The 72,089-nt window shown below is 44.7% G+C and overlaps 1 protein-coding gene across 3 annotated transcripts; it reads left to right on the top strand.

The window, feature by feature from the left end:
- Positions 1 to 30,606: 30,606 nt before the first annotated feature.
- LOC121005205 (gastrula zinc finger protein XlCGF26.1-like) lies at positions 30,607 to 57,598 on the top strand. 3 transcript variants are annotated; one of them, XM_040437797.1, is made up of 5 exons: positions 30,607 to 30,685; positions 35,681 to 35,818; positions 51,908 to 52,096; positions 52,749 to 52,836; positions 54,979 to 57,598. In XM_040437797.1, exons 2-5 carry the CDS (start codon positions 35,741 to 35,743, stop codon positions 56,643 to 56,645), a joined length of 2,022 nt encoding a protein of 673 aa, XP_040293731.1. In that variant the 5' UTR covers positions 30,607 to 30,685; positions 35,681 to 35,740; the 3' UTR covers positions 56,646 to 57,598. The 3 variants fall into 3 exon arrangements, with proteins under 3 accessions (XP_040293731.1, XP_040293732.1, XP_040293734.1); XM_040437798.1 differs by lacking the exon at positions 30,607 to 30,685 and adding an exon at positions 30,732 to 30,825; XM_040437800.1 differs by lacking the exons at positions 30,607 to 30,685; positions 35,681 to 35,818 and having other exon boundaries at positions 52,033 to 52,130.
- The last annotated feature ends 14,491 nt before the right edge of the window (positions 57,599 to 72,089 follow it).

Here is a 72,089-nt window from a genome sequence, read left to right as displayed (position 1 = left end):
TCCCTATGCCAATCAGCGAATACCTTGGGGTGTCTTCTTTCCAAAATGGGGTCACTTGTGGGGTAGTTATACTGCCCTGGCATTCTAGGGGCCCAAATGCGTGCAAAGTAGTTTGAAATCAAAATGTGTAAAAAAATGGCCGGTGAAATCCGAAAGGTGCTCTTTGGAATGTGGGCCCCTTTGCCCACCTAGGCTGCAAAAAAGTGTCACACATGTGGTATCTCCGTACTCAGGAGAAGTTGGGCAATGTGTTTTGGGGTGTTATTTTACATATACCCATGCTGGGTGAGAGAAATATCTTGGCAAAAGACAACTTTTCCCATTTTTTTTATACAAAGTTGGCATTTGACCAAGATATTTATCTCATCCAGCATGGGTATGTGTAAAATGACACCCCAAAACACATTGCCCAACTTCTCCTGAGCACGGAGATACCACATGTGTGACACTTTTTTGCAGCCTAGGTGGGCAAAGGGGCCCACATTCCAAAGAGCACCTTTTGGATTTCACCGGCCATTTTTTACACATTTTGATTTCAAACTACTTACCACACATTTGGGCCCCTAGAATGCCAGGGCAGTATAACTACCCCACAAGTGACCCCATTTTGGAAAGAAGACACCCCAAGGTATTCCGTGAGGGGCATGGCGAGTTCCTAGAATTTTTTATTTTTTGTCACAAGTTAGCGGAAAATGATGATTTTTTTTTTTTTTTTCCTTACAAAGTCTCATATTCCACTAACTTGTGACAAAAAATAAAAACTTCCATGAACTCCCTATGCCAATCAGCGAATACCTTGGGGTGTCTTCTTTCCAAAATGGGGTCACTTGTGGGGTAGTTATACTGCCCTGGCATTCTAGGGGCCCAAATGTGTGGTAAGTAGTTTGAAATCAAAATGTGTAAAAAATGGCCGGTGAAATCCGAAAGGTGCTCTTTGGAATGTGGGCCCCTTTTCCCACCTAGGCTGCAAAAAAGTGTCACACATGTGGTATCTCCGTACTCAGGAGAAGTTGGGCAATGTGTTTTGGGGTGTTATTTTACATATACCCATGCTGGGTGAGAGAAATATCTTGGCAAAAGACAACTTTTCCCATTTTTTTTAAACAAAGTTGGCATTTGACCAAGATATTTCTCTCACCCAGCATGGCTATATGTAAAATGACACCCCAAAACACATTTCCCAACTTCTCCTGGGTACGGAGATACCACATGTGTGACACTTTTTTGCAGCCTAGGTGGGCAAAGGGGCCCACATTCCAAAGAGTAGAGTTCATGGAAGTTTTTATTTTTTGTCACAAGTTAGTGGAATATGAGACTTTGTAAGAAAAAAAAAATCATCATTTTCCGCTAACTTGTGACAAAAAATAAAAAGTTCTATGAACTCACTATGCCCATCAGCGAATACCTTAGGGTGTCTACTTTCCAAAATGGGGTCATTTGTGGGGTGTTTGTACTGTCTGGCCATTGTAGAACCTCAGGAAACATGACAGGTGCTCAGAAAGTCAGAGCTGCTTCAAAAAGCGGAAATTCTCATTTTTGTACCATAGTTTGTAAACGCTATAACTTTTACCCAAACCATTTTTTTTTTACCCAAACAGTTTTTTTTTATCAAAGACATGTAGAACAATAAATTTAGAGAAAAATGTATATATGGATGTCGTTTTTTTTTGCAAAATTTTACAACTGAAAGTGAAAAATGTCATTTTTTTGCAAAAAAATCGTTAAATTTCGATTAATAACAAAAAAAGTAAAAATGTCAGCAGAAATGAAATACCACCAAATGAAAGCTCTATTAGTGAAAAGAAAAGGAGGTGAAATTCATTTGGGTGGTAAGTTGCATGACCGAGCAATAAACGGTGAAAGTACTGTAGGTCAGAAGTGTAAAAAGTGCCCTGGTCATTAAGGGTGTTTAAGCTATGGGGGCTGAGGTGGTTAATCAAATCTGGATTTCCATCCAGAGTGGCTTGCCTCAAAACATTGTCATAATAGGAGCAATCAGGAATCCATTGTCTACAGTAATTTATCATACCAAGGAAAGATAACATTTCTTTCTTGGTGTGCGGGGTGACCAGGCCCGCAATAGACTGGACTCTTTCTGTGCCGATTATCCTTTCACCTTTTGTGAGGACAAAGCCCAAGTATTCAACCTGCATTTTACACCATTGCATTTTCTTAAGTATCCCTTTGTGACCACATCCTGACAACCATTTTAACAGTGATAAACCATCCTGAATGCTGGCCTCCGCTGACATGCTACACAGTAACAAATCATCGACATATTGCAGCAGCACAGAACCTTCGGGGGGGGGGGGGGGGGGGGGTACCATGGTTTTAACGTGGCTTGGAGGACTATGCTGTACACTACAGGTGAATCAGCATATCCCTGGGGTCTGCACCAGGTCAGTTGACGTCCGTCAAAGGAAAAAGCAAAAAGTAGTCTGGTTATCTTATCAACTGGGATAGAAAATAATGCATTTTTCAGATCTATCACAATGAACCAGACAGCGTCTGCAGGAATGGCAGATAATGATTAAGTGACATCAGGTACAACAGGGGCTATAGGCACAATGATGTTGTTGATGGCCCTTAAATCCTGTACAAAGCGGGTAGTACCATCTGCCTTTGTCACTGGATTCACAGGCGTGCTGTAGGGTGAAATCACCTCTTCCAGGATTCCCTTTTGTAGGAATTCTTCTATCATTGGTCTAAGTCCATCAAGTTTCTCTTTTGACAGCGGGTATTGTTTCTGGAACACTGAGATGACACCTGGTTTCGCAGTAGCTGTGTAAAGTGTGCAATCTATGAATCCTGTGTCATATTCATTTGAAGACCATAATGCAGAGTTAATGTTATTAAGTTCTGGGTGGTCCTGTATGTTTGCAAGAATCAGTGGCACTGGTGTAGAGACTGGAATGAGATCTGAGTGTACTCTTATGTCCTGATTCTTTGCTGATACTTGCAAGTCAAGCTTAATGAACAAATCTCTCCCTAACAGGCTGACTGGGCAATCTGGTATAATGCTGAATACATGATCTGTGATGTATTCCCTGTCCATGGTCTCGAGTGGTAGAGAGTCAGTTTTGAAAGGTTTTGTCAAAACCCCATTAATTCACATAGAAGGCTCACACTTCCTTCCTCCCACTCTTAGTCATCTAAGTCCACCCCTTTTAGTCGGACGCTGTGGTCCTCCTTTTTGTCTGTCATTAATGTGCCAGCTGTCCATAAGAACAGAGCTCAGATGTTTAGCCCAACACTTAACATGTAACACATAACTTCAAACATTGAAACAAACAGATCTGACAATACAGACATGATGTCACGGAACCATGAACCAGACGTACAACAAGAGATAAGTGAAAATAAGAAGGCTTTATTGAAAATAAAGCTGTAAAGCAAAAGTCCAAACGAATGGTGAAACCGAAGCAGAGTCTTTGAGAGGCCGGAGATCAGGAACCAGAAGGGTAGTCAGACGAAGCCAGGATCAGGAACCAGCAGGGTAGTCAGACGAAGCCAGGATCAGGAACCAGCAGGGTAGTCAGACGAAGCCAGGATCAGGAACCAGCAGGGTAGTCAGACGAAGCCAGGATCAGGAACCAGAAGCAGCAGCAGTCTTAGAAGCATGTGAACACAGGAGGACCAAGCAAGGAACTGAAGCCACAGACCTCCTATATATATGAGCTAGGCATCCAGCTCCTCCCAGTGGGAAGGAGGAGCCGCAGGGTGGAAGGCTACAAGAAACCCAGAAACCAAGATGGCCGCCAGCACATGTCAAACGAAGGAGAACAGCAAGAAGGTAAGACCATGACAGTACCTCCCCCTCAAGGGCCCCTCCTCCGCGGAGCAAAAAACGGTTTCTGAGGGAAGCGTGCGTGGAAGACTCGGAGCAAGGCAGGAGCATGGACATCTGCGGAGGAAACCCAGGAACGCTCCTCTGGACCATAACCACGCCAATGGACCAAAAACTGCACCCGACCGCGGACCAGGCGTGAGTCCAGGATATTGCTCACCTCATACTCCTCATGATTGCCCACTCGGACCGGACGAGGCCGAGGAACCGAGGAAGTGAAACGATTACACACCAGTGGCTTCAACAGGGAGACATGAAACATGTTAGAGATCCGCATGCCAGGAGGAAGCGCAAGGGCATAGGCTACCGGATTTACCCTGCGAAGCACTCGGAAGGGACCAACAAAGCGAGGCGCCAGCTTGGGAGTGGGCACTCGAAGGTTGAGGTTGCGGGTGGACAACCATACACGGTCTCCGACCTGGTAGGAAGGAGCAGGCGCTCGTCTGCGATCAGCCTGGAGTCTCTGGCGCTGCGCAGAGGCCTCAAGGGACTTCTGGATCTGTACCCAAGAAGCACGTAGGACGGAAAGGTGATCCTCCACAGCCGGAATATCCTGGGGAGAGAATGCCTCCGGTAACACGGCAGGTTGGAACCCATAATTGGCCATGAAGGAAGACGTCCCAGAGGAAGAGTTCACCGCCGTGTTCCTGGCAAACTCAGCCCAAGGCAGAAGGTCAACCCAATTGTCTTGGTGATTGGAGACATAGCAATGAAGGAATTGCTCCAAGGCCTGATTGGATCGTTCTGCGGCCCCATTGGACTGAGGGTGGTAGGCCGAGGAGAAGGAGAGATGAATCCCCAACTGGGAGCAAAAGGCGCGCCAGAATCTGGACACAAACTGACTCCCCCGATCCGACACAATCTCCTTGGGCAAACCGTGCAACCGGAAGACCTCCCTGGCAAAAATCGTGGCCAACTCTTGTGCAGAGGGTAACTTCTTGAGAGGAACACAGTGGCACATTTTGGAAAACCGATCCACAATCATGAGAATGACCGTATGGCCTCGGGATGCAGGGAGGTCCACAATGAAATCCATCCCCAGGTGTGACCATGGGCGCTCCCCGGTGGCTATGGGTTGCAGAAGGCCCAACGGAAGGTGCCGAGGGGACTTACTCTGGGCACAAACGGAGCATGCCGCTACATATGCGGCGATGTCGGAACGTAGGGAAGGCCACCAGAACAGACGTGAAACAGCCCAGGACAGCTGATTCTTTCCAGGATGCCCCGCGGTCTTGGAGTTATGGTAGGTTCGCAACAACCGAGTGCGCAACTCCTCAGGCACAAAACATCTGCCGTTGGGTCTCCCAGAGGGAGCACCAGATTGAGCCGCCAAAATCTGCTCACCCAGGGGAGAGGTCAGGCTGGTGCGAATGGCGGCCAGGATCTGATTCGGAGGTATGACCGAAGTCGGAATCGACTCCTCCCTGGACAGCTCGGAGTACTGCCGTGATAGGGCATCCGCCCTGATGTTCTTGGAACCGGGTAGGTAGGAGACCACGTAATTAAAACGTGACAAGAACAGAGCCCATCTGGCCTGACGTGGTGTCAATCTCTTGGCCTCAGAAAGGTAGGTCAGATTCTTATGGTCCGTCAGGATGAGAACCGGAACCACCGAACCCTCGAGCAAGTGCCTCCATTCTTTAAGGGCCTGCACGATGGCCAATAACTCCCTGTCACCAATCTGATAGTTGCACTCCGCGGAAGACAGTCTCCGGGAGTAAAACCCACAAGGAAGCAGAGGACCCTCTGGTGTTCTACGCTGAGACAGAAGGGCGCCTACTCCCGTCTCAGACGCGTCCACCTCGAGGACAAAGGGCAACCCAGGGTTGGGATGCGACAGAATCGGAACCGACACAAAAGCGGACTTTAGGGCCTCAAAAGCTCGGATGGCCTCGAGCGGCCAGACCTGGGAATTACTTCCCTTCCTGGTCAGATCCGTGAGAGGCTTGGCCAGCATGGAAAAGTCCCTGATGAACTTCCGATAATAATTGGCGAAGCCCAAAAAGCGCTGCAGGGAACGAAGACCACTGGGCTGGGGCCACTGTAAGACAGCCGAAACCTTCTCAGGATCCATGGAGAACCCCTCAGCGGAAATGATGTAACCTAAGAAGGTTACCTGGGATCGGTGAAATTCGCATTTCTCAAGCTTACCGAACAGCTTGTTCTCTCGTAACCGTTGCAACACTCGTCTGACATCCAGAATGTGGGCCTCCATGGATTCAGAATATACCAAGATGTCATCCAAATAGACCACCACACACTGCTGCAACAGGTCACGGAAAACATCGTTGATGAATTCCTGAAAGACTGCGGGCGCATTGCACAACCCAAAGGGCATAACCAAGGATTCATAATGACCGGTCCTGGTGTTAAACGCGGTCTTCCACTCATCGCCCGCCTTGATCCTTACCAGGTTATATGCCGCCCTCAGGCCGAGTTTGGTAAAGACCGTGGCCCCTTTAAGGCGATCGAACAGCTCGGAAATCAAGGGTATCGGGTAAGCGTTCTTGATCGTGATGCGATTGAGACCCCTGTAATCGATGCAAGGCCTCAACTCACCGCCCTTCTTTTTCACAAAGAAAAATCCAGCCCCTGCCGGGGACGAGGATTTGTGAATGTGTCCGCGTGAAAGCGCCTCCCTCACGTACTCCTCCATGGCCTCATTCTCCGCTACCGACAGTGGATAGACTTTGCCACGAGGAGGAACGGCACCAGGTTGTAACTCTATGGCACAATCGTATGGGCGGTGCGGAGATAGGGCAACCGCGCGCACCCTATCGAATACATCCCGGTACTCCTCGTATTCAGGAGGCAACAGAGAGTCCGAGGAAGTACACAGCAACTTGACAGACCCATGGATGCAACTAGCCCCACACTGCGGTGACCACGAGAGGATCTCGGCCGATCTCCAATCGAAAGTCGGATTATGCTTCTGGAGCCAAGGGTACCCCAAGACCACCGAGTAGTGTGGAGACGAAATAACCTGGAGGCAGACCGACTCTCTGTGAACGGCACCAATGGCTATCCCCACTGGAAGGGTCTCATGAGTCACGTGTGACGACAGAAGGGGTCTGCCGTCTATCGCCTCAAGAGCCAGTGGGGAACCTCGAGCCTGCAGAGGAATGGAATTGGCGGCAGCGAACACACTATCAATGAACAAACCACCAGCACCAGAGTCCACCAACGCCTGGGTCGTCACCGAGCCCCCGATCCAGGAGAGGACAACAGTGATCAGTGGTTTGTCAACACGGGAAACCGGGGACGAGGAGACTCCACCCAAGATCTGCCCCCGACAGGATCTCAGGTACGAGCGTTTCCCGGACGGTTCGGACATGCCAACCGAAAATGCCCACCGAGGCCACAGTACATGCATCGACCCTCGCGTCTCCGGAGTACCCTCTCCCCCTCGGACAGGCGAGCAAACCCCAGCTGCATGGGTTCACCCCCAGACAAGTCATCCCCAGGAGGCGTGGGAGGAGAGGGAGGCACGGGTGGGACAGCAAACGTGGGCGCCAATCTGTTAGAAGACCTCCGCAGGCTCTCCTTAAAGGAAGGTCTCTCCCTGAGTCTGGTGTCAATCAAAATCAGGAAAGAAATAAGAGACTCGAGCTCCACTGGTAGGTCCTTAGCTGCAACCTCATCCTTCAAGGCATCCGAGAGACCATGAGAGAAAGCAGCGACCAGAGCCTCATTATTCCAGCCCACCTCTGCTGCCAGGGTACGAAACTCAATGGCGTATTCAGCTACGGATCGTGAACCCTGTCTGATGGACATAAGGAGCTTCGCGGCAGAGGCAGCACGAGCTGGCACAACGAATACCTTCCGAAGAGAAGCAACAAAACCGGAAAACTCGGCAACCACCGGATTGTTGTTCTCCCATAAAGGGCTGGCCCAGGCCAAGGCCTTGTCCGAGAGCAGCGAGATCAAGAAGCCCACCTTTGATCTCTCAGTAGGAAAGGCATGTGGCAGCAACTCGAAATAAATGCCCACCTGGTTAAGAAAACCTCGGCACTGAGTTGGCTCTCCCCCAAAGCGCTGTGGAAGAGGGGCAGAACCGGTCATACCCCGAAACACCGCAGGCGCAACAACAGGTGTCGGGGTAGACTCTGGCGCAACAACCGGAGCGGCAGTAGGAGCGACAACCGACCCATCGGCAACGGGAGCGAAATGAGCCGTGCGTTCAAGCAGGGTTTGCAATGCCACAGCGAACCGACCCAACAGGTGATCCTGCTGATCAAGTCTGGCAACCAGCGTGGGTAGCGAGGATGGCCCTGTACCGTCAGAATTCATGGCTTGGTCCTAATGTCACGGAACCATGAACCAGACGTACAACAAGAGATAAGTGAAAATAAGAAGGCTTTATTGAAAATAAAGCTGTAAAGCAAAAGTCCAAACGGATGGTGAAACCGAGCAGAGTCTTTGCGAAGCCAGAGGTCAGGAACCAGAAGGGTAGTCAGACGAAGCCAGGATCAGGAACCAGCAGGGTAGTCAGACGAAGCCAGGATCAGGAACCAGCAGGGTAGTCAGACGAAGCCAGGATCAGGAACCAGAAGCAGCAGCAGTCTTAGAAGCATGTGAACACAAGAGGACCAAGCAAGGAACTGAAGCCACAGACCTCCTATATATATGAGCTAGGCATCCAGCTCCTCCCAGTGGGAAGGAGGAGCCGCAGGGTGGAAGGCTACAAGAAACCCAGAAACCAAGATGGCCGCCAGCACATGTCAAACGAAGGAGAACAGCAAGAAGGTAAGACCATGACACATGAACACACAAAGGGCCCATGAAAACTTTTCATTGACTTCAATAAAAAAAAAAATGTACAGCTTGATCAATGCTGTTGGCACCAATAAAAACCAAAAACTTCCAAAAAAATAAATAAAAATAAAATTCTCAATGCGCATATTATATGAAAACAAATACCGTATTCCATACACATTCACATACATTTTCATGTACTTAAAACAGCTCATAACATCGCCCTCATACATAAAAACTGAATTGCACACACAGCTCTGCTAAAAACATCTCTCAGGCTTCTTACATTTTTTAACTCCACTACAACTCAAAGCCACACCCATTCACATTCTACTGAATCATGTATCTTCCAACACAGTCAAACAATTTCTTTGTTTCATTCCAAAACTTGCAGCACAGACAAACACAGCTTTCCTGGAAACAGATATCCACACCACACCCAGAATTGCTAATGGAGTATGTCACTGTTTGTTGCTGAGTTTTCCAATGTCTTCTGGTTTACACTCTGTGATTAATCAACTCTTATAAGAAGACAATATACATGTTATAATCATACAGTCAGTTTGTTAAAAGCTGGATTCCCACATTACACTGCTTGGGAAAGAAAATGACCGAACAATTCTTCATCTTGTATAATATATTACACATTACTTACTCTGCATGACTCCCTGCCCGCTTCCCTTATCTCAGGAATGTTTTAAATTGATCTATGCTGTCTGAAGTCCACGTGGAGACGTTCTTTTTTACTGTAAGCATTAGCCTATCAGATAGATTGTTAATAAATGTGGAAATAATTAGACTGTCATTCTGGAGAACCAGTAGCCCTGCCTCCAATTTGCAGCAATCCACAAATCTCCAGAAATCAATAACGCTTTCTGAGGGTTTTTGCTTACATGCTACGGCTACTGGGAGTGAAGAATTTTGTTTAAATACCTCTATCATGTGTTCTTCTAACTCTTTCCATATTAACTGTTGTCCGTGCTCAGTGTTACAGATATAGTCCTTTGCGTTAGTATTGGGGTCTATTTCTGATACTGTTATTTTTCTTTTAATCCCATGAACTGTGGGAACCCATTATTCCGTCAATTATGAGTCTAAGGTCTTCTTGGGTGAAATTCCTCCCTTTACAGTCTTTCTTTAAATAAGCCACTGTGCCAGATGGAGCCACAGTAGGCTTGGGGCAGTGTTTAATAATTATATTAAAGTCATCTATGTCTAAAGCCTTTTTCATTAGTTGTTTACCAACCGTCAAAAAAGGCATGGATGTCTCAGGTCTCCTGGTCTCACTATCCTTTTCCTCTTTTTCTTTCTTAGTCTGTATCTCATGTAGTTTTCTATCGTCTTTTAATCTATTTAAACCTTTTGTCTTGCACATGTTGGGGTCATACCGGTGGAGAGCTATCTCTAGCCATTGTTCTCCTCCTTTCTGCATATAATCCATATACCATGAAGTGTCAGGTTCAAAATACGGTCAGGCGGCAGTGTCTCCTAAGCATAGACCCTTGACCATGTCCATGTGATATATGCTATTGTCTCCTTCCCTGGGAAAGGGGTCTACCGCTTCCATTGCCTCTGTCCACCCTGCCAAATTATCTACCAATGGGTTAACAAGGTAATAATTTGTAGGACTGACTCGGGCAACATATTGTTTACATGTTTCTCCTGGTTCTGGTTTAGGGTATTCTATCTTAGATTTTTGACTACCCATTATTAAAACTTATTTTCTTACAAAAAGAATTCAAAACACAGAATGTTAGTCTTGGGACGACAGCTGTACACTTACGACCCAGCCTGTCGCTTCCTCTTCTATAACTGTGTTAGACAAAACAACTTATCATGCAAAACTTCTACAATTATCTTATTAAGAATCAAATCAAGCTGTTAAACCTTCTGTTCCCTGAACAGATCTTTTACGGGAGTCCCGTAAAAGATCTGTTCAGGGAACAGAAGGTTTAACAGCTTGATTTGATTCTTAATAAGCCTGAGCCCTCTGAAGTGCACTTTCCTTGTTACTGGATTCCCTGAATCCTCTCTGTTCCCGGAACAGATCTTTTACGGGGCTCCCTGAGCCCTCTGAAGTGCACTTTCCTTGTTACTGGATTCCCTGAATCCTAAGGCAAAAACTCCCTGAGTTATGCTTACTGTATCCCTGACACAGTACTTCGAAGTCTATCTAAGGGTCCCTTATGTACTTACTTGAATCGAGACGTGGTCAGTGCCCCCGGAATGGCCTAAAGGACAAAAATCTGTGTCTCTTCTTACCAAACATGAGGATGACCTTCTCAATCCCGGACGAGCCCCCAAATTGTAAGGAAATATTCTTATCTTTCCCTTGTATTGTACCCCAGGTACAAGACTTCGGTATTCAGCTTGATTTGATTCTTTCTGGCCAGAGAGAGTGATAATGAGGTCAGACACACTTCTGTGGAGGTCAAAATCACTCTGAGAATTTTATTGATCTCGTGAGACATATATAGTCCTAAATGACATGATGTTTAAGTTAAACAGTAACACATGTTTTTAGCCAGCTACACATTTTAGTAATCTTATCTTTTTACCAGAGTCCAAGGCTATACATAACATGTGAGCAAAACCTCTTAGTAATAGCTTTCATATGGACTTTCACCTGCTACGTGTCCCTGCGTGCGTAATGTATTAATGTATAGATCATGAAATATAAGCTTATATAAAAATAGGCTTTGGACTGTAATAGAATCCTTCAATACCCATGAGGTCCCTATCCACGCGTCTTACAAGTGGAGTCTTGTGAGTATACTGCATGCACCCGGTGCGATAGGTGTTAAGAGCATACTACACCATAGTGCGTCTTTTTACTACATTTCAGGTTTCCATGCCATTGTTGAGAGTTATTGATTGCATGTGGTCCTTTTAGCTGAAGATTTTTACGAATATAAAGGAAAGAAAATAAACAGAAAAGAATCTTCTCCTGCAGCGCAATCCTTCTTCTTATCATTATATTCAGCGGACTTTCATTACCCACATTGTCCTAGGATTTGCAGCGCTTGAGGGGACAAATATCCTGTACAGAGACTTTACTTCTTATTGGACCCCCCCAGAGATAAATAGATAAATAGATAGATAGAGAAAAAAGAAAGATAGACAAACAGACAAAACTTCATATACTTACCAGTCTTCATCAAGTCGATAATCCAAAATGGCCGACGATGAGGGGAGGGACAGGAAGTTACTGGGCATGCGCAGAGACGTGAACGGTTTCTAACGGATCCGTGTCAAAGCGTTTGGCTCCGCATCGCAGCGTTTTGGTGTCCGCCTCAAAAGCGGAACGGAGACCAAGCGTAGCCAAACTGATGCATTCTGAACGGATCCCTATCCATTTAGAATGCATTGTGGCTAAACGGATGCGTTTGGAACCGTTTGTGAGATCCCTGAAACGGATCTCACAAACGGAATTCCAAACGCAGGTGTGAAAGTAGCCTAAGATTTACCGTAGTAGACTTATCAGGCATGAATCCCGCCTGATCACTATGAATAATAGTGGAGATGACCGACTGTAGACAGTTCACTAAAACTTTCGCCAAGATCTTAATATCAGAGGTCAACAGTGAAATTGGTCTGTACGAGTCAGGGAATTTGGGATCCTTACCGGGTTTGGAGAGGACCACTACAATAGCCTCTTTCATAGAGGCAGGAAGACTTCCTGCTAGAAAGGGCATCATTAAAAAACGACATAAGATGGGGCAGCAGGACACCACTATATATTTTAAAGAACTATCGGCAATCCATCTATCTCCGGGGCCTTCTCATTGGGAAACGATTGTAGCACCAATTCCAATTCAGTGAGTGTCAAAGGGCCATCTAAACATGTCACACTTTCCGCCGATAATCGCGGAATCCCAATCCCTTCAAGATAAGCGGCTATATTAGTAGGGTCCACCTCTAGTTTAGTCCTATATAATTATTCATAATAGGCGTGAAATACTGCTAGAATATCCTCATCTGTTGTGGCAAGAGAACCATCAGTCCTCTGGGCTCTCATAACCCTTGCTAATAGTTTTCCAGAACTTTCCCCTGCCTCAAAATACTTTTGTTTAAAAAAAAAACTGCGATTATCCGCCTTATGCAAAAAATGTTGCTTCAACCCCACTTGTGCTGCTATAAGGGATTCCTCACTTGCCCTGTCAGGTGAATTTACAAACCTTTCCACTGCCTCCACTACTAAAGCTTTCAACTTTTTCTGGGTGTCCCGGGTTTTCGTTTTATGACGACTAATCCTTTGGATGTAAAGACCTCTAGCATATGCTTTGCATGTATCCCACACCACCCCCAGAGACGCCGACCCCACATTCTGCGCAAAAAATTCCCTCAGTTCCTCCACCATGTCATTCTCCCCATCTACCAGCTGCAACCAAAATGGATTAAGTTTCCATGTACCAACCCCAGGGGTACGCCTGGTGCCCAAGTGTAGTTCTACATAAATCGGGGAATGGTCAGATAGACTTCTAGGTAAGTATTTAACCTCAGCCACTAGCGACAACACCTCAGGCGATCCTATAGCTAGGTCAATCCGAGACAATGAATGATGAGAGCTAGAGAAGCATGAGTACTGACGTGAAGTTGGATTCCTCACACGCCAAATGTCATGCAGGTCTAATTCCCGCAGCACACTGGCGAAATTGGAATCTCTACCCGCTCCCGACATCCCACCCCTATCTAGAGTTGCAGAGGGACAAGTATTAAAATCTCCTACTATCAGTATAGGACAGTGAGGTAGTTCCTCAACATATCTCATAATTTCCTTTAGCACCTCACTACTATAGGGAGGTGGAATGTACACTGCTACCAATATGAAGGACCAATGATAACAAGTACAGTGGAGACATACATATCTTTCATTATCGTCTATATGGAACGAATGACACACAAATGGTAGTGATTTATGTACCAGAATACTTACACCCCTGGAATGTGAAGAGAACATGGAATGATACTCATAACCAACCCACGGCCTGTGTATGACCGAGGTAGTGTTAGGAGATAAATGAGTCTCTGACAGACATATTATAGCGGGTTGAAAGCGTTGCAACGCCATAAATACCGCGGTTCGTTTAGTCGGCTCTCCTAGTCCCCTAACATTCCAGCCTATTATCTTAAAACTATTCGCCATGGGGACTCACAGTAGAAATAATAGCCAAGCACACCACTCCAGTCATACGTATTATCTTCATACTTCCTACATACCACAGATGATCCCCAAACCCATTCCATCGCTCAACCCACCCATTCCCAACCCCAGAAACGAACCCAAAAACATAACAGCTTCCGACAAGGATAAAATCCCTACCCTGAAAAAACCAACAAACAGGGCGAAAAAATTTCCCTACGGTCGGCCAAACAGGTGGCTGAATAACTGCCAAATGAAGACCCATGACAGAGTACAAACATACATCGGGTTGCTTTTGCTGACCCGCCTATAGACAAGTAAATCTGCAGCATAGTAAGCAAGAACATATTACAAAGACATATCCGAACAACTCTGGAAGGCACCCGTATCTAGTCACCAAGATAACACAGGGGCCTAATGACCCGACATATAGAACACATGTGGAATAAACAAGAGGTCAAAAAAAAAAACTAGGCAAGAAGACAAGAAGAAGGTACATCCTATACATAACGCATTAGTATGCAAAACATATCAGGCACGTCCCATATTATTTCCAGTATATCTCACGTGTCCCAACGCTGGCAGAGGCATGACACTCATCCCACAGTTGCCGAGTTCTTGAGTGATGATTCATTGGCGTCGATCCACTGCGCCGCCTCTAAAGGAGTATAAAAGAAGGAAACTTCTCCATGCGCCACTACTCGAAGCTTGGCGGGATACAACATAGAGTAAGGAATTTGTCGATTTCTGAGGCGACGCTTCACATCCAGGATCTTGACTCTCTTCCGTTGGACCTCAGCAGAGAGACCCGGATAAATCGCAGTTTTATTCCCATTAATCAGTAGCTCAGGATGATCTCTCGCTTTCTTAAGAATAACATCTCTGTCCCTGAAGTGTAACAACTTCATTAAGACTGGACGAGGTTGGGCCCCTGGTGGTGGAGCGCGAAATGGCACATTGTGCGCCCTTTCAATAGCAAACATCCTGGATCACGATTCTTTGCCAAATTTAAGTGTAAGCCAGTCTTCAAAAAAAAGACACCGGATCAGAACCTTCTGCCTTCTGGGGGACCCCCACCAACCGGAGATTGTTCCTCCTTGATCGATTCTCCAAATCGTTTTTTACATCAACAGGGTCACATTATGAATAATCTTGCCCAGGTCCCTTTTAACAGGAGGCAATTGGTCCTTAAGGGTGCTCACTCTGACTTCAACCTCAGCCATCCTGTCAGTGACTTTTTTAAGGTCTTGACGGAGAAAGGACACATTCTCTTGCAGGCTGCCCATGTTAGTAGAAAGAAGAGCAAGCGAACTGTTGCACTGCTGTACAGCATTAAAGATATCTTTAAAAGTTGGCTCACCAGTGCCATTAGCAGGCTGTCCATGCTGGGTACATATAGATGCAGGGCCAGTAGGTGGAGCTAAGGGGACAGAGGCTGCAGCTTCAGCCATTTCTCCTGGCTGTGAGCCCTCATGAGTAGGCCCCATTGCAAAGGCTGGCTGACCCAAGGATGTCTCCCCAGAGATAGCAGGAGGTGTAACAGGCACATCAGAGGGAGGTATTGCAGAGGCAGTGTGGGCATATTTACCCAGGCGGGCCGCCACCTCCGCGGCCCGCACCTCCGATGTGGCGCCATCTTGCTTTACCGGCGTGGAGGTCCCGGCGTCTCTCAGCTCCCTCTCCTTCTTGCCAGTGCGGGTCATAATGTTTCTTGCAGGTTTCGCACACTCCCCGGCGTCTCCCAGCGGTGTCCGGAGCATCAGCACTCACTGCATTTGGAGGATTCCGAAGGATATCAGACGGCAGGTAAGGAGCTCCCCGCAGACGTCTGTTCACATGCTCGACCAGGCCACGCCCCCTCTTCTATGTTTGTGTACAAACCTTCTTTCCTCCAGATGCAGAGGATGTCCCCTTGTCACAGTCCTGGGGATAAATAGATGATGGGAGAGATCTCTGTACTGACCCCTGATATATTTATACATAGTTATTAGATCTCCCCTCAGTTGTCTTTTTTTCTAAAGTGAATAACCCTAATGTTGATAATCTTTCAGGGTACTGTAGTATTACTTTAGTTGCCCTCCTCTGAACCCTCTCCAGCTCTGCTATGTCTGCTTTGTTCACAGGAGCCCAGAACTGTACACAGTAGTCCATGTGTGGTATGACTAGTGATTTGTAAAGTGGTAGGGCTATGTTCTTATCACAGGCATCTATGCCGCTTTTGATGCGACCCATTTCTTACTGGCCTTGGCAGCAGCTGCCTGACACTGGTTCCTACAGCTTAGGCCCCTTTCACACGAGTGAGTTTTCTGCGCAGGTGCAATGCGTGACGTGAACGCATAGCACCTGCACTGAATCCTGACCTATTCATTTCAATGAAGGCTTTTTTTTTTTTTTTTTAATGCAGCATGTTATATATTCTGCATTCTTTCACACAGCCCTGGCCCCATAGAAGTGAAAGGGGCTTCAGTTAAACGCTTTGTATCCGGAAGCAAGTGCGGATGCAATGCGTTTTTCACTAATGGTTGCTAGATGTTGTTTGTAAACCTTCAGTTTTTTTTATGTGAAAAACGCATTGCACTCACGTAGAAAAAACTGAACGCAATTGCAGACAAAACTGACTGAACTTGCTTGCAAAATGGTGGAAGTTTCACTGAACGCATCTGGACCTAAAATGTCACGCTCGTGTGAAAGAGGCCTTAGTTTGCTGTTCACTGACAGCCGGTTCAGACCTGAGCGTTTTACAGCGCGTTCCTACGCGCTGTAAAACGCTCAACAAGGAGAAACCAATGCTTCCCTATCGGCATGGTTCTCACCTGAGCGTTTTACAGCGTTGTAAAACGCCCGACGCCCCAAGAAGTTCAGGAGCTTCTTTGGGGTGTAGTGTCGCGCGTTCCCATACATAGACTTCCGGGAACGCGCGACAATGGGCGTTTGCTTGTCTCCGCGGCGCGATTGTAAATGCCCGTACAATCGCGCATACAGAGCGTACGTTCAGTGCGCTCTGGTGTGAACCCAGCATAAAATACCTAGGTCCCTTTCCATGTCAGTGTTTTACCATTTAGTATGTACGGGTGACTTGCATTATTCCTTCCCATGTTCATAACTCTATATTTGTCAGTGTTAAACCTAATCTGCCACTTCTCTGCCCAAGCCTCCAATCTATCCAGATCCATCTGTAGTAGTATACTGTCCTCTTCTGTGTTAATTACATTACAGTTTAGTGTTATCTGCAAAAATTGATATTTTACTATGCAAGCCTTCTACAAGATCATTAATAAATATATTGAAGAGAATAGGGCCCAATACTGACCTTTGAGGTACCCCACTAGTGACAGTGACCCAATCGGAGTGTGTACCATTAATAACCACCCTGTTTTCTATCACTGAGCTAGTTACTTACCCACATAATCACATTTTCTCCCAGTCCAAGCATTCTCATTTTATATACTAACCTTTTATGTGGTACAGTGCCAAATGCTTTGGAGAAGTCAAGATATACTGTATCTTTCCATACGCCTCCCCAACAGCACTAAGCAGGAGGGTACCCCGCCTCCCAGGGACAGGAAACAACATGGAGAGCAAAGATTTAAAAGCCTCCTCCCCTTTACCTTCTCCAGTTGTTTCCTGTCCCTTGCGACGAAGTGGAGAACAAGCAGGGTTCTCTCCTGCTTAGACATAGCGCTTAGCCTTGGGTAAGTTGTCCCTGAATAGTCAGGAGGGCTGTAGCTATTACCAATGTACGTGTCATCTCGGTGAGATAGGAACCGGTAATTTTGTGTCAGCGGCAGCTAGTGCTCGCTGACACTGTTTTTACTTAGTGTGGCTGTAAAGCCGATCCGGGCCGGTTCTTATTGGGAGCAGCCAAAGAGCAGGCTGGGTGGCTGTTCCCCACGTTCCAGGCCAGGTTTTGGGCTGGGATTTAAAAACCCAGCCAGCAGCTCAGCTGGGGTGAAATGATCCTCCAGGTGATAGTGGAGCTGTGGAAGCTTTGTGTTTGGGAGCTGAGGAGTTATGCCATGCTGCAAGGCTGAGAGTCGCATGAGAGCCACCTGCTGGGAGTCAGGCGCCCTAAAGCCTGCTGTAGACTGCCAGGTGACATGTTTTGTTCTGTGTTGTAAAGTTCAAAGGTCTCTAGGACCTAAGCGTAGCATTTGCATCCTCTCTGACTAGTAATATATAAAACTTTATTCTTTATTAATTGCTCTTAAAAACACATATGACTCTTAGGAACTAGCTTAAAATTCATCAGGGAAGACAGGAGGGAATTCGTCTCTGTGTATATTACTGTTATATCACATGTTCAGATGGACCTTGTCTGGGTGGAACACCTGATCACTTCTCAGGTCTCTCAACCCTGCTATTTCGTTCTATCTATCACTATCTGAATGAACTTTCCCACTATGGGGTCCCTACCTCTCAACCCTGAACTAAAATCTGTGCCTGCATCCCTACATGTTTCGCCGTATATTTCGGCGTCTTCAGGGGATGACGTGCAGGTTCGGCATGTGGGGGTGGTCCCTGGGCTTTAAACACTCGGTTTTTGCGTGCGGGATCATTCTGTCCAATCACCAAGTGATATGTACCTGATGGACACTCTTCCGATCAATCATATGGAAGTAACAGCGCACTCTAGAGTCGTCATTCGTCCCACATTAATGAGGTCACTATACCGATGTGTCACACCTGCGTCTTTCGTCCCGCATTGATGACATCACCTTAGTGATGTATCGCGCCTGCGCCAGGACTTAGAATATGGCAGGCGCTACCTCCAAGTTCTGCGCCTTCTATCTTTCTGGCACCCGATACCATTCGATGCGCATGCGTCCGCACTTTGAGGATTTCTCTTCATCTCCTGCGCTCGTTCCAGGTCAGTTGTTAGTGCGCATGTATCCGCACTTAGAAATTTTCTTCTGCTTTTCGCAGATACCTGGAGTTACCCTTCCAGCTATCAGCACCTGAGAAGACCCCTATACTAGCACTCTCACTTCGATTTGTCCATGAAATCGTCATGAATCATTATCCTCATCAGTGCTTGGGGATCCAGACCTCTATCCCTCATTTTCTTTTATTCTATTTTATTTTGTTGGTCTTAGTACTCCATACAGGGTGCTCTATGGATGGTTATTATATCTTTTATTTCTTCAATTCTTATTGTTATTATCATTCTCTTTTTACCTTGTTTTTTTACATTTTTCTCCTTTTATTTCCCTTTTTCTTTTGGTTGTTTTACATGTGCTTGGTGTAAAATGCCCTATAAATTAATCTTATGTCTTTTATTTATTATCTTTCATTTCTTCAACTTTTGTTGTTCTTTGCCATTTAATTTGGCCTTTGCCTTTTCTTCTTTTCTTTTGATTATTTTACAGGTGCCTCATCTCACAGATGGACCCTCTACTGGAAAAATGCCCACTAGCCTTGGTGAGTCATTAATATATAAGGAATATTGTCTTCCTTTCAGGAAGTCCCCCCCCCCACATATATCTAGAGTTCCTCTTTTCTTTATATGATAATCCTCAATATTATTTTTCTTTTTTCTGAAGTTGTACAATGCCATTTATTCCAAATCTATAAAAAGGGAGCGAAGGTAAAACCTTCATTTAAACCATTGGGTGCTAAAGAATGGAGACGATATATCCATCTAGTCTCCTCTTGTTGCAGTTTTTTCTCCACACTACCTTGTCTAGGGCTCGCCTATATCTTTTGTATCCCCCAGATCTTCAGACCTGTGGTTTTGCCATTGTGATGCCTCTGCAGATGTCTTGACAGGAGTGTTTCCTCACTTGTATTCAGGATACTAAAATGCTTGGAGATCCTTCTCCTTAGTTCTTGAATGGTCTTACCTAAGTACAATTTGTTACACTCACATTGTATTCCATACACAAGGCCAGTGCTCCTACAGTTCATGTACTCTCTGATCTTGTAGGTTTTCCCATCCACTGGGTTGACAAATTCTTTCTTGGGGACCATGTACTTGCAGAAACTACATGCTCCACATGGATACGAACCTGTTGTTTTAAGCCACGTTTCTTTTTTTCCTGAAAATCGTTGAAAATGGCTCCGCACCATCATTTCCTTCAGATTTGTCCCTCGCCTATATGTAACGCTGGGACTCTTTGGGAGGATCTGTCCCAGATCTTTATCAGCCTTCAGGACATGCCAGTGTCTCTTTAGGATGTTATATACCTGCTTGTTCTGGACATCAAAGGTTCCTATGGATCTAATCACTATCTCTCCATCTGTTCTTGTTTTTGTTAAAAGATCTTCTCTATCCATATTCTTGGCTCTATTATATGCTCGGTGCAATACTTTTTTTTGGATAACCCCTCACCCGGAACCTGGAATAGAGGATGTTACTTTCTCTATTAAAGGCCTCATCATCCGTGCAGTTGCGTCTTGCCCTAAGGTACTGGCCTATAGGGATCCCTTTCTTTAAAGGTTGTGGATGGAAGCTCTGCCAATGTAAAAAACTTTTACTAGATGTAGGCTTTCTGTATATTTCAGTTTGGACTCCTCCGCTTCCATCCAATATAATCTTTAGGTCTAAAAAACTGATACTATGTTGTTGGATCTCAGTTGTGAATTTGAGACCCAAGTGGTTGTTGTTTAATCTCTCAGTGAATTGGGTGAACTCAGTTCTTGTCCCATCCCAGAAAATTAGGATATCGTCTATAAACCTGCCCCAAAATAATATTAAATCTGTGAATTGTGTATTTCCTTCTGTAAAAACGTGTTGGTCTTCCCACCACCCTAAAAATAAATTAGCAAAACGTGGTGCACAGACCGTGCTCATTGCAGTACCGTGTGTCTGCAAATAAAAAATGCCATCAAAAATAAAATAATTGTGAGTGAGAAGGAAACTTAAAAGTTGCATTACAAACTCATTGTGATTGTAAAATTGTGTTCCCTTAGTATATAGGTATTGCTTCACCGCTTGTATTCCCGCCTCATGTTCGATACTCGTGTATAAGGCCTCTACATCGAGGCTAGCTATGAGGGTATTTGGGCCTACCTGGATATCCTTAAGTTTCTTCACCATATCTAATGTGTCTTTTATATAGGATGGAAGGGTTTCAACGAAGGGTCTAATAACTACATCCACATACGTGCTGATGCCTTCACACAAATTGTCATTGCCGGGAAACAATGGGCCTGCCAGGTAAGGGGTCTTGCTTTTTATGCACCTTTGGTAGAGCATAAAAGGTCGCTATTGTAGGGTAGGGATTGAATAAGATTTTATATTCTTCTTTGGAGATCAGGTTCTTATCCTTTGCATTCTTTAAAAGGATTTCTAGTTCTTTTTTTAACTTAGCTGTGGGATTGGACTCTAGTTTTTTATATGTTTTTTCATCCTTTAAAAGTCTCTTTACCATATCGATATAATATTCTTGTTTTAACAGGACAATGTTTCCCCCTTTCTCAGAGGGTTTCACCACTAGGTCCTCTCTTTTCCCACATCACTCTTTTTTGTCCTAATTGTTTCAAGATCTTTTGTTACTAGGTTTACAAAGGTTTCTACACTGGCGTACCCTAAAAAGGGGGGGTGTATTTGGATTTCGGATGTAAATCCGTAAATGGTGGTTGACTATCTCCCCTGCTTTCTCTTGACAGCTCCTCCAGGATCGCTAAGGCTTTCCGTTCTCTTCTACCTGGGTCCTGTCTCTCCTTTTCCCTAAATTCTTTATGTAAAGCCAGTTTTCTGGCAAAAAGATTGTCGTCCTTGACCCAGGTGAAGCAGTCAAAGCCCGGTGTGGGAGTGAATGAGAGACCCTTACTTAACAGGGATTCATACTGGGGTTCTAAGTCTATGCCAGATATATTGATAATCTGCAGACTGGTGATATCGTCTATATTTTTTGTTGTTGGTTGTACCCCTATTTGTCCCTGTCTCTCAGTTGAACACCTGGCACTAAAAAAGATGGAGGCATTGTAGAAATCCCTTGTGCCACATTCTGTGGGGTAACTCCTTGTGTTCCATGTACCAATGATGGCACAGATATAGAGGAGGTAGAGGGTATGGTAGTGTCACGACTGCTATCCCAGCAGCAGTAGTGTCGCACCAGACGGAGGGGAAGGGGCACCCCTATCTACGGATGGGGAATAGAACGGCCACCCCTGACTTACCCTAAGCTGGCACCTGTCTGCCCTGATAGCCTAGACGGGGTGTGAACCCGTGCGGCGAGCAGGATGCCTAAACCCTCAGTCACCCTAACAAGACTAGACTGGGGAAAGGCAGATGGGAGCACTAGTCACCATCACTCGTGTCTAGGAGAACATCAGGGGAAGACAGCAACAAACAATCTACAGCAGAGATAGACTTATCCAGTCACGAGCAGAGAAGGTGATCCCAATGACGACAGACAAGAGCTCCACAGCAATACCGTCCAACGATCTCCTTCAAAGGTCAGAATAGCACTGGAAGTAAGGACTATATCTGGCAATGACTGCAAGTGAAACTGAAACTAATATAGTAGCTGGGAGTGGCAGACAGGACTCGCCTGAGAAGGATGCCTACAAACTCCCAGTCAGGACAAAAAGGTTCACAAGGCAAAACCCTGATGACATACCCTGAACCACGGAGCAAACTCAAGACCAGGCTTCTCCGGATGGGACCTATGAAAAGCCCGAACGAGTCTGTCCGCTTTTATCTCTGATGCTGGCACCCACATTCTCTCTTCGGAACCATAACCTCTCCAGTGCACCAGGTACTTAAGAGAGCGGCGAACATATCGTGAATCCACAATCTTTTCTACCTGAAACTCAAGACTGCCATCAACAACCACCGGTGGAGGCGGTAGTGGCAATGGTTCAGGAGGTTCTACATATCTCTTAAGCAGAGATCTGTGGAAAACATTATGGATCCTTAGAGTCTGAGGTAGCTCCAGACGAAAAGCTACCGGGTTAATGATCTTAATTACCCTATAAGGACCAATAAATCTCGGACCTAATTTGCACGAGGGAACCTTCAACTTGATATTTCTGGTAGACAACCACACCAAGTCTTTCACCCCAAGGTCCGGAACTTCAGAGCGCTTCCTATCAGCCACACGTTTATATCTACCACCAATTCTCTTCAAACTTTCTTGCACACTCTGCCACACTGAAGAAAGTGAAGACGCAAATCGTTCCTCCTCGGGAATCCCAGACGGCCCCCCCTCACTAAACGTACAAAACTGAGGATGGAAACCATACGCACCAAAAAATGGTGACTTATCGGTGGATTCTTGACGACGATTATTAATGGCAAACTCGGCTAACGGTAAATAAGATGACCATTCTTCCTGGTTTTCGGAAACAAAGCATCTCAAATATGTCTCTAGGTTTTGATTGGTACGTTCAGTCTGACCGTTGGACTGTGGATAGAAAGATGAAGAAAACGACAGATGAACCCCTAAACGAGAACAAAAAGCTTTCCAAAATCTAGAAACAAATTGGGTACCACGATCCGAAACAATATCGGAAGGGACCCCGTGAAGCTTCACAATGTGGTCAATAAAAACCTGAGCCAGTGTGTTAGCATTAGGCAATGCGGCAAGAGCAATAAAGTGCACCATTTTACTGAATCTGTCAACAACCACAAGAATAACAGTCTTCCCCGCTGATACTGGTAGATCCGTAATGAAATCCATTGATAGGTGCGTCCAAGGCCTGTTGGGGATGGCCAGAGGTAAAAGACGCCCTGCCGGACGAGTATGATCTACCTTAGAACGAGCACAGGTAGCACATGCAGACACAAAATTCAACACCTCCTGGCGCCACTTAAGCCACCAGAACCGACGAGACACTAATTCAGAGGTTGCCTTACTACCTGGGTGTCCTGCCAGTGTGGAGTTATGGTGTTCTTTTAGTATCTCCAGGCGTAAATCTTCTGGCCCAAACAGTTTACCCGAGGGGCAGGAGGCCGGGGCGTCATCCTGAGCTTCCAACACCCTCCCCTCTAAGCCTGAGTGTAATGCAGAGATCACCACCCCCTTTTGCAAAATAGGCTCTGGTACATCAACATCACCCCCTCCAGGAAAACTTTATTTGCCCCCGGGCGATAGGTTATTACAAAATTAAACCTAGTAAAAAATAACGACCACCGAGCCTGTCTAGGGGTGAGACGTTTAGCAGACTCCAGATATAATACGTTTTTGTGATCAGTAATCACCGTGACGGGATGAACCGCCCCCTCCAAAAAATGACGCCACTCTTCAAAGGCCAACTTAATAGCCAAAAGTTCCCTGTTGCCAATATCATAGTTCCTTTCTGCAGTAGACAATTTCTTCGAAAAGAAAGCACACGGACGCCACTCACCAGGGGACGGGCCTTGAGATAGTACCGCTCCCACCCCCACCTCTGATGCGTCAACCTCTACAATAAAAGGAAGCGAGACATCTGGCTGTACGAGAATAGGGGCCGAGGTGAATCTCTCCTTCAGAGAAGTAAAGGCAGTTTTGGCTGCATGTGACCATTTGGAAAAATCGGATCCCTTTCGGGTCATGTCCGTCAGTGGTTTGACCACCAAGGAATAGTTCTTTATAAACTTTCTATAAAAATTGGCAAACCCCAGGAAGCGTTGCAATGCCTTCAGGTTCTCAGGCAGATCCCAGTCCATAATCGCCCGGACTTTCTCTGGATCCATGCGGAAACCTGAATCTGACAACACATACCCCAGAAATGGCAGTTCTTTTACAGCGAACACACATTTCTCTAATTTAGCAAATAATTTGTTGGCCCTTAATATCTGCAGCACTTGTCTCACATGGATCTTATGTGTAACCAGATCCGGAGAATAGACCAGGATGTCATCAAGATATATCACAACAAATCTCCCGATAAGGTGACTAAAAATATCGTTGACAAAATGTTGGAATACCGCAGGCACATTAGTAAGACCAAATGGCATTACCAGATTTTCATAATGCCCTTCCGGAGTATTAAAAGCCGTCTTCCACTCATCCCCCTCTTTGATGGCAATGACTGCAAGTGAAACTGAAACTAATATAGTAGCTGGGAGTGGCAGACAGGACTCACCTGAGAAGGATGCCTACAAACTCCCAGTCAGGACAAAAAGGTTTACAAGGCAAAACCCCGATGACATACCCTGAACCACGGAGCAAACTCACAAGCTATCACGAGTAGCAAGTCGCTGCGACCTTCTCCTCCCAGACCTGTCTGGATCAGTCATAGTCGTGACAGGTAGATTGTATGTTTGTTCCCTGAGTGTTGGGCATCTGATTTATCTGTGGATAACCCTGCCATTGCAGACTTTGATTTGGTCCTTTGGGGGCCACTTGATTCTGTGAATATTTCCTCTGTTGATAACCACCTTTATGATACCTGTTCTTCTTTTTTGCTCCTATTCTGGAGTATTTCCCACTCCCTTCAGATTCCGAATTTTCGGTTTCTGAGATATCCGTGTAGTCTCTTTGATCGGTCTTTCTAGAATAGAATGGTTTACTGGTATTTTTGTTGTTATAGATGTACCCAGTGTCAAAGTCTCTTTTATCTCTCAGATACTTTTTATGTTTCCTTTCCTTAATTTAAGTTTGTAAATTTTCTATATTTTTTTGTAGCCTCGTTTCCAGTGTACCAAATTCTGTTTGCGTTCGAAAAATCTGGATATCAGCTATCTCCTTCTCAAGCTGTGAAGCTAATTTGGTAAGTAACTTTTTTCGTATTCGCATATGTATGCCTGCATGCGTAAGGAATTCTCTGTGATAAAATCCTCCCAACCCTTAATGAACTCTGTATCTTCTTGATGCGCATTCGGGGTGATATGAATGCGCATCCCCCTATATACGATTTCTGCTGGAGATAGGTCTCCAAGCTTGTGATCTCCCATAGGGATCTTACATATCTTTTATATGTCTTATCAATCTCTTCGAATGCCTGGGAAATGTCCAGGCTATTTAAAGGGAGGTTGTCACTTGAGAATACAATGTTGGCTTCTGACAAAAATGCCTGACTGTTTAAATGATTTGAAAGGAAACCTAAAGGACCTAAAGATTATATTGGATGGAAGCGGAGGAGTCCAAACTGAAATATACAGAAAGCCTACATCTAGTAATAGTTTTTTACATTGGCAGAGCTTCCATCCACAACCTTTAAAGAAAGGGGTCCCTATAGGCCAGTACCTTAGGGCAAGACGCAACTGCACGGATGATGAGGCCTTTAATAGAGAAAGTAACATCCTCTATTCCAGGTTCCGGGTGAGGGGTTATCCAAAAAAAAGTATCGCACCGAGCATATAATAGAGCCAAGAATATGGATAGAGAAGATCTTTTAACAAAAACAAGAACAGATGGAGAGAAAGTGATTAGATGCATAGGAACCTTTGATGTCCAGAACAAGCAGGTATATAACATCTTAAAGAGACACTGGCATGTCCTGAAGGCTGATAAAGATCTGGGACAGATCCTCCCAAAGAGTCCCAGCGTTACATATAGGCGAGGGACAAATCTGAAGGAAATGATGGTGCGGAGCCATTTTCAACGATTTTCAGGAAAAAAAGAAACGTGGCTTAAAACAACAGGTTCGTATCCATGTGGAGCATGTAGTTTCTGCAAGTACATGGTCCCCAAGAAAGAATTTGTCAACCCAGTGGATGGGAAAACCTACAAGATCAGAGAGTACATGAACTGTAGGAGTACTGGCCTTGTGTATGGAATACAATGTGAGTGTAACAAATTGTACCTAGGTAAGACCATTCAAGAACTAAGGAGAAGGATCTCCAAGCATTTTAGTATCCTGAATACAAGGGAGGAAACACTCCTGTCAAGACATCTGCAGAGGCATCACAATGGCAAAACCACAGGTCTGAAGATCTGGGGGATACAAAAGATACAGGCGAGCCCTAGACAAGGTAGTGTGGACAAAAAACTGCAACAAGAGGAGTCTAGATGGATATATCGTCTCCATTCTTTAGCACCCAATGGTTTAAATGAAGGTTTTACCTTCGCTCCCTTTTTATAGATTTGGAATAAATGGCATTGTACAACTTCAGAAAAAAGAAAAATAATATTGAGGATTATCATATAAAGAAAAGAGGAACTCTAGATATATGTGTGGGGGGGGGGGGGGACTTCCTGAAAGGAAGACAATATTCCTTATATATTAATGACTCACCAAGGCTAATGGGCATTTTTCCAGTAGAGGGTCCATCTGTGAGATGAGGCACCTGTAAAATAATCAAAAGAAAAGAAGAAAAAGAAGAAAAGGCAAAGGCCAAATTAAATGGCAAAGAACAACAAAAGTTGAAGAAATGAAAGATAATAAATAAAAGACATAAGATTAATTTATAGGGCATTTTACACCAAGCACATGTAAAACAACCAAAAGAAAAAGGGAAATAAAAGGAGAAAAATGTAAAAAAAAAAAGGTAAAAAGAGAATGATAATAACAATAAGAATTGAAGAAATAAAAGATATAATAACCATCCATAGAGCACCCTGTATGGAGTACTAAGACCAACAAAATAAAATAGAATAAAAGAAAATGAGGGATAGAGGTCTGGATCCCCAAGCACTGATGAGGATAATGATTCATGACGATTTCATGGACAAATCGAAGTGAGAGTGCAAGTATAGGGGTCTTCTCAGGTGCTGATAGCTGGAAGGGTAACTCCAGGTATCTGCGAAAGGCAGAAGAAAATTTCTAAGTGCGGATACATGCGCACTAACAACTGACCTGGAACGAGCGCAGGAGATGAAGAGAAATCCTCAAAGTGCGGACGCATGCGCATCGAATGGTATCGGGTGCCAGAAAGATAGAAGGCGCAGGCGCAGAACTTGGAGGTAGCGCCTGCCATATTCTAAGTCCTGGCGCAGGCGCGATACATCACTAAGGTGATGTCATCAATGCGGGACGAAAGATGCAGGTGTGACACATCGGTATAGTGACCTCATCAATGTGGGACGAATGACGACGCTGTTACTTCCATATGATTGGTCGGAAGAGTGTCCATCAGGTACATATCACTTGGTGATTGGACGGAATGATCCCGCCCGCAAAAACCGAGTGTTTAAAGCCCAGGGACCACCCCCACATGCCGAACCTGCACGTCATCCCCTGAAGACTCCGAAATATACGGCGAAACATGTAGGGATGCAGGCACAGATTTTAGTTCAGGGTTGAGAGGTAGGGACCCCATAGTGGGAAAGTTCATTCAGATAGTGATAGATAGAACGAAATAGCAGGGTTGAGAGACCTGAGAAGTGATCAGGTGTTCCACCCAGACAAGGTCCATCTGAACATGTGATATAACAGTAATATACACAGAGACGAATTCCCTCCTGTCTTCCCTGAGGAATTTTAAGCTAGTTCCTAAGAGTCATATGTGTTTTTAAGAGCAATTAATAAAGAATAAAGTTTTATATATTACTAGTCAGAGAGGATGCAAATGCTACGCTTAGGTCCTAGAGACCTTTGAACTTTACAATATATTATATATAGCGTCCAACCTCCTGAGGGATCCTTGTGATTGTTGGTTGAATGTTTTGTTCTGTTTTTCTTTTTTGCCTTTTTGTGTGAATAAACACTGAACTTTTGTTTTTCAACTTAAAGAAACCTCTAAGGCCCCTTTCACACGGGTGCGATGCGTGAGTTGAACGCATTGCACCCGCACTGAATCCGGAGCCATTCATTTCTATGGGGCAGTGCACATGAGCGGTGATTTTCACGCATCACTTGTGCGTTGCGTGAAAATCGCAGCATGCTCCTCTTTGTGTGCATTGCAGGAAATCCGGGCGAGTAGGCACGCAATTGGAGTCAGTTTTGACAATGCGTTTTGCACGCGCGTGAGAAAAAACTGAATGTGGTACCCAGACCTGAACCCGGACTTCATCACTGAAGTTCGGGTTTGGGTTAGGTGTTCAATTCATTTTATTAGTTTCCCTTATAAACACGGTTATAAAGGAAAATAATAGCATTTTTAATACAGAATGCTTACTAAAATGTGTTTTAAGGGGTTAAAAAAATGTACTCACCTCATCCTCTTGTTCGCGCAGCCGGTATGTCTTCTTTCTTCTTCTTTAGGACCTTTGATGACGTAATCCTTCTATCTTCATTCAGCAGGACCTGCGCTGACGTCACGCGATTACGTCATCAAAGGTCCTTTTGCAGGTCCTAAAGAAGAAGAAAGAAGACATGCCGGCTGCGCGAACAAGAGGATGAGGTGAGTTAATTTTTATTTATTTTTTGAACCCCTCAAGCCACATTTTAGTAAGCATTCTGTATTAAGAATACTATTATTTTCCTTTATAACCATGTTATAAGGGAAAATAATACAGTAAAATGACTTTTATCAACTTACTAACATCATCTCCTAGCAACCATGCGTGAAAAGCGCACCGCATCCGCACTTGCTTGTGGATGCTATGTGATTTTCATGCATCCCCATTAATTTCTATGGGGCCTGCGTTGTGTGAAAAACGCAGAATATAAAACATGCTGCGATTTTCATGCAACGCACAAGTGATGCGTGAAAATCACCGCTCATCTGCACAGCCCCATTGAAGTGAATGAGTCCGGATTCAGTGCGGGTGCAATGCATTCACCTCACGCATTGCACCCGCGCGGAATTCTCGCCTGTGTGAAAGGGGCCTAATAGATAATAATGGGCAGGTGCTCTAAACATATTTTTATATAAAATAAAATAATGATATTCATAGAAATGCATCAATACCAATAAAAAATAATAATAGACTATTCTAGTTAATAACTGCAGGACCTGCAGTTATAAATAATGTGGATCCACACTTTATATATCAAAATAGCAGTGGCATGTAGAATACATTTATCATATAAAAACTGGATCGTGCTTACAATGCTGGTATATCTGGGGGATTATGTGCTCGTGGTGGTGTTGTATTCACAAGCTGTGACATTTATATTATATTGTTAACAGAATGCAGTCTTTTTAATGTTGTAGCGTTCTCAAGATGCGGTATTTGGAAGCTATATTGTTGTATTCCAAAGCTGCAATATTTGTTAATGTTGTATTATGCACAAAATGCTGTCTTTTTAATGAAGTAGTGTCTCCAAGATGTGATTTTTGGGCGCTATGTAATTTCAAATAGTTCAAATCAGATTTTCACATTGATGGCTTATCCTCAAAATAGGTTATCAACACCAGATCCGGGGGGGTCTGACTTTTGGCACCCTCACCGATGTGCTTCAGCGTCTTCCTAGGCCTGTGACGTCACATTGCTGTGCTTGGTGAGCTGCAAGGGGGCCGCAGCGCTCGCTGGAGCACTGTGGTCTCTTTAGACAGCTAATTGGCAGGGGTCCCGAAGGTACGTCATCAATAGCAAATATCAGGAAAATCCATTTACTTTGTTTCATTCCAGATTTATCAACAGCGACACAATCATACTCCAGAAAGGGGGTGGTGGGTGTAGAAGGAGCCGAGTAACATATATAAAACGCAAAAAGAGAAAATTGCAAAGTCCTCTAAGGGTTAACCCATTTGGTCATGTTCTAAAGATCCCTCAGTTGGCTCTTATCCTGGATTATGTCATGTCTTCTTGTCTAATATACATATAGGATTTCCTGTATAACACTGCATTTGTGCAACTTTTGGTTTTTTTTGCCATGATTTTCTAGCCTATCCATAAAGTTGCCTTGTTCTTTCCTGAGTTTACAGGGAAGACTGTTTCTGGTACTACTCTTTCTGGAGCACTGTGCATGTGCAGTACTATCACTTCATCCATCCACAACCAGAGCTCCGCACAAATACAGGCGTGTGAGCCTCAGCCCGCCATGCAGGAGCGAAGTAAAAACGCCTAGCAACCGGGCAGGAGGCGGCATAAATCAGTTCCAAATAAAGTAAATGAAGAAGCCGGAAACGGAAAAGGAGAGACCCCAACCTGGAACGCAAGCCCTGGAATAGGGGCGTGGCTACATCCACTAACAGGAAGTGACGTTACGGCCGTCGTTAAATAGGCTGCAAGTGATAGGAAGTAAGTGCGTTTAGGTCAGTGGGGTCTTCGGGTCCGGGGGAGTGGTGTAAGGACTAGATTGAGATTGTACGCAAAGTGCAGGGCAGGAGCCACTCATGCTGGGATATCATTCTCTCCCCTTCTGTCCACCATCCACACTTGTCGCCGTCCCAGTATGTCAGTATACAAAGTCGCCGCCCAATTTGAGACTTCTCTCTGTAGTGACCGAAGGGCGCCAGGGTGTGAGTTGTAGAGGTTTATGGGCACTGCTGCATGGGTATGTCAGGACTGGTATGGATAGTGGCTACGATACAGGATGCACACGTCTATTGCATGTACCTGACCTGTATGGAAGCTGGGATGTGGCACCAGTACACAGCTGTAAGATGTCTGTAGTGCTACATTCCCCCAGCATTATATGGGTGGCACTAAGACAACTCTCCGGGATTTGTGCCAGTATCCATCAGTCCCAGAACCTGGCACAGTTATCCCTTTTGGATAAGCAGTAATATATCACTAGAACCAGGGAGGACATCAGAATGCAGGACGGGTTTACTTCTGAAAATAGCCGAGCATTATGCCATCAGTGTCTAAAGTGGGTATAACCCTTCAAACAAGATTAAAAGGGGTTTTCTGGGAGCAGAATATTGATGACCTGTCCTCAGGATAGGACTTCAATATCTGATTGGTGGGGGTCTGACACCCAGCACACACTGCGATCAACTGTTTGAAGAGGCCAGGGCACTGTAGCATCACATTCATTGGTCACATAGTCTGTGTGGTCCCATTGAAGTGAATGAACCTGGGCTGCAATACCAAGCACAACCTCTATCCAATGTACAGAACACAGCCTGTATACAACGTACAGGGCACAGCCTGTATACAACGTACAGGGCACAGCCTGTATACAACGTACAGGGCACAGCCTGTATACAACGTACAGGGCGCAGCCTGTATACAACGTACAGGGCGCAGCCTGTATACAACGTACAGGGCGCAACCTGTATACAATGTACAGGGCGCAACCTGTATACAACGTACAGAGCGCAGCCTGTATACAATGTACAGAGCGCAGCCTGTATACAACGTACAGGGCACAGCCTGTATACAACGTACAGGTCACAGCCTGTATACAACGTACAGGGCACAGCCTGTATACAACGTACAGGGCGCAGCCTGTATACAACGTACAGGGCGCAACCTGTATACAATGTACAGGGCGCAACCTGTATACAACGTACAGAGCACAGCCTGTATACTAAGTACAGGGCGCAGCCTGTATACAATGTACAGAGCGCAGCCTGTATACAACGTACAGGGCACAGCCTGTATACAAAGTACAGGGCACAGCCTGTATACAATGTACAGAGCGCAGCCTGTATACAACGGACAGGGCGCAGCCTGTATACAACGTACAGAGCACAGCCTGTATACAACGTACAGAGCGCAGCCTGTATACTAAGTACAGGGCGCAGCCTGTATACAACGTACAGAGCGCAGCCTGTATACCACGTACAGGGCGCAGCCTGTATACCACGTACAGGGCTCAACCTCTATCCAACGTACACAGCGCAGCCTGTATACCACGTACACAGCGCAGCCTGTATACCACGTACAGGGCGCAACCTGTATACAACGTACAGAGCACAGCCTGTATACAACGTACACAGCGCAGCCTGTATACCACGTACAGGGCGCAACCTGTATACAACGTACAGAGCACAGCCTGTATACAAAGTACAGGGCACAGCCTGTATACAAAGTACAGGGCGCAGCCTGTATACAATGTACAGAGCGCAGCCTGTATACAACGGACAGGGCGCAGCCTGTATACAACGTACAGAGCACAGCCTGTATACAACGTACAGAGCGCAGCCTGTATACCACATACAGGGCGCAGCCTGTATACCACGTACAGGGCACAACCTCTATCCAACGTACACAGCGCAGCCTGTATACCACGTACAGGGCACAGCCTGTATACAAAGTACAGAGCACAGCCTGTATACAACGTACAGAGCGCAGCCTGTATACCACGTACAGGGCGCAGCCTGTATACAACGTACAGAGCACAGCCTGTATACAACGTACAGGGCGCAGCCTGTATACAACGTACAGGGCGCAGCCTGTATACAACGTACAGAGCACAGCCTGTATACAACGTACAGAGCGCAGCCTGTATACAACGTACAGAGCGCAGCCTGTATACCACGTACAGGGCGCAGCCTGTATACAACGTACAGGGCGCAGCCTGTATACAACGTACAGAGCCCAGCCTGTATACAACGTACAGAGCACAGCCTGTATACCACGTACAGAGCACAGCCTGTATACAACGTACAGAGCACAGCCTGTATACCACGTACAGAGCACAGCCTGTATACAACGTACAGGGCGCAGCCTGTATACAACGTACAGGGCGCAGCCTGTATACCACGTACAGAGCACAGCCTGTATACAAAGTACAGAGCGCAGCCTGTATACCACGTACAGGGCGCAGCCTGTATACCACGTACAGGGCTCAACCTCTATCCAACGTACACAGCGCAGCCTGTATACCACGTACACAGCGCAGCCTGTATACCACGTACAGGGCGCAACCTGTATACAACGTACAGAGCACAGCCTGTATACAACGTACACAGCGCAGCCTGTATACCACGTACAGGGCGCAACCTGTATACAACGTACAGAGCACAGCCTGTATACAAAGTACAGGGCACAGCCTGTATACAAAGTACAGGGCGCAGCCTGTATACAATGTACAGAGCGCAGCCTGTATACAACGGACAGGGCGCAGCCTGTATACAACGTACAGAGCACAGCCTGTATACCACGTACAGAGCGCAGCCTGTATACCACGTACAGGGCACAACCTCTATCCAACGTACACAGCGCAGCCTGTATACCACGTACAGGGCACAGCCTGTATACAAAGTACAGAGCACAGCCTGTATACAACGTACAGAGCGCAGCCTGTATACAACGTACAGAGCGCAGCCTGTATACCACGTACAGGGCGCAGCCTGTATACAACGTACAGAGCACAGCCTGTATACAACGTACAGGGCGCAGCCTGTATACAACGTACAGGGCGCAGCCTGTATACAACGTACAGGGCGCAGCCTGTATACAACGTACAGAGCGCAGCCTGTATACAACGTACAGAGCACAGCCTGTATACAACGTACAGAGCACAGCCTGTATACAACGTACAGAGCACAGCCTGTATACAACGTACAGAGCACAGCCTCTATGCAGTGTACAGAGCACAGCCTGTATACAACGTACAGAGCACAGCCTCTATGCAGTGTACAGAGCACAGCCTCTATGCAGTGTACAGAGCACAGCCTCTATGCAGTGTACAGAGCGCAGCCTCTATGCAGTGTACAGAGCGCAGCCTCTATGCAGTGTACAGAGCGCAGCCTCTATGCAGTGTACAGAGCACAGCCTCTATGCAGTGTACAGAGCGCAGCCTCTATGCAGTGTACAGAGCGCAGCCTCTATGCAGTGTACAGAGCGCAGCCTCTATGCAATGTACAGAGCACAGCCTGTATACAACGTACAGAGCACAGCCTCTATGCAGTGTACAGAGCGCAGCCTCTATGCAATGTACAGAGTGCAGCCTCTATGCAATGTACAGCTCAGTGATTGGTCTGATTGGCTGGGGTGCCAGGTGTCGTACTCTCACCGATCAGATATTGATGACCTATGCTTAGGATAGGTCATCAATATTCTACACACCCAAAATACCCCTTTAAAATAATGTAATTGCTTACAGGTACACCAATCAATGAGGTTTGAACTTGAAAAGGACTTGTCCCCTCTCCTGATACCTCTGTTTTAGTAACTGCTTGCATTCCCCGTGTAATAACAATTTCAGATCCTCTATTCTTATGACTGTGTTGTACCATTCTACTATTATTCCCTCTAGAAATGTATGAATTGCCAACAGTGTGCAATAAAGGTCTGGATTTACTAGTTGGAGGTGAGGGGCACCTGCACAGACTGATACTATCCAGTCAGTGCTGCCAGTGGCAGGCTGTGCAGGCAAACATCCACAACTGGTGACACCCAGATGGACCTCTATTGCAGACTGCTGGCAATTTATACACTTTTGGTAGAATGGTACAACATAGAATGATATGAAAAGATGCTCTAGAATTATTACATGGTGAATTCAAGGTGACAGATCCTCTTTAAAGGGGCTGTATAACCAAAATGCAAAATTAATTAGTGGAGCTGGGTGTAAAAAAAACCCTCGTCTTTTGAAAAGCCTGGCATTCTAATGCCGTGGCTGCAATCTCTGGTAGAACAGAAGTGATGATGCTTCTTTTCCATTCACGTGACCGCTGCATCCAGTCCTCTGTGTTGACATGTACAAGAACAGCACGTGACCACATAGACTGAGCAGTCACCTGCCGTTCTGGCACATGGCCAGTGATTGAATGGAGCAGTCATCTGAATGGGTATGGAGCGTTGTCACTTCCAGTCTGGTGGGGACAGGAGCCGTAGTGTTGAAATGGTGGGACTTTCAAAAAGTGAATGATGGTTTTTATTTCTATATTTTTTTTTATACAGAAACGCACCCGCCTGTAATTATTATTATTTTTTTTCATTTTGGTTGGAGCGCTGCTTTAAACTGAATTAAGACTTATATCCAGTACTGCAGTCCTTGGAGGTGTCCAAGTCATGTGCGATAAATGAGCAACCAAGGCAGCGGGAAGTGATGATAACCAGTTTTGTGCAGGACGAGTGACAGTGATACAAGGGAAGCTGTCAATCAGTCTGTGGGGGGTTCCAAGAGCCACTCATACTGACCGTTTCGCTTCAAGGAGGTTATTCCTATTCTTCATTATACTGAAGGATTTTACAAATAACTTGGGTTAGATGTTCCACAGCAAAAATGCTAGTCTTGACCTATTAGTAGGGCTTGGTTGGTTGTCTACTGAATGTTGGTTTTGTGTTTTACTATTACCTTTTGTTGTTTTTTTTAATGACTTTTCTATTTGCAAGGAACACACTGGAGCTGATTCTCTTCAGACAAGACCTGATCTTTTCCCCAGATAGACTGGGATGGAGAGGGACACAAATCACTTAACAGAAAATATATTAAACATAGCCCTGGAGATCATCTTCCTGCTGACTGGAGAGGTGAGAAATAATATCACAATGAAGTAGTAGTGAATTACACAAAACATTACTTAAAGGTTTCCAGGAATATTAGGTAACAACGGAAGGTCCCGAGTCTGCATTTCCTCCTGCCCCAGTCATTCTGGTCCTGCTTGTGGGCTCCCGTTCTTCCATCTTCTGGTCCCTGTTTTGTTTTCTTCCTGCTGGGGTATGGACATAACCTTGTGTACTTCTGCAGCCATTGACTGGCTTCAATGGTGATGTGTCCCCAAGTGGCACGTCACTGCCGAATCATGGCCTGGCACTCCAGTTCCGCTAAATTCTGTCATTGTATGCAGCAGCACATGTGTTATGTCCAGGTCCCTACCAGATGAAAACAAGCCAAGGATCAGAAGATTGAGGAATGGAGCAAGGGTGCAGGACGGGAGTGGCAGAAAAGATGTAAGTTTGAAACTTTCAGGAGACAATGCATATTAACTCCTTAAGGACACAGCCTTATTTCACCTTAAGGACCAGGCCATTTTTTGCAAATCTGACCAGTGTCACTTTAAGTGGTAATAACTTTAAAACGCTTTGACTTATCCAGGCCATTCTGAGATTGTTTTTCGTCACATATTGTACTTCATGACACTGGTAAAATGAAGTAAAAAAAATTCATTTTTATTTATAAAAAAATACAAAATTTTGAAAAAAAATTGCAAATTTCCAAGTTTCAATTTCTCTACTTCTATAATACATAGTAAGGGTACTTTCACACTTGCGGCAGGACGGATCCGACAGGCTGTTCACCCTGTCGGATCCTTCCTTCCGCTATTTAGCCGGACCGCCACTCCGTCCCCATTGACTATAATGGGGACGGGGGTGGAGCTCCGGCGCAGTACGGCTGTTCGCGGTGAGAGGCCGCGGAATAAAAAGTCGGACATGCAGGACTTTTAGTCCGGCGGCCTTTCGCCGTGCACTGCCATGCTGCGCCGGAGCTCCGCCCCAGTCCCCATTATAGTCAATGGGGACGGAGCGGCGGCACGGCGAAATAGCGGAAGGACGGATCCGACAGGGTGAACACCCTGTCGGATACGTCCGGCCGCTAGTGTGAAAGTAGCCTAATACCTCCAAAAATAGTTATTACTTTACATTCCCCATATGTCTACTTCATGTTTGGATCATTTTGGGAATTACATTTTAGTTTTTGGGAACTTTACAAGGTTTAGAAGCAAATCTTGAAATTTTTCAGAAATTTTTCAGAAATTTTCAAAAACCCAATTTCTAGGGACCAGTTCAGGTCTGAAGTCACTTTGTGAGGCTTACATAATAGAAAACACCCAAAAATGACCCCATTCTAGAAACTACACCCCTCAAGGTATTCAAAACTGATTTTACAAACGTCGTTAACCCTTTAGGTGTTGCACAAGAGTTATTGGCAAATGGGAATGAAATTTGAGAATTTAAATTTTTCGGCAAATTTTCCATTTTAATCCATTTTTTCCAGTAACAAAGCAAGGGTTAACAGCCAAACAAAATGCTATATTTATTGCCCCGATTCTGTAGTTTGCAGAAACACCCCATATGTGGCCGTAAACTACTGTACGGGCACACAGTAGGGTGTAGAGGGAAAGGTGCGCCGTATGGGTTTTGGAAGGCAGATTTTGCTGGACTGGTTTATTTATACCATGTCCCATTTGAAGCCCCCCTGATGCACCCCTAGAGTAGAAACTCCATAAAAGTGACCCCATCTAAGAAACTACACCCCTCGCGGTATTCAAAACTGATTTTATGGTCTTCCGGTTCCGGCGCTGGTATGTGAGGACGTGTGGCAGCTAGTTCCTCGCCGCTAACACTTACCAGTCCCGCTCTGCACCCGTATCCTCCCTGACATTAAGGGAGATAACTTAATACTCACCTGCTCCCTCAGTTGTATGGAGCGCTACCTTCTCCGGAGCGGGCAAAAGACCTGTTCCTCCGGCTGCAGCATCTCCTCCGCAGACGGCCGTGCACAATCAAAGATGGTGCCAACCCCCTCTCGCACGAGGCACCAGAGAGAGAGGACAGCGCGCCTGCAGACACACAGGCGGATCTATTCGAATCTACTGGAGGTATAGTGGACATTAGGCTATTGGCCATAGAAGTGGCAAAGCAGCCCCTGATATAATAGCCTCCCTCTCTAATACCGTACAAGCAGCGCTGAATAAGCTGCAAGAAGAGGTCGCCCTGCATGACCATCGTTTGAGGAGGTGGAACAAAGGGTGGCATGTTTGGAAGAGGACTCTGCAGACGTTTCCGCTAAATTCACTGATTTATTGCAGCTGGCTAATCGCCTTCATGAGAGGGTTGAGGACCTAGAAAACAGGTCCCGGAGAAGTAACCTGAGGCTTGTGGGGGTGCCTGAATCGGTGCCGCCTCAGGAGTTGCGTTGCCTCTTTGACACTGATTTGGGACTACCTGGAAAAAGAAGAGTGGAGAGAGCGCACAGAGTGGGCCCTTTAAAAGATCTGCCTAATATGTATCCAGCTCATTCAAACCAAAGACCACGCCAAGTCATCGGTAAATACTTGGACTATTTGGATAAAGAGGACATTTTGTGGGCCTATAGAATGAGAAGGGAGCCGCTGATCCTGAGGGGCCACAAAACGCTCCTTTTTGCCGATTACTCTGCTGAAGTCACAAGGAAAAGGAGAGCCTTTAGCGGTGTTTGTTCAGGTCTGCATAAAATGGGGGTCAAGTTTCAACTCATTTACCCCGCAGTGTTGAAAGTGAATTAAGGCGACGGTGCAATCTGCCAATTTGTGGATCCAAAAGAAGCAGAAACTTATTTACGACTCCTAGAAGATGGGGGTGCAGTAATGAAAGAAGATGAAACCAGACGGAGGACCTCTGAAGTGCCGCACGGGCGTCAAGATTGGAACCGTATCCCCACAGGCTCCCAGTCAAGTGTTCGTAATTCTCCCAAAGAGAAAAGACTTTCAGCCAGATATCATCTTGCCAACTACTGAAGATCAAAAGGATTGTCCTGTGTGGGGTAGGAAAATGTTGTTGCAGGTTGTGATCTAAGTTGAAGGAATGGCGGTGAGGTTATTGCTGCAAGTACCAGAAAAAAGGAAGGTCACTTGACGATATGTTATTGTCTAATGTTTTTTCTATGTTCTACAGTTTTGTTTTTTCAGTTTATTATACTGTAAGCTTTTGGTTTTACACTCTGCAAATATGGGATCAACATGTCAGTGGCCTGACTGTGGAGGGGGGAGCCCCGCTAGGAGGTGACCCCTTCCTGAGAGGTGACCCTTGTGAGGGACATCATCCTTCTTACACGTATACAACTTCTGGACATGGCTCTACCTGCAGCGGTGTATCATGAGAATTGTTTCATGGAATGTTAAGGGGTTGCGCTCCCCAAACAAGCGTATGAAAATTCTGCGTCACCTAAAGCGATTGAAGACGGATATTGTGCTGCTGCAGGAGACCCATCTACTGAAGGATGACTTCCCTAGAATGGAAAAACTATGGGTAGGTGAGGTACAGGGTTCTGAGGCAGTGGGTAGAAAAGCGGGTGTATTGATCCTCATAGCGCCTCACCTCTCTCACGTGACCCACTCTGTAGACACAGACAAAGAAGGAAGGATGTTGCATATATTTATATATCTGGCACTTTTGGCCACTATAGCTTGTACAACCTTTTATGCTCCTAATCACAACCAGCGTGGTTTTCTTGAGGTTGTTAGTCATAAGATACTTAATTATTCTCATCCAAAGAAATTAATTGGGGGAGATTTTAATTTAGTCATGAACTCACGGGAGGATAGGAAAAGTGATAAAACCCAAAAGCAGCAGGTGACATTGTCAGATTTCACCACTAATACTTCTCTTCAAGACTGTTGGAGGCTTTTCCACCTGCAGGATAGAGAATTCACGCATTACTCACATGTTCATGACAGTTGGTCTAGAATTGATTATGTTTTCATATCCCCTGGGGTACTCCCGAGAGTCTCTGATGTTGTCATTTCAGACATGGTAATATCGGATCACTCCCCTCTTCTCCTAGATCTTACTGATCAGTATCCCAGGGGGAATGAATATATCTGGAGATTCCCTGACTTCCTGCAACGGGATGAAAATTTCCATAAATTACTACAGGGATGGTGGATGGAGTTTGTGGACGATAACAAAGGCCATATTCAGTCGCCAATGCTATTTTGGGAGAATGGCAAGGCGGTACTCCAAGGGTGTCTGTTGGCGTACACATCCTCCATTAGGAAACTAGCAAGAGAACGCTTTCAAAAAGCCAGCGAGTCTCTTAGGTCCTCTTATGTGGACTTTCTCTCCGCTCAGACCCCAGAGGCAAAAGGTAAATGGGTGTTGGCGCAGAGAGAGTTTGATATTTGGGCTGACAAGCAAGAAAGTTTCAAGAAAAGGTAAATTTGACATTAAAATGCACAAATTTGGGCACAAATCAGGACGATTGCTAGCATCTCTAGCAAAAGGCAGGCGCCTAAGGACTCAAATACACTGCATTAAGGGAAGGGATGGGGCTAGGGAGTGCAGACCGCAGCAGATAACCAACCTTCTAGGAGATTACTTTGATCGCTTCTACCAGAGGAGAGAGGGAGATTTGGGAAAGGGTAGGGCATTTTTGGAGGCCTCATCCCTCCCCAAAATTTCGGAACAACAACTCACAAATTTAAATGCCCCAATTACGGCGGTGGAAATCTAGTCCACTATAAAAGCTTTCCCCTCTGGCAAAGTACCTGGTCCTGATGGATACTCTGCTAATTTTTATAAGGCCCTAAATACTTAAATATCTCTTGTGCTCGCTACGTTGTATTCTTCTATAGTAGAAGGACAAACTATCTCTGAACATATGAACACAGCTTTGATTACCTTAATTCACAAAAAAGGGAAGGATCCGGAGTACCCTTCCGCTTACAGACCAATCTCTCTGATTAACCATGATATGAAATTGTTATCTAAAATTTTAGCCAATAGGCTGGCGGTTATCCTCCCTTCTTTAAAGGGTTTCTACCACCAGATTTTGAGATTTTTCGCCGACTGACACTAGCGATCTGCTAGTGTCTGCACTACCTAACGGTGCTCTTTGTCTGCTGCCGTTAAGCTTAAAAACATACTTTTATTGATATGCAAATGAGCCTCTAGGTGCTATGGGGCATCTTTTCAGCACCTAGAGGCTCTGTCTACTCACTATTTCTGCCGCCCACCGCGTCCCTCCAGCCCGCGCGGCTCCTCTTGATTGACAGCCAACCTCGCTCCATCTCGAATTCCAGCACCTGCGCCGTGCGCTTCTGTATTCGGCGCAGGCGCAGTGACTGTCGGACCGCAGTGAAGGTGCTGGAATTCGAGATGGAGCGAGGTTGGCTGTCAATCAAGAGGAGCCGCGCGGGCTGGAGGGACGCGGTGGGCGGCAGAAATAGTGAGTAGACGGAGCCTCTAGGTGCTGAAAAGACGCCCCCATAGCACCTAGAGGCTCATTTGCATATCAATAAAAGTATGTTTTTAAGCTTAACGGCAGCAGACGAAGGGGATACAAGAGCACTGTTAGGTAGTGCAGACACTAGCAGATCTCTAGTGTCAGTCAGCGAAAAATCTAAAAATCTGGTGGTAGAAACCCTTTAACCCCTTAGGGCAGGGATGGCCAACCTGAGGCTCTCCAGATGTTGCGAAACTACAACTCCCAGCATGCCCAGACTGCCAACAGCTATCAGCCTACAGCAGGGCATGGTGGGAATTGTAGTTTTACAACAGCTGGAGAGCCACAGGTTGGCCATGCCTGCCTTAGGGGGACCCATGACGTATCGGTACGGCATGGTTCCCGAGTCCTTACCCCCTTACGGACACATGACGTACCGGTACGGCATGTTTCCCGAGTCCTTAAGGACACATGACGTACCTGTACGTCATGGCTTTAAAACGCGACTGCGGCGCCGCGGGGGTTAATCGGAACAGGATGCGCGCTGAAATCATTCAGCGGGCATCCTGTCACAACGCCGTATCGGCGATCGCAGAAAACTGCAGGTCAATTCAGACCTGCGGTTTGCTGCGTTTCCGGTCCATTCGGGTCTCCGTCGACCCGATGAACCGGAAAAAGACTGTGATCGGTGGTGTGATTACACAACACCAATCACAGTACGAACATTTGGAAAAGGCGGTGCTGGCCGTGGTGCTGAATGTCGCTGTCCAGGGTGCTGATTGGTGCAGGGAGAGAGGTGCGAGATTCAAACTTCCAGCGCTCCTCTCTCCCCTCCTCTTCCTGTTCAGCACCTGCACCCTGCAGCACCGTCCTCACCAGGCTCCTACGATTCCCCCCCATCGGCACCTATCACCCTCCTGCACCCATCACCCTGCAGGTAGGTTAGGGTCAGTGAGGGAGAGGCACCGTTAGGCAGAGATAGAAGGGAAAGGTTAGGGGGGGGGGGGGGGAACTTTATCTAAACTTATTGTTTTTTAGCTTTGAGACCCTAGACCCCCCCTGCCACTTGCCCCCCCAGCCCCAAAAAAGATGCAGAGTGTGTCACAAGAGGGGGATACGGAAGGACACCACCACTCAATGTGACACTTTCCCCGATCATCTGGGCCTCTGCGTTATCGATTGCTTCAGGGAGTATCACACTTCCATGGAGTACAAAATTTTTATAATCCCCAACAGTCCCATAGAGAACATAAAAAAAACTATGGCTCTCAGACTTTGGAGACACGGAAACAATTTTTTCCCCCCAAAAATATTAGTTTTAGTGAAGGCATCCTCAAACTGCGGCCCTCCAGATGTTGTAAAACTATAACTCCCAGCATGCCCAGACAACCTACAGCCATCAGCAGGGCATGGTGGGAATTGTAGTTTTACAACATCTGGAGGGCCGCAGTTTGAGGATGCCTGCTTAGTGTCTCCAAAGTCTGAGAGCCATACATATTGTGCATCGCGATCAAAATGTCATATGCACCCCCAATTAGTGCCAATAAAAAAAAAACTAGCTCCCAGGCTATGAAGATACAAAAAAAAATTTTTTGGTTCCTAAAATGATAATATAGTGTAAAATCAAAATAAAATTTAAAATGTAGACATATTAGGTATCGCCACGTCCGTAAGAATGCCCTATATAAATAACATTTGACCAAACCCCTCGGATGAACAGCGTTAAAAATATAAAATAAAAACGGTGCCAAAACACCAATTTTTTGGCAAAATTTCCTTTTTTTTCGGTAATAAAGCAAGGGTTAACAGCCAAACAAAACAAAATATTTATTGCCCTGATTCTGTAGTTTGCAGAAACATGTGGTCGTAAATGGCTATATAGCCACACGGCAGGGCATAGAACGAAGGGAACGCCATATGGTTTCTGGAAGGCAGATTTTGATGGACTGTTTTTTTGACACCATGTCCCATTTGAAGCCCCCCTGATGTAGCCTAGACTAGAAACTCCAAAAAAGTGACCCCATCTAAGAAACTACACCCCTCAAGGTATTCAAAAGTTACTTTACAAACTTTGTTAACCCTTTAGGTGTTCCACAAAACTAAATAGCGAATGTAGAAACAATTTTAGAATTTAAATTTTTTGTTACCTTGCCTCAAAAAAGTGTAATATAGAGCAACCAAAAATCATATTTACCCTAAAATAGTCCCAAAACAACAACCACCTTATCCCGTAGTTTCCTAGATGGGGTCACTTTTATGGAGTTACTACTCTAGGGGTGCAGCAGGGGGCTTGAAAGGGTACATGGTGTAAATAAACCAGTCCAGCAAAATCTGCCTTCCAAAAACCATATGGCGTTCCCCTTCTTCTATGTCCTGCCGTTTAGCCAAATAGTAGTTTACGACCACATATGGGGTGTTTCTGCAAACTACAGAATCAGGGCAACCCATATTGAGTTTGGTTTGGCTGTTAACCCATTTTTTCCAGTAATAAAGTAAGGGTTAAAATGGAAAATTTTCAAAAAAATAGAAATTCCAAAATTTCTCCATCTGCCATTAACTTTTGTGGAACACCTAAAGGGTTAACAAAGTTTTTAAACCCAGTTTTGAATACCTTGAGGGGTGTACTTTCTTAGATGGAGTCAGTTTTTTGGAATTTCTATTCTAGGGGTGCAACGGGGGGCTTAGAATGGGACATGGTATAAATATATATATGGTCCTGCAAAATCTGCCTTGCAAAAACCATATGGCGTTCCCCTCCTTCTATGTCCTCCCGTTTGGCCAAACAGTAGTTTACGACCACATATGGGGTGTTTCTGCAAACTACAGAATCAGGGCAACCCATAGTTTTGTTTGGCAGTTAACCCTTGCTTTGTTCCTGGAAAAAATGTATTATATTGGAAAAGTTTTCAAAGAATCAAAATTCTTAAATTTTATGTCCATTTGCCATGAAGTCTTGTGGAACACCTAAAGGGTTAACAAAGTTTGTAAAATCAGTTTTGAATACCTTGTGGGGTGTTGTTTCTAAAATGGGGTCATTTTTGGATGGTTTCTATTACGTAAGCCTCACAAAGTGACTTCAGACCTGAACTAGTCCATAAAAAGTGGGATTTGGAAAATTTCTGAAAAATGTAAAAATTTGCTTCTAAACTTCTAAGCTATGTAACATCCCCAAAAAATAAAATACCATTCCCAAAATGATACAAACATGAAGTAGACATATGGGGAATGTAAAGTTATCACAATTTTTGGGGGTATTACTATGTATTACAGAAGTAGAGAAAATTAACTTTTTTGACCCAATTTTAGCAGTGTCATGAAGTACAATATGTGACGAAAAAACAGTCTCAGAATGGCCTGGATAAGTCAAAGCGTTTTAAAGTTATCAGCACTTAAAGTGACACTGGTCAGATTTGCAAAAAATGGACTGGTCCTTAAGGTGCAATAGGGCTGTGTCCTTAAGGGGTTAAGGACCCATGACGTACCGGTACGTCACGGGTTTAAACCGCAATTGCGGCGCGGCGGGGGTTAATCGGGACAGGATGCCCGCTGAAATCATTCAGCGGGCATCCTGTCACAACGCCGGGGGGGGGGGGGGGTCATGTGACCCCCCCCGTATCGGCGATCGCCGCAAACCCCAGGGCAATTGAGACCTGCGGTTTGCGGCGGCGATCGGGCGGTGCCATCGGGTCCCCATGCGGCTGTAGGGGGGACCCGATGGCATGGAAGGCAGCGCGATGTCTAAGGAAGGCATCGCGCTGCCTTCCGGTGAAGAGCCTGTGAGATCCAACCCCCTGGATCTCACAGGCCCCGGAAGCTGTATGAGTAATACACACAGTATTACTCATACAGCCAATGCATTCCAATACAGAAGTATTGGAATGCATTGTAAAGGAATATACCCCCCAAAGATCAAAAAAAGTTGAAAAAATAAAGTTCCCCAAATAAAGTTAGAAAAAATTAGTAAAAAATAGTGGAAAAAAAAGTATATATATTAGGTATTGCCACGTCCGTATCGACCGGCTCTAAAAACATATCACATGACCTAACCCCTCAGATGAACACCGTAAAAAATAAAAAATAAAAACTGTGCTAAATAAACCCTTTTTTTGTCACCTTACATCACAAAAAGTACAACAGCAAGCGATCAAAAAGGCGTTTGCCCACCAAAATAGTACCAATCTAACCGTCACCTCACCCCGCAAAAAATGTGCCCCTACCTGAGACAATCGCCCCAAAAAATAAAAAAAACTATGGCTCAGAATATGGAGACACTAAAACATCACTTTCTTTGTTTGAAAAAAGCTGTTATTGTGTAAAACTTACATTAAAAAAAAAAGTATACATATTTGGTATCGCCGCGTTCGTATCGACCGGCTCTATAAAAATATCACATGACCTATTCTCTCAGATGAACACCGTAAAAAATAAAAACTGTGCTAAATAAACCATTTTTTGTCACCTTACATCACAAAAAGTGTAATAGCAAGCGATCAAAAAGTCACACGCACCCCAAAAATGTGCCATTAAAATCGTCATCTCATCCTGCAACAATCATACCCTACCCAAGGTAATCGCCCAAAAACAGAAAAAATTATGGCTCTCAGACTATGGAAACACTAAAACATGATTTTTATTTTTTTTTTAAATGAAATCATTGTGTAAAACTTACATAAATAAAAAAAAAGTATACCTATTAGGTATCGCCGCGTCCGTGACAACCTGGTCTATAAAAATACCACATGATCTAACCTGTCAGATGAATGTTGTAAATAACAAAAAATAAAAACGGTGCCAAAACAGCTATTTCTTGTTACCTTGCCTCAGGACTGCAAATAAATTATTCCAAAAGTGAAATTCTCTTTTTGCAAAGTGCCGGTTCAGGAGGAGGAGAGAAAACAGTGGAGAATATACCAGTCGCAAAGTCATTTATCAAATATCTAGGCATCAAGATAGGTAAAACCTTGGAATCCATCTACAGGCTAAGGCTCCATTCACACATCCGCAATTCCATTCCGCATTTTGCGGAACGGAATTGCGGACCCATATATTTCTATGGGGCCGCACGACTTGCGGACCCGCACTTCCGGGTCCGCAATTCCGATCCTGAAAAAAATAGAACATGTCATATTGTTGTCCGCAATAGCGGACAAGAATAGGCATATTCTCTTAGTGCCGGCAATGTGCGGTCCGCAAAATGCGGAACGCACATTGCCGCTGTCCGTGTTTTGTGGATCCGCACGGAGTTAAGACAATGGCACACGGAGTTAAGACAATGGTACAACCTCCCTATAGCCTTAATGGGCCGAAATTATCTCCTCAAAATAATGTCAATGTCTAAACTATTATATCCCCTACAAACTATACCTATTCTCTTGAAGCATGCTGACATAAATAGGATAAACAAAGCTTTCACAACCTTTCTTTGGCACGGCAAGCGCCCAAGAATTTCCACAAGGATATACAAATAGTCTTTTCAAAGAATGGGCATTAAAGGGAATCCTACAGGTCAAGCACTTGCTACATCCCGTGGAGCCCAGATGGTTTAGGGAGTCGGAAGTGATAGATAAATTCTCTCTTACCCCTTTTCAAACTATACAATATGCTCAAGTAAAGGCAGCCATACACTCAAATCTACTAATGGTTCACAAGGAAATAAAACATAATATTTTGGACAAAATATTGGAGCTGGGGGGAGGGAGAACTTCAGTCTCCCATTTATATTACAGATTGCGAACTGAAGAACTATTAAATGATAGAGAAGGAAGTTTTCAAAAATGGGAAGAGCAGCTGGGTTTAGTAAACATTACACAATTGATGCATAAGGGATGGTTGCGAGTTAGGAAGCATATAATGAATGAGGTATGGAGAGACACTCAGTTGAGAATTATCCATAGGGCCATCTTTGGTTTCAATATACCTTCTCACCCGCTCAAACCCGTATAACACACTGTCCTAAATGTCATATAGGTCATACAGACCTTTTTCATGGACTTTGGACGTGTTCCAGTAGTAGACAGCTCTGGTCTGAGGTGGGTGATATGGGGGAGAAATTATGGGGGAGAAAATTGAAATTGACCCCAATGTTGTTCCTTTTTCAGAAAATGATGGGGGAAGCTTTCCTGATCTTTTTCATTCAATTTGTATGGTTGTTAAATGATGTATCTTACAGCAATGGCTGCAACCTGAAATCCCCACATTTTGCACTATCTTTACACAACTAAAACAGTTGTTTCATCTAGAACATTTGGCGACCTTTCAGTCAAAAGAACGATCCACTCATAAATTGTTCAATAAATGGAAACATTTTATTCTCAAGCACATGTCAGACAATGAGATTCCATTCATAATGAAACCATTTTCCCTAAGGCCTCTTTCACACGGGATGCGTGAGTTGAACGCATTGCACCCGCACTGAATCCTGACCCATTCATTTCTATGGGGCTGTGCACACGAGCGGTGATTTTCACGCATCACTTGTGCGTTTTGCGTGAAAATCGCAGCATGCTTCTCTTTGTGCGTTTTTCACGTAACGCAGGCCCCATAGAAATGAATGGGGTTGCGTGAAAATCGCAAGCATCCGCAAGCAAGTGCGGATGCGGTGCGATTTTCACGCACGGTTGCTAGGAGCCGATCGGGATGTAGACCCGATCATTATTATTTCCCCTTATAACATGGTTATAAGGGAAAATAATAGCATTCTGAATACAGAATGCATACTAAAATAGCGCTGGAAGGGATAAAAAAATATAAAAAATAATTTAACTCACCTTAATCCACTTGATCGTGGAGCCGGAATCTCCTTCTGTCTTCATCTTAGCTGTGTGGAGCAACAGGACCTGTGGTGACGTCACTCCGGTCATCACATGGTCCATCACATGATCCATCACCATGGTAAAAGATCATGTGATGACCGGAATGACATCACCACAGGTCCTGTTCCTCCACACAGCTAAGATGAAGACAGAAGGAGATGCCGGCTCCGCGATCAAGTGGACTAAGGTGAGTTAAATTATTATTATTATTTTTTTAACCCCTCCAGCGCTATTTTACTATGCATTCTGTATTCAGAATGCTATTATTTTCCCTTATAACCATGTTATAAGGGAAAATAATAGCAATCTACAGAACACCGATCCCAAGCCCGAACTTCTGTGAAGAAGTTCGGGTTTGGGTACCAAACATGCGCGATTTTTCTCACGCGAGTGCAGAAACACCCCATATGTGGCCGTAAACTACTGTACGGGCACACAGTAGGGCGTAGAGGGAAAGGTGCGCCATGTGGTTTTTGGAAGGCAGATTTTGCTGGACTGGTTTATTTACACCATGTTCCATTTGAAGCCCCCCTGATGCACCCCTAGAGTAGAAACTCCATAAAACTGACCCCATCTAAGAAACTACACCCCTCAAGGTATTCAAAACTGACTTTACAAACTTTGTTAACCCTTTAGGTGTTGCACAAGAGTTATTGGCAAATGGAGATGGAAAATTTGCCCAAAAATGTTAATTCTCAAATTTCATTTTAATCCATTTTTTCCTGTAACAAAGCAAGGGTTAACAGTCAAACAAAATGCTATATTTATTGCCCCGATTCTGTAGTTTGCAGGAACACCACATATGTGGCCGTAAACTACTGTACAGGCACACAGTAGGGCGTAGAGGTAGAGGGAAAGGTGCGCCATGTGGTTTTTGGAAGGCAGATTTTGCTGGACTGGTTTATTTACACCATGTCCCATTTGAAGCCCCGCTGATGCACCCCTAGAGTAGAAACTCCCAAAAAATTTACCCCATTTTGGAAACTACGGGATAAGGTGGCAGTTTTGTTGGGACTATTTTTAGGGTACATATGATTTTTGGTTTATCTATATTACATTTTTGTGAGGCAAGGTTACCAGAAATTTGCCAATAACTCTTGTGGAACACCTAAAGGGTTAACGACGTTTGTAAAATCAGTTTTGGATACCTTGAAGGGTGTAGTTTCTTAGATGGGGTCGCTTTTATGGAGTTTTTACTCTAGGGGTGCATCAGGGGTGCTTCAAATGGGACATGGTGCCAAAAAAAAAAAGGCCTTCAAAATCTGCCTTCCAGAAACCATACGGCGTTCCTTTCCTTCTGCGCCCTGCCGTTTGGTCATACAGCAGTTTACGACCACATATGGGATGTTTCTGTAAACTGCGGTATGAGGGTAATAAATATAAAGTTTTGTTTTGCTGTTAACCCTTACTTTGTTATTGGAAAAAAAACTGATAAAATTGGAAAATTTGCCCAAAAATTGCTTTTTTGGCACCATTTAAAAAAAAAAATTTTTTTAATCATGTTCATCTGAGAGGTTAGGGGGGGTATTTTTATAGAGCAGATTCTTATGGACGCGGCGATACCTAAGATGTCTACTTTTTTTATTTATTTATTTATGTTTTCACTATAATATCTTTTTATAAACAAAAAAAAAACATTTTAGTATCTCCATAGTCAAGTCTGACAACCAGTTTTTTATCCGATTGTCAGTGGCTAAATTGGGATATAAATTTAGTACTCCATGGAAGTGTGGTACTCCCTGAAGCAACCGTCAATGCAGAGGCCTGGATGATCGGGGAACGTGTCATACTGAGTAATGGTGTCCTTCCGTATCCCGCTCCTGCGACACACTCTGCACTTTTTTTGGGTCCGTCCTTTCTTTCCAGTATGGGGGACCACACCTGGAAAGTGTTGGCCAGGGACAATCCGGGCGCCTCCAGTTCCCGAGGTACTCAGGCCTGCTCTTTCCCGGTCAGAAAAGATCAGGTCCTTGAGGACTGCCTCATAGAACTGAAGGAATTTCCCTGTGTTGCCAGCGCTTCGGGACAGCACAAAAGATTTGTACAAGGCAACCTGCACCAAGTAGACCGCAACCTTTTTGTACCATGCCCGGGTTTTGCGCATGGCATTACATGGCTTGAGGACTTGATCAGAGAGATCAACTCCTCCCATATACCGATTGTAGCCGACGATACAATCTGGCTTGAGGACCGTTGCCGTGGTACCTCGCACAGGGACAGGGGTGATGCCGTTACCATGAATTGTGGACAGTACAAGGACATCCCTCTTGTCCTTATGTCTGACCAGCAACAGGTTTTCACTGGTAAGGGCATAGGTCTCACCCCTGGGGATAGGTACCTGGAGGGGGTGGGCAGGGAGGCCGCATAGATTTTTCCGCACATTCCCACAAGCGGACGTGGATCTGGCGGCGAGGGACTGGAACAAGGGGATACTAGTATAAAAGTTATCCACGTACAGGTGATAACCTTTATCTAGCAGTGGGTTCATAAGGTCCCACACAAGTTTCCCGCTAACACCCAGAGTGGGGGGACATTCTGGGGGTTGAATACGGGAATCTCGCCCCTCGTACACACAAAACTTGTAAGTGTACCCTGAGGTACTCTCACAAAGTTTGTACAGCTTCACGCCATACCTCGCCTGCTTTGAGGGAACATACTGGCGGAAAATGAGTCTCCCCTTGAACGCAATGAGTGACTCATCAACCGCGACCTCCCTTCCAGGTACTGTACAAATTTGGCCCCAAAGTGATCAATGACCGGCCTGATTTTGTACAGGCGGTCATAGGCAGGATTACCTTGGGGGGGACATGCTGCATTATCTGAATAATGCAGGCATTTCTGGATGGCCTCAAACCGGGTACGTGTCATGGCCGTACTGTAAAGTGGGGTCTGGTAGAGGATGTCCCCGCTCCAGTAATGCCTGTCACTAGTTTTTTTTGACTAGGCCCATGTGCAGCACGAGGCCCCAAAATGTCCTCATCTCGGCTGCACTGACCGGGGTCCAGCCACCGGGCCTAGCCAAAAAGGAGCCCAGGTGTTGAGCAACAAACTGTTGGGCATACAGGTTTGTTTGCTCCACCATTAGATTTACAAAGTGGTCTCTGAAAAAAAGACTAAAATAGTCATATTCAGTGAAGCCCACTGTGGAAATCTGGATTCCTGGTTGGCCTACAAAATCAGGAATCACGGGCTCAAATCGCTCTGGGGTACACCAGACAAGCTCACCGGCAGGGGGGTCCGGTGGATTTACCTGGTGGGCCAGAAAACTAGTACGAGCCCCAGAGCTGCTCGTACTAGGATGGGCCACAGGGTCCCTAGCATGGCGGTCCCCTTGCTCCGCCTGGCGGCGTCTGCGCCGCCTTGGGGGCTCATCATCCTCGCTAGATGTTGAGGAGGACGCGGATGACAACAGGAAAGTAAGGTCATCCTCGTCCTAACTAGGACTCTCGGAGTCGGAGGCAAGCTGGGCGTATGCCTCCTCGGCCGAGAACATCTGGCGGGCCATAGGGGAGTGTGTGTGCGTGTAAATCTTTATTCGGTGTGTGTGGGGGCACGGGTGTTCGCGAACTCACCCTAAACCTAACAGACAAAAAAAAAAGACTAACTAAAAAAAGGGCAAAAAATTTGAAAAAAGAAAATAAAAAAATTCTAAATCGCTGATCAACCGTCCGAAGTTGATCAGCGGTGGGGTGTGCGATGCGCTAACAGTGGCCAGACACTAAGAGTGCCTCGCGGCGGTGATCGGAAAAGGTACGCCCTGTGTCCTTAAGTACCAGGACATCAGGGCGTACCTGTACGCCCTGTGTCCGTAACAGGTTAAAGGTCTTCCTTTTATAGATAATATTCCCGGAAAACTCCAGTAATAATATTTGTCTTGTTATTTAGACCTATGGTCCTGTGAAGACATCAAGTGAATGTGTAACATCTAGCAATAGCCACTATGTATATGGAGAATCTTATAGGACACAGAACCTTATCACAGAGTCTTCACTTCAGTTACTTACACATAATAAAACTACTAATGAGAAGATCCTCGAACTCACCAACAAGATCATTGAGCTGATGACTGGAGAGGTGAGGGCTGCTTGGAACGCTGGGACATTATATGGTATAGGTTCCAGTCTTATGAAATATATATTTTTTGTTGTACATTTTTAATTGGGATCATTGGGGAAATAATCCTGGAGTGAAATATAAAATAGTTTCCTATATCAATGTGATCTATAAATATTTTATGCAAGAATGCACAAAGAATTGGGGGGTCATTATTATAATTTACTAATCTGATATATGCTTAAATTAGGCATATTTCAGGTGCAGATGGCGGCACAGCAGTTAGGTTTGCTGCTATCTGCGACTTTTCCCCGCTCATGCCTTGTCCACAATTGTGGCTGTGTCGTGGGTGGGGAAGGGCCGGCAGGCCCATCTCATTCATCATTTTTTATGCCTGTTTTGGGCGTAGAAAATGGTATAAATGTAAGACAGCTAGGAAGCTGTCTTACATTTAGAACTGGCACTGGATGCTCTAAAGTTATGGAGAGGCCTGCGCTTCTTCATAACTTCGGCGGATCCACCGCCAGCTATGGACCTTTATTAAGACCAACATCTAAAACACCGGACTTAATAAATGTGCCCCTTGGACTCTACTTTAGCACTCTTTGTAGTTCAATGTCTGTAGGATGAGGATCTCTCCTTTACAATTTGTGTAACATTTCATGTTCTGTAGGACACAAACCAGGAGAACCTTATATCAGAGCAAGCACATGATGAAGTGGTGGATATCAATGAGGTGAAAGTAAATAACGAGGAGATAGGTGAGTCAGTTTGTGTTACTTTCTTCCTCTTTTCATTCTATTATTTCTTCTACCTCCTCATCATTGCCACCACTCTCCTTTGTATCGTCTCATTCTCCTGATTTGTATTTTTTTATTTTCTCTGCCATTTTCTGCTTTTTAGTCTTTTCATTTTTTTCTGATCTAATTCTCAGTCATCTTCTTTCATCTCATTCCTTCTCCTTATGTCCTTTTTATTTTCACTTTTCTTCTGCTTCCTAAGCGTATCCATCCTCTTCTATGTTTTATCCTTGTCCTTCTCATTCTTAGTTTTCTCCTTTCACATCCCTTTTCTCATTTTCCTTCTTTGCGTTATCCTTTTAATTTCTCCTTGTTCTCCTCCATAATATCCTTCTTCTCTTCTCCTTGTTCTCCTCCTTGGCACGATTCTTCTCTTTCTTGTACTCACCCTTGGCGTTCTTCCTCTTTTTCTCCTTTTACTACTCCATGGTATCCTTCTTTTTCTCCTTGTTTTCCTTCTTGGCATCCTGCTTCATATTCTTGTTGTTTTCTCCTTGTACTCTTCCTTGGCATTATTCTCTTTCTACCTTTACTTCTTGGAGTTCTTCTCTTTCATGTTGTTTTCCTCTTTTGCATCCTGCTCTTTCTGGCATCCTTCTGTTTCTCCTTGTTCCCCAACTCTGCTGCCCTTACCATTTTTTTTTTTAAACACATTTGGATGAACAGTATGTGATGCTGTTTTTTTTTATGATTGTAGCATTCTGCTGAACTGCATTTCTTTTATTGTATTTATTCTACCAAACTGGTGCAATACATTGATAAATCTGCATTGTGTCCAGTATACACTTTATTCGATATGCAAAACAATTGTTTTCATTTGGGTGTTTACTGTGATTTAATCACCCGGTAATTTACATAAATTTTGATTGTGTCCCTTAAACCACAGTGGCAACACGGATGTTATAGTATTAATGAAACTTGGCAGTCAACCCTAGGATGAGAGTCATCTAAATTGCTCATATCTTTAATTACCAGTAAGGGTTCTTTCACACTAGTGTCGCTGGATTCCGGCAGGCAGTTCCTTCGCCGGAACTGTCTGCCGGATCCGGCATTCTGTATGCAAACGGATACCATTTGTAGACGGATACGGATGCAGATCCGTCTCACAAATGTATTGCAATACCGGATCCATCTCTCTGGTTGTCATCCAGAAAAACTGATCCAGTATTTATCTTTTTCACATTTTTAAAGGTCTGCGCATGCACAGACCGCAAAACCAGATACTTTTTTCCGGAACACGTAGGCATTAATGCATTTCAATGTAAAATAATGCCGGATTCGGCATTTCAGCAAGTGTTCTGGAATTTTGGACGGAGAAAATACTGCAGCATGCTGCGGTATTTTCTCTGTCCAAAATCCGTACAGTGACTGAACTGAAGACATCCTGATGCATCCTGAACTAATTGCTCTCCATTCAGAATGCATTAGGATAAAACTGATCAGTTATTTTCCGATATTGAGCCCCTAGGACAGAACTCAATACTGGAAAAAGAAAAACGCTAGTGTGAAAGTACCCTAAGACTCAAACCCACCTCTCATTTAAAGGTGGTTCATAACCAGATAGAGCTGTGTGTTAAAGGAACAGCCATCTACGTAGAATTTGATTAAAGGGGTTGTCTCACTTCAGCAAATGGCATTTTTCTTGTAGACAAAGTTAATTGCCCATATTGCCTCCTTTGCTGGCTTCATTCATTTTTCCATTGCATTATTTACTTCTTGTTTCCAAGTGTTACAGCCACTGCTGCAACGCAGATACGAGGTGGCCAGGATGGGAGCTGCTGACCATGCATGCCTATGTGTGCTCCCATGGTCCTGGCCACCACAGAGGCTGGCATTTCTTCCTATAGTGTGCAGGCAGTGTATAATGAATGAAGCCAGCAAAGGAGGCAATATGGACAATCACAATACATTAGTAAGTGCCTTGTATTCACTTTCTCTGCATGATAGATGCCATTTGCTGAAGTGACAACCCCTTTAAGGAAACAGTTTTGCTATGTCCACTAGTTTTCAGTTGTTAACATTTTATGTAGAGAGGTTTTTTTAAATCCGTTTTATATAAATAAAAGTATTATTTCCATATGCTTTGGTCCTTCAATTTTTCAGACCAACATTTAGAAGAGGATAATAACTGCTTTAATGCACCTGAAGTTGAACAAAACATCACGGAGTGTCCATCCAATGACAACCTTGCTTCAATAGAACCAGTTGAAAATGACAGTGATAGTGTATCTACTGGTAGTTTGAAAAATGTCAAAACCACCAGTAGCATCTCAAGTTCTGAAACAGATCAGATAAATTCAAAAAAAAGAAGGAAGCACATTTGCTCTGAATGTGGCAAAGCTTTCTTGCGCGATGCACACCTGGTTGTACACCAAAGAACACACTCAGGTGAGAAGCCTTTCTCATGTTCATCTTGTGGAAAATGTTTTATCAGCAAATCACGTCTCGACCGACATTGGCAAATTCACACAGGAGAGAAACGATACTTCTGCTCAGAGTGTGGAAAAAGTTTTTTTAATAATTCCCATCTCCAAATCCACCAAAGAATCCATAAAGGCGAGAAACCATTTGTATGTTCAGACTGTGGTAGATCTTTTACAGAGCGTTCCAACTACACCCGTCATCTGAAGATCCATACAGGGGAAAAGCCATTTTCATGTTCTGTTTGTGATCAAAGCTTTGTGCAACTAATTCATCTCTTGGTGCATCAAAAGAAGCATGAAGTTGAAAACCAGTTTTCTTGCCGGAAATGTAAAGAATTCTTTCCTTCAGAGGAAGCCTTTCTGACCCATCAAAAAGTCCACGACCATAAACTGTATTCTTGTCCTGAATGCAGAAAGTGTTTTCTGAATGTTGTTAGCTGGATTAGACATCAGAGACTTCATACCGGTGAGAAGTTATATACCTGCCCTCACTGCAAAAAGCAGTTTATAAATAAATCCCATCTGGAAACACATAAGAGAATCCACACGGGGGAGAAGCCTTTTGCCTGTCCTGAATGCAAGAAGCATTTTAGTGATAAATCAGCTCTAAATAAGCATATTGCAGCCCACAGGGGAGAAACACCCTTTAACTGCAACGAATGTCCTAAAGGTTTTAAGCGGAAAGTGAGCCTTTTTTTACACCAGCAGCTACATAAGGGAAATAAAGTGTTTACTTGTTCTAGATGTAGAAAATATTTTTCCAATGAATTTGATCTACTGACCCACCAGAAGATTCATGAGGCTGATAACCCAATATCTTGCCCAGAGTGTCATAAAGTGTTTGTTAGTAAAGTGAGCTTAGTCGCCCATCAGAAGCGTCATATTGGGGAAAAGCCGTTTTCATGCTTAGAATGTGGTAAAGCCTTTAACGACAAGTCAAGCTTGGTTGCACATCGGAGAGTCCACACAGGAGAGAAACCATTTGCCTGTGCTGACTGTGGCAAAGTGTTTTCTGTAAAGTCAAATATGGTTCGCCACCAAAAAACCCAGACAGGAGAGGAACCTTTAACTTGTGATGACTGTGGAGAAATCTTTAGGTCAAAATCATGTTTTGACTTCCATCGGAAAAAAATTCATACCAGCGTAAAATATTTTTCATGTTCCAAATGTGAAGAAAAGTTCACCAACAGGTTGAGCTGGCGTAAGCATTGTCAGATCCACAAAGATGAGAAGATTTACACTGAACTGCACAAGCAGCTAACATTGTATGAATGCGCCAAGTGCAAAAAGAATTTTAATAAAAAGTCCAACTTAGTAAGACATATGAAAATTCATGACAAGAAGTAAGATTTTGAGATTACCAATGTGAGACTTTTCAGTGTAAACATTTTCTGAGACAGGTCCTCTAATCTTAAAGGGACATTTCCATCAGAAAGTGGTATTTTTAAAATCAATAATAACTGAAAGCATTTTACTTAGAATTTTCTTTGCTGTTTTTCATTTTGGCAATACTATGCCATTGAAAATGAAATGCAGAATGTTGTTCCTCTGTAGCAAACAGCACAAATGATAAAACTTTCTAAATAGGTAACCATCCCAAGAAAATAATCTTTATAGTCCACAGTAACTGTGTTTATGCACTGGCCTGATGTCTTATACTGTACATCAGCAGGGTCCCGCAGCACTATTTCAGCGCTTGAGTGCCTGCTGGGAAGATGTGCGCCAGGGTTGCCTAGGCTTTTTCAGCAGAGACCGCTGACTATCTGGAGAGCTCAGGCAGCAGGATGCGTGGGGTGAGCTGCTTTAACTACTCATATCTTTGGATCTGGAGCTCCTAGATATATTGTTTTGTTTGAAAGCTGAAAGTCTAAGCTTTAAAACAAGATCAGGATCACAGCATTATCTCCACTACATCGGAATGATAGCAGGTTCGGGAATAATACCTGATTTCTATCCAAAAATATGAGTGGTTAAAGCAACCCTCACTGTTTGTGATCTAATTCAGCTGGAAAGGTGTTAATGTGATCCTCTCCTGAGATTTTTTCCTAATGTTCTAGGCACTTAAGGGGTATACACTGGGTGGCTCTTTATTCTTCTTCTTCTTCTTCTTTTTTTTTCTTCTTTTCGTACATGTATGTTGCTGGTGTGATCTTTGAACATGTGGCCCGCTTGCGCGTGCAGCGGGTGCAATGGCCGGAGGGTCTCTGTTGTTTCAAAAAGCAGAGGCCTGTAGCTAAAGTCCGTGACCAGCAAGAAAACCGATCGCGGACATTACAGCTATCAGATGCCGTCATCACGGCATCTAAGGCTCCATTCACACGTCCGCAATATGTTTTGCGTATACACGGAGCCGCGGATCCGCAAAACACGGAAAGCGACAAATCCACCCAATTTGTAAATGTTTTTCCCGCTTCCAAATACATGGTATGCCGTATTAAATGGTGGCATTAGAAATTACAACTTATTCTGAAAAAAACAAGCCCTCATATGGATATGTGAATGGAAAAATAAAAGAGTTATGGCTCCAGGAAGACAAATGAAAGAACGAAAAATTAAAACAAAAAAACTCTGGTATTCTAAGGGTTAATTATACCATCCACCCTTTAAATGTTTTATTAGATTGTGCTTTATTGAAGCTGCTTAATCACCTCTGACCTGTGACCCCGGGAGCAAAGGGTGGCTCCATAGTGTTTGTATGTACTGTAGTAGCCCAGAGGGGAGAATCGTGGATAGTCGGTACGTCTCACCGAGAATGTATGCCTCAGTGATATAATTCCCGGAAATAAGTATGCCAGTAACATTAGGTTGCTGGGAGGTTTTCATTAAAGTGGATTTTGGGTCTGGGTTTTAGGAGTGACCAGAGAAATTGGGTGGGACAGGTCACTCCCGTACTCCATCCAGGGTTTTCCTACGGTGTGGTTAAAAAGGCTATGGGACAAGCTAAGAGGGAGGAATTGGTCTCTGAAAGACCCCAGAGAGTGGTGAGATCATATTGTTTTGTTACCCGATTTGGACTGAACACAAAATGTGGAACTTTATGTTATGCAATATGTGTGGGCTGAAGAAAGCTTAAAGCTAAAGTTTGGACATGTTTACTTTTGTTTGCTGAAATAAACACTGCCTGTGGTAAAGACTAAACTGACACTTGTGTATGTGTGCACAGTGATGGAGTTAAACCCCCCACAGTACATATATACAGTACAGACCAAAAGTTTGGACACACCTTCTCATTCAAAGAGTTTTCTTTATTTTCATGACTATGAAAATTGTAGATTCACACTGAAGGCATCAAAACTATGAATTAACACATGTGGAATTATATACATAACAAACCAAACAACTGTGAAACAACTGAAAATATGTCATATTCTAGGTTCTTCAAAGTAGCCACCTTTTGCTTTGATTACTGCTTTGCACACTCTTGGCATTCTCTTGATGAGCTTCAAGAGGTAGTCCCCTGAAATGATTTTCACTTCACAGGTGTGCCCTGTCAGGTTTAATAAGTGGGATTTCTTGCCTTATAAATGGGGTTGGGACCATCAGTTGCGTTGAGGAGAAATCAGGTGGATACATAGCTGATAGTCCTACTGAATAGACTGTTAGAATTTGTATTATGGCAAGAAAAAAGCAGCTAAGTAAAGAAAAACGAGTGGCCATCATTACTTTAAGAAATTAATTTTGAAAGTAAGGGCTATTTGACCATGAAGGAGAGTGATGGGGTGCTGCGCCAGATGACCTGGCCTCCACAGTCACCGGACCTGAACCCAATCGAGATGGTTTGGGGTGAGCTGGACCGCAGAGTGAAGGCAAAAGGGCCAACAAGTGCTAAGCATCTCTGGGAACTCCTTCAAGACTGTTGGAAGACCATTTCAGGTGACTACCTCTTGAAGCTCATCAAGAGAATGCCAAGAGTGTGCAAAGCAGTAATCAAAGCAAAAGGTGGCTACTTTGAAGAACCTAGAATATGACATATTTTCAGTTGTTTCACACTTGTTTGTTATGTATATAATTCCACATGTGTTAATTCATAGTTTTGATGCCTTCATAGTCATGAAAATAAAGAAAACTCTTTGAATGAGAAGGTGTGTCCAAACTTTTGCTCTGTACTGTATATATAGTGTGGGGATTGGCTCTGGTAGGCAGATTAGCGGATGCAGTACAGAGGCAGAAACAAAGTCTTTGACTTAAACAGTGCAGTGTTTATTCACACATAAACAAAAATGACAGTTCGTTGTCTTGGTGTTCATTCACACCATGGCAAGTCCACAGAACAAAAAGCATTCACCTTGTCAGCGGTTTTGGCAGTAGCAGTCCCCAACAGGCTTTAGGGCCTGCTTCCCAGCAATGCGTCTCTCAGCCCTTTAGTACGGCACACATCATGCAGATCCCCAAACCACAGAGGCTTCACAGCTTCACTGTGAAATGGTGGATAATCCACACCCAGCTGAGACTGCTGGCTGGGTTTTATATCCCTAACCAAAACCCGGCCTGGAACGTGGGGAACAGCCACCCCACCCTGCACTTTGGCTGCTCCCAGTAAGAGCCGTCCCGGATCGGCTTTACAGCCACACTAAATAACCAATAGTGTCAGTCAGCACTAGCTGCCGCTGACACTTAAAATTACCGGCTCTTACCTCACCGAGGCCAGGAACCTCGGTAACACATATCTTCCGTCAATGACGGCCCCTTGCGCTTTCCTACATACCTTCCCCCTTTGTTCAACCCTGAGGGGGTGAACACCCGCCAGACAGTGTACCCGGGACAGGGCATCTGCATTTCCCTGTAACCTGCCTGTCCTATGTTCCACAGAAAATTTGAACTTTTGTAATGACAAGAACCACCTGGTGACCCGAGCATTCCTCTTTTTGGCCTGGCTCATCCACTTGAGAGGGGAGTGGTCGGTCACCAGATGGAACTTTCTCCCCAACAGATAATAGGAGAGAGACTCGAGTGCCCACTTGATGGCCAGGCACTCTCTCTCCACTATACTGTACCTAGTCTCGGCTGGGGTAAGTTTGCGGCTCAGGAAACCAACGGGATGTTCCTCCCCATTGATGTCCTGAGAGAGTACAGCTCCAAGGCCTACTTCAGAGGCATCGGTCTGTACCACAGACTCCCTCTTGAAGTTGGGCGTCACCAACACCGGAGACCCGCACAGGGCCGACTTCAAAACGGAGAAAGCCTTTTCCGCCTGCTCATTCCACTGGACCGTCACTGACTTGCGTCCCTTCAAAAGGCCTGACAATGGTGCAGCGACTGTAGCAAAGTGAGGGATAAACCTCATATAGTATCCCACCTTTCCCAGGAACGACTTTACTTGCCGAATAGTGACCGGTCGTGGCCAATTCTGAATTGCCTCAATTTTGTTTACCTGAGGTTTATTAAATTCCGTGCCCAATTACATACCCCAGGTACTTGGTCTCTTCTAACCCTATCGTGCACTTTTTCGGGTTAGCGGTTAAGGCAGCCTTCGTAAGGGCGTCCACTACAGCCTGTACTTTAGGTAGGTGACTTTCCCAGTCGGTGCTGTGGATAACGATATCGTCCAGGTACGCCGAAGCGTACCGACGATGTGGACGGAGTACAATGTCCATTAGCCTTTGAAACGTGGCGGGAGCGCCATGTAGACCAAAGGGTAATACCTTGTACTGATACAGCCCCTCTGGCCTGATGAAAGCAGTTTTTTCCTTGGCAGCCTCCGTCAAAGGTACCTGCCAGTACCCTTTGGTGAGGTCCAACACAGAAAAATACCGGGCTTGGCCTAACTTCTCAATAAGCTCATCCACTTGGGGCATGGGATATGCGTCAAACTTGGACACCTCAATCAGTTTGCGGAAGTCGTTACAGAAGCGCAATGTCCTATCCAGCTTGGGTATTAAGACTATCGGACTGGTCCATTCACTTTTTGACTCCTCGATGACACCTAGCTGGAGCATTAGCTATACTTCCTCCGCGATGGCTTGTCGCCGAGCCTCGGGTACCTGGTATGGTTTTACCGGACTTTTGCCTGAGGCTCAGTGATAATGTCATGTCGGATTATGGAAGTGCATCCAAGGAGGTCCGAGAACACATCTGTTCCGACTAACAAACTCCCTGGCCTCCTGAGCCTGTTTAGAGGAGAGGCTGGTATCAATTTTCACTTTGGCAGCCGCTTCCCTTGCTTCAGACAGAGGGACCGAATCCGCTTCCCCTAGAAACCCTCGTGGGCTGTCTTCCGTAGAGGTTTCCCTATCTTTTCAGGGTTTGAGCAGATTCACATGGTACACCTGCTCCGGCTTTCGCACCTTGTAATCTACCTCTCCAATTTTTTCAAGTACCTCGTAGGGCCCCTGCCACCTAGCTAGGAACTTACTGTCTACATTTGGTACCAGAACCAATACCCGATCACCCGGGTTAAAGTTCAGGACCCGAGCCTGCCGATTATAGACCCTACTCTGGGCTCGCTGCGCTGCCTCCATATGCTCCCTGACCAGAGGTAACACTGTTTCCATCTGTCCTTGCATCTGGGTGACGTATTCAACAACACTTTTGTGCGGTGTGGGTTGTTGTTCCCACGCCTCTTTGGCCACTTCCAACAGACCGCGAGGATGTCTGCCGTATAGCAGTTTGAAGAGCGAGAACCCAGTAGAGGCCTGGGGCACCTCTCGCACTGCGAACATGAGAGTGCAGAAGAAGGTCCCAATCCCTACCATCCTTAGACACCACTCTCTTTAACATATTTTTTATGTTTGGTTAAACCTCTCTACCAGGCCATCCGTTTGCGGATGATACACTGACGTCCGTAGCTGTTTTATGTGGAGCAACTTACAGAGTTCCCTCATGACCTTGGAAAACACATGGGGTCCCTTGGTCAGTCAGAACCTCCTTAGGCAGACCCACTCGAGAAAACATCTCCATTAACTCTTTAGCTATGAGTTTGGCTGATGTATGTCGCAGTGGCACTGCCTCCAGGTACAGAGTGGCATAGTCGAGCATAACTAAGATGTGTTGGTGCCCTCTAGCGGACTTCGGTACTGGGCCTATGAGATCCATAGCAATCCGCTTGAATGGAACGTCAATAATCGGGTGAGGGATCAGGGGACTACGGAAATGTGGCTGGGGGCTGGTTATCTGGCAGGTTAGGCAAGACAATACTCTTCCACCCCTCTGAACACACTGGGCCAGTAGAACCGCTGTAGAATCCGGTCCTGCATTTTTTGCTGGCCCAGGTGACCCCCAAGAACATGCTGGTGGGCTAACTTAAACACAAGCTTTCGATACGCCTTGGGCACCACCAGCTGTTCAATATGCTCACCCCGTAGTTGATTTACCCGGTACAGCGTCTCCTGTTGAACCACAAAACGGAGGAACATAGACTCGGCCCCCGGTTGTTGCGGCTCACCCTCAACTACTACCACATTTTCCGAGGCTCTATATAGGGTACTGGTGCTGTGCTGTACCAAAATTATCCTCAGAGACATTGAGGTCTGCCAGCTCAGGACCCTGCGGCAAGTCCTCCACGTCTCCCACCATCACACTTAGCGGGGTTGTCTCCCCCTATTCCACCGAAGTGGTGGTCACCCCTACCGCTGGCCCTTCTGACTCAGGTTCCCAGGGTTCTGGTCTTCCCCCTGAGCCGGGCCACTCTGCTAAGGTTACATCTGTCTTCCTGGTATCGGTAACTTTCGTATCCGGCCATAGTGCCGGGAAACCGGGGAAGTCTCTCCCAATTATTAACTCATACGGTAACTTTGTGGCGATGGCCACCTCATACGGCCACCATTGACAGAGAAACCAGGGCGGTGGGATAGTCCTTTAAGTCCCCATAAATGCAGACAACGACAACTTTTCGGCCAGTATACTCGGCGGGCCGCACCAGGGCAGCTCTTACCAGGGACACCAGACTCCCTGAATCCAGCAGTGCCATCGCCAGGGTGACCCCCAACTTCCACCTGGCACAGGTGGCTATTGTCTATAGTCTCGGAGGTACCTGTGGCGCACATCTTCCTGGCATACAAGGAGTGGCAGTAGCCATAGTTAGTATCCATGGGTTCACCCCGATGGGAGCAGTCAGCTCTTATCTGTCCAGGCTCGTGACACTGCCAGCAGACAACCGGGGATGGGTCTGCAGGGGGTACGTTCTGGGCGGGTTTGGAGTGGAGATTTCCGGGGTTTGACTGGCCCCATCCCAAAAGAACCCCCCTGCAGATTTCTGGTGACCTCGTAGCGCTCCACCAGGTTGACCATCTCCAAGGCATTATCCGGAGACACCTGGCCGATCCAGTGCTGGAGAGGGTACGGCGCAGCCCTCCAAAACATATCCGCCAACAGCCGATCCAACTTAGCAGTGGGAGTCAATATGTCAGGCTGCAGCCATTTTTCAGTCGGTGCAGAAGATCATAATATTGTGCTCTGGCGGGTTCAGCCGGGTTAAACTCCCACTGATGCACCCGCTGGGCCCGGACCAATACATTCACCCCGAGTCTCTCCAGGATCTCACCTTTTATGGTCGGGTAGTTGGCCGCTTGATCATCGGGCAGATCAAAAAATACTTGCTGGGGACTAGATGCCAGGAAAGGAGCAACGACCTCAGCCCACTGGTCTCTTGGTAACTTTTCCCCCACGGCCACCTTTTCGAAGACCGCCAGATAGGTCTCAACATCATCTTAGGAATCGCCGCGCGGACAGCTTTCCGGGCATCGTAAACATTCTGGGACGATCCTGCCGCTTGCAACGCCATCACATGTTGTAACAACAGCTGGTTAGTTTCCTGCTGCTGTTCGTTAGCCTACCGCTGCTGCAAGTTAGCCTCCACGAAAGCTTTCACAACCTCCATTTTGTCAGGAGCTTCAGGTCGCAACCTTGCCGGCTTAATATTAGACATGCACTTGTGCCCGGGAAAACAAAAACTTTTTCGGCCTTCAGACCTGCCTCACTGCGTTTGCCCGCATCCGACAACAAATATGGGGATTCGCTCTGGTAGGCAGATTAGCGGACGCAGTACAGAGGCAAAAACAAAGTTTTTGACTTAAACAGTGCAGTGTTTATTCACACATAAACAAAAATGACAGTTCGTCATCTTGGTGTTCATTCACACCATGGCAAGTCCACGGAACAAAAAGCATTCAACTTGTCAGCGGTATTGCGTATGCGCCAGCCGGCTGTCTCTAGTTGGCCGGCGCATGCGCAATATGAAAAGCTGTTCCTCTGCCCATAATAGGCGCAGGTGCGGGCCAGTTCCCAGCCTGACTTCTTCTCTTGCCGCTCGTGACGTCCACCAGCTGGAGGCAAAGGAGGAGGTAATAATAGGACAGAAGGGCGGGCCAGGGGGCTGAAAGAGGTGTGTTTTTCTGGGCACATCGCCCAGTAATGTCGCCCCTGGGCACCTTCAGAAACTCATTTGCATACGTTTAAAAAGTGTTTTTTTCAATATGTGGATGAGGGACAAAGAAAACAAAGGTAACATTATAATGAGGGTCAAAGAATCTATAACCTGATCTGAGGTGAAAGACTCCCTTTAAGGGGGATTGAGTGCAGATTGATTGGGAAAAGCTTTTTTTTTTTTATTTTAGCTCAAGGCCACAACATAGCAATATGTGAAAGGGTCTGCAGTCTTTCCGAATGCGCTGTACTTGCTAAACATGACTATAGGGTTTCATTATTTAGATGGAGACCAAAAGAGTATACTTTGCCCTCTGTCTGAAGGTATACGTTAAAGTAAAAAATATATATATTTTTACCATGTTAGCCAGTAAATATAAAATGAGAAAAGATTGAAATTGCTCAGTGGTTGATACCTTTTAATGGCTAACTGAAAAGATGATGACAAAATTTCAAGCTTTGAAGGCTACTTTACTGAGTATCCTCGAAAGCTTGTAATTTTGTCATCATCTTTTCAGTTAGCCATTAAAAGTTATCAACCACTGAGGAATCTCAGTGTTTTCTCATCTGGTATACGTTAGTATGCTGCAGAAAAGGCCATGATAGCCTATCGGTGACGGATACCACTATATGGCATCCAGTACAGGCCTCTGTTAAATGTATATGGACCATTTTTTCCCAGACTTTGCAATGCAGCAAAGCATCATCCCCTGTGCCTTTTTCCCGGCACTATCCTTTGGTCCTCATCTCTCTCCTCTCCTCAGCCCTCTGCCTCCCCATTCTCCTAGTTGGGCATGTGGCAATACACTTCCAGGATATGCAGCAGCTGCCTGCTGCCCTCCTTGTGCTGTGCTACCCCTTCCCCACAGCCCCTGATAACTTTTTAAATGTTTTAAAAAATGTGAAAAAATTTAAAAGTTAAAATCACGCCTAATGTAATAAAATAATACAAAAAACAATAAATAATACAATAAACAATAAATAATACAATAAACATCATAGACATCTCCACGTCCGAAAACGCCCGTAACATTAAAATATTAAAAAAATTATTCCACACAAAGATCAAAATGGACTTTTTCATTGCTTTTTCTCCCCAAATTTTTTTTATAAAAAGTTATACACATCCAAAAATGGTATCACTGAAAAGTATTGATCAACCAACACAACTCTCTGAATGTAACAAAAAATTTAATAAAAAAAGTTATGGGGATCAGAATATGGCGATAAAAATAAAAATTCCATTTTTTTTTCCCCCATGTGGTATCTTTGTAACCTTACTGACTTGATCTTACTTTTACCACATATTGAACTCTGTAAAAACAAAACCTATAAAACTATGGCGTATATGCAGCTTTTTTCTTTTCTCCGTTCCACCCCATTTGGAATTGTTTTCTAGCTTCACACTGTATCCTATGCAATATTAAATGGTGCCATTAGAAAGTACAACTTGTCCCGCAAACATGCCGACAAACGTCTATGTGAACAAAAAAAATAAAAAAGTTAAGGCTCCAAGAAGGCAGGGCGTAAAAAACAAAAACTGAAAATCGACCAGGGTACAACTCCTTTAACAAAAGAGAACCAACAACTCCTTTAACAAAAGAGAACCAGTCTCAGAGCATAAAGCATCCATTAAAAAGGTAGTGGTACCTGTGGAGACCATTTGAAATCTTAGAGCGCTATTTCACATGGCATAAAATTGTTGTCACTAACGCAGCTGTATTTGCATTATGGTATTTATGAGTTATGCTATATAAAACATATGCAGTGTGTTGCTTTTATGTTATTTTTTGTTCTCCAAAAATTCTTTGCACTGAAGCTTCACTCTTGTATATATCCTCTTACTTGGGATATTCTTTGGATGAGCATAATGATAGCAATGAGAGAGGAAATCTGGATGACATCACCTATAGACAAAACGGTTGCAGACTGTATTTTTTGGCATATTAATATGTAATATCTATTTAATTATAATAAATATCTAATCAAACAATAACAGCTTGACCTTACAATAATTTAAAAAACAGAGATGCTTATAGATGTGCTATTTCATTCTGTAACATTTGTCATTATCTTAAGCCCTTAAAGGGCTTCTGTCACCCCCCATTGTGCAATTTTCATTAGAAGACATTAGCTATTTGCTAATGTCAGCTGAGTGCAATCATACATGTCCTACCTTTATCTGTGGTTTATTTCTTGTAAAAATCATACTTTTATCATATGCAAATTTCTTCACTACCAGCAAGTTGGGCGTGTACTTGCTGGTAGCTGCCGCTTCTAGACACGCCCTATCTCCTCTTGATAGACATGGCCAGCGAGCGCTCTCCTCCTCCCGCTGGCCCCGTCTGCTGCTGAAATACTGCGCCTGTGCCGTAACGTTCCTCGATTCTGCGCAGGCGTACTGAGTGAAGGACGCCAGCTTGCCAGCACCTTCCTCAGTGCGCCTGCGCCGATTTACGTCACACTACACCCGGAAGAGAAGACTGCCGGCATCAGCGATAATCGGCAGTCTTCTCTTCCGGGTGTAGTGTGACGTAATCGGCGCAGGCTCACTGAGGAAGGAGCTGGCAAGCGCGTGTCCTTCACTCAGTATGCCTGCGCCAATCGAGGAACGTTACGGCGCAGGCATTCAGCAGCAGATGGGGCCAACGGGAGGAGGATAGCGCTCGCTGGCCCTGTCTATCAAGAGGAGATGGGGCGTGTCTAGAAGCGGCAGATGCGACGGCTACCAGCAAGTACACGCCCAACTTGCTGGTAGTGAAGAAATTTGCATATGATAAAAGTATGATTTCTACAAGAAATAAGCCACAGACAAAGGTAGGACATGTATCATTGCACTCAGCTGACATTAGCAAATAGCTAATGTCGGCTAATGAAAATTGCACAATGGGGGGTTACAGAAGCCCTTTAAGGACCAACACCATAATGGTACAGCATAAAGTATGGTGGTGGAAACAGTTTAGGGATGCTTTGCTGCATCAGATCCCAAACAGCTAACCATTATAGAATTCACTGATTAAAGGGATTCTCCGGGCTTTCAATGTTGATGACCTATCCTCAAAATTTTTTTTTAATTTTCCCCTTAAGTCTGCACTCAATACCCAATAATGAGAAAGGAAAAAAAACCTAAAATTTAACATGGACAAAAGTATTCAGACCCTTTGCTACGACACTTGAAATTTAGCTCTGAGGGCCCCCCATTTCTCTTGATCATCTTTGAGATGTTTCTATACCTTGAATGGATTCAATCTGTGGTAAATTCAGTTGATTGGACATGATTTGGAAAGACACAGCCCTGTCAATATAAGGTCTCACAGCTTACAATGCATATCAGAGCAAAAACCAAGCCATGAGGAGGAAAGAACTGTCTGTAGAGCTCAGAGACAGGATTGTGTGAAGGCACACATCTGTAAAAGGTTACAAAAATGTTTTGCTGCACCGTGAGTTAACAAGAGCACAATGGTCTCCATAATTCCTAAATGGGAGAAGTTTGGAACAACCAGGACTCTTTCTTGAGCTGGCTGCCCCACCAAGGTAATCGGAGGAGAAAGACCTTAGTAAGAGAGGTGTCCAAAAACGCAATGGTCACTCTGGCTGAGCATTAAAGATCCTGTGTACAGATGGGAGAAACTTCCAAAAGGTAAACCATCCAGCATTCCACCAATCTAGGCTTTATGGCAGAGTGCCCAGGAAGAAGCCTATCCTGAATAAAAGACACATGAAAGCCCACCTGGAGTTTGCAAAAAAGATTCCTTGGACTGATGAAGCCAATATTGAACTTTTTGGCCTCAATTCTTTTTTTTTATAATTGTATATTTATTAAATAATATAGAAATGACAATGTACATCTACAATAGATTCATGCACATTAGTACAAGGTAAAGGATGAAACATGAAAAGCATCACATTCATATTGATTGAGCACTTGTAACACTCGATAATATTCAATGATGAAAAATTAGAAACCGGGCAGAAATATAACAATAAAGTGAACTGAGAGAGACTCTGTCTATCTTTAATCAGTCCAAAGTAGGACTACTTAGCGGTATATCCTAGAACAAGAAGACATCAAGTAGTAGTGAAAGAGTTTTAAAGACCCAAAGGCCCAGAGCTTCTCAGCAAATAATGCTTCACCAAACTAATAACCAAAAGACAAGACAAATAACATAGACAATGACACAAGGGGGGGGGGACACCTCTTTCTCATGAGGTCGTTAAGGTTGCCTTGTGGCCTAGTAATGATCCCACAGGTCCCATATGGCGTTGAAGAGTACAATTTTGTCCTGAAACATGGCCGTGGAGTATTCCATTGTTCGGACCTCTGTCACCCTAGCGTACAAATCAGAAACCCGTGGCAGTTCAGGGCTTTTCCAAGATTGAGAGATTAGACAACGAGCTGCTGTTTCTATCAATAGTAATAACTTAAGTGAGTGTTTTTTAACTTGAATGGGGACCACATTAAGCAGGAAGGACCATAGGGTCAGGTCGGATTTCCACTGCAAAAATATCACTCAGGAGAGTGCCTACTCCGGCCCAGTAGGGGCGTATCTTGGGGCAGTCCCAGAAAATATGAGGCAATTTTGGCCTCAATTCTAAGCGTCATGTTGGGAGGAAACCAGGCACTGCTCGTCACCTGCCCAATACCATCCCTAGAATGAAGCATAGTGGTGTCAGCATTATGCTGTGTTTTTTTTTTTTTTCAGCAGCTGGGTCAGGTATGCTGGTCAGGTCTAAGGAAAGCTGAATTAGCTAAGTACAAAGATATTCTTAATGAAAACTTTATCCAGAGTGCTCTGGACCTTACACTGGGCTGAAGGTTCATCTTTCAACAAGACATTGACCCTTAGCCATAGAACCAAGACAACACGGAATAGCTTATGGAAAACTCTGAATGTCCTTGGCCCAGCCAGAGCCCCGAGTTCAAACCAATCGAATGTCACTGGAAAGATCAGAAAAGGGCTGTTCACCGATGGCCCCCATCCAACCTGACAGAGCTTAAGAGGATCTGCAGAGAAGAATGGCATAGAATCCCCAAATCCAGATGTACAACACTTATGTCATCATACCCAAGAAGACTGGAGGCTGTAATCTCTTCAACTAAGTCCTTAGTTCAGGGTCTGAATACTTATGTCAATGCAATAATTATTTTTTTGCTTTTCAATAAATTGGAAAAGATTTTGAACATTCTATATTCACTAATTTGCACTGTGACACCAAATTTATCTCTGCTAAGTGCCTGGAAATGGTCGGGGCAGAGACACAGGTGTGTGATGAAGAAGCTACCTGTGTCTGGAAGTGGACAACAAAACTATATGGGAGCTGTTCATGCTTGTCGGTGGATCAAGTGATTCTCTCTACTTGTGGGCTATCTGGGCCATCTGTAGCTTGTTTGTCATGTGTGCATACACTCATGTAACCACTGCTTCCAACACCTCCTAACAGCTAGGTCAGAACTGTTTAGATGCCAGGCAGTTTGTTGAAGCAACTATCCTGCTTCTTTTATTCCAATGATGTGCTCCCTCTTAAAGTCTGTCAACTGGGCAAAATGTCTTTGAGTGCATTGTAATATAGTAACATAGTACATAAGGCCGAAAAAAGACATTTGTCCATCCAATTCCGCCTGTCATCCTGCAAGTTGATCCAGAGGAAGGCAAAAAAAAACAACAACTGTGAGGTAGAAGCAAATTTTCCCCACTTTAGTGGAATAAAAAATTCCTTCCCGACTCTAATCAGGCAATCAGAATAACTCCCTGGATCAACGACCCCTCTCTAGTAGCTATAGCCTGTAACATTATTACACTCTAGAAATACATCCAGGCCCCTCTTGAATTCCTTTATTGTACTCACCATCACCACCTCCTCAGGCAGAGATTTCCATAGTCTCACTGCTCTTACCATAAAGAATTCTCTGCTATGTTGTAGAGGCATGTTTAGTAGTCAACAGTCTCTCACCAAGAGGTATACTATCAAAAAGTTGCCTCTGAGAGTCTAGGGCAGCAGGGGAAGCACTTTTATGCCCTTTTGTGGCAAGACCCAGTGTCTAATCAGACCATATCTGTAACCATTTGCATATCTTCCTGAGACATAACTGCAAGCTGAGTTTTGCAGCATCTAATATTTATATCTGGGTGGGTTATATATAATTTTATTTTATATATATCAGTTATTGTATTTTAATGGTAGAAGACATTTGTGATTGCAATACATGAGGATTTATTTGAGAGCCACCTATTGATTTTTTTGGGCAATAGTATTAATGTTTCTGTGCATAAATTTTTCCATAACTGACATTGGGAAATTAGTGCGCTAATAAATCTAATTCGTATATTGGCATACTGGTGAGCTGCCATCAAACTTTGTAAGGGTTTATGGTACCCACAAAATGACAAGCATTAAAAGCGCATCTCATGCTGTCCCCATAAACATGTGCCTGGTCTGCCCAATTCATGTTTAGCAATCCTTCTTCTTGAATGGGATGAGCATGGAGACGGCATGCAGGGAAATATTGAAGAGGACGCAGCTTTCCTACAAGGGCCACAACCATTTCAACCAGCTGATGGGCAGGGGTGTTGGACCTGTCCCAAGGATTGGTAATTAATGTTATGCCAGTGCATAACCCCTTCAACGCTAATGGATATACACTAATTGTACAGTCTGGAAGATTCAGTGCCTTAAAAAAGTAGTTATACCCCTTGAACTTTTCCCAATTTTTTCAATTACACTCAGAAACTTAAATGTATTTTATAGTATTTTTTTTTCCCCAAAACAAAGTATGTGTGAAGTGAAAAGAAAACGATACATGGTTTTCAAAATCTTTAATACATAAAAATCTGGAAAGCTTGTCATGCATTTGTATTTGCCCCCCCCCCCCCCCCCCCCTTCTGCAATTACAGCTTTTGGGGTATGTCTCTACAAGCTTTGCTCATTTAGATGCTGACATTTTTGCCCATTCTTTGCAAAATAGCTGAAGCTCAGTCAGATTGGATGGACAGCAATTTTCCAGTCTTGCCAGATTCTCAATGGGATTGAAAGAGGACCTTTCACCACTCCTGATACGCCTGTATGAATAGCTACATGCATTCCCAATGTAATAACAATTCTGCAGCCTCTATTCTTATGGCTCTATGTTGTACCTTTCCTTTATGATTTCTACTAGAAGTTTTGAATGACATGCTAGCAGTCTGCAGTAACGGTAGAGAGTGGTGGTAACCAGTTGGGGGTGTGTAGCTGCACAGACTCACTCCAACCAATCAGTGCTGCCATTTTCAGACTGTGCAGGTATATCTCCCCAACTTGTTACCTCCCCTCTGTACCCTTACTGCAGACTGTTGGCAATTAATTCATAACTAGTAGAAATAATAAAGAAATGACACAACATAGATCCATAGGAATAGATGCTCCCAAATTGTTATTACTTGGGGAATGCATGTA

Source organism: Bufo bufo, chromosome 6 (assembly GCF_905171765.1).
Source record: "Bufo bufo chromosome 6, aBufBuf1.1, whole genome shotgun sequence".
Classification (NCBI taxonomy): Eukaryota; Metazoa; Chordata; class Amphibia; order Anura; family Bufonidae; genus Bufo; species Bufo bufo.
The sequence above is the reverse complement of the archived record's forward strand: the minus strand, read 5'-3'. Positions and strand labels throughout refer to the sequence as shown.

Excerpts from the sequence above, each read along its gene's own strand:
- LOC121005205 (XM_040437797.1), top strand. The coding sequence starts at position 35,741 with ATGGAGAGGGACACAAATCACTTAACAGAAAATATATTAAACATAGCC. Across the intron at positions 52,097-52,748 it reads TTGAGCTGATGACTGGAGAG|GACACAAACCAGGAGAACCT; the intron begins GTGAGGGCTGCT and ends CATGTTCTGTAG. Across the intron at positions 52,837-54,978 it reads AGTAAATAACGAGGAGATAG|ACCAACATTTAGAAGAGGAT; the intron begins GTGAGTCAGTTT and ends TCAATTTTTCAG.